The sequence below is a fragment of the Musca domestica genome, unplaced genomic scaffold (genome assembly GCF_030504385.1).
Source record: "Musca domestica strain aabys unplaced genomic scaffold, Musca_domestica.polishedcontigs.V.1.1 29, whole genome shotgun sequence".
NCBI lineage: Eukaryota > Metazoa > Arthropoda > Insecta > Diptera > Muscidae > Musca > Musca domestica.
This window is the reverse complement of record NW_026712296.1, coordinates 9,123,507-9,195,595: the sequence shown is the minus strand read 5'-3', so window position 1 is coordinate 9,195,595 and position 72,089 is coordinate 9,123,507. Positions and strand designations below refer to the sequence as shown.

General features: G+C 33.7%; 1 protein-coding gene across 1 annotated transcript; it reads left to right on the top strand.

Annotated features, from left to right (window-relative positions):
- The first annotated feature begins 26,985 nt into the window (after nt 1–26,985).
- On the top strand, nt 26,986–53,293 carry LOC101889754 (homeobox protein araucan). The gene is made up of 5 exons (XM_005183638.4): nt 26,986–28,154; nt 41,705–42,301; nt 49,522–49,646; nt 50,407–50,771; nt 51,925–53,293. Exons 1-5 carry the CDS (start codon nt 28,104–28,106, stop codon nt 52,872–52,874), a joined length of 2,088 nt encoding a protein of 695 aa, XP_005183695.1. The 5' UTR covers nt 26,986–28,103; the 3' UTR covers nt 52,875–53,293.
- The last annotated feature ends 18,796 nt before the right edge of the window (nt 53,294–72,089 follow it).

Genomic DNA, 72,089 nt, shown 5'->3' with positions numbered 1-72,089 from the left:
ATGTAATTATGTAGTATTTCTCCTTACAAACATTTTCCGATATATATGTTTTTCTGCTTATCTAAAATTTTCGACACAGCTATATGGTATAGCTCACATATAAGTGTACCTCATTATTTTCGTATTTTGAAAGCTTTTGTCTCTCCAGACTCTAGATTTTCACATGGGGAAGGTTATAGAAAATTCGGACCAAAATTACAAAGTAAATTAGTACATTATTCAAAAAACTGCCTAGTATTCAAGAACTCCTTCAACTTTGAGGCAAAGATTAAAAGGACTCAATCTTTTATACCCTCTTCTTAAATAAAAAGTATTCGACTGGAGGTGTGCAGCAACGATTAAAACAAGTGACATTTGGAAAGACCAAAGTCTATGTTAACAGGTAAATCAGTCAACATTTCCCATCTTATTTACAATATGAGGCCGAGAAGATTATGTTCTCATGTCGGGCCGAGTATTCTGGTTGATCTTTCTTGTCTGCTCTCTTCAAACGTATAAATTATGTTGAAAGTCACCTGTGATAATCAGATCTGACAAAATCATAATTCTTATAGAATGCAATATCAGCTAGGGAATTTCTCAAAATTCATTCATTCTAATATTTCCACCAAAATTTCAACGCTGTTGTCTTGGTACTATTTATCGAACTTGTGAAGAAATGACAAGACATTTTCATGCCCTACACCATACTACGGACTCCTCAAAGTACTCACGTTATTGACCACCGTATATCCACCTTCCGACATTCGGTGTTTTTAAGATGTTGCCGCATTTCAAACGAAATGGTTTGAAATTTGGTATTTTATGTTTTCAATAGAGACTAACCTCTAAAGGAAAAGGTCTGTATAAGTCTTGATTTTCTAATAGCACCTATAGATCGGTGTCATCCGATATTCGGTTTTCTGATGATATTAGCAGCATCTTTGGCCTAAATCTGTCTGGAAGGGAGTCAAAACTTGGAACATTAAACTTAGATCGAGTTTGGAGATGGGCAATATCGGTTCCCTCCCTCATAAAGGTAACAATTCTCACAGATACTAATTAGTTCATAGAAAGAGAAAGGATCTTCCGACTTTTTTTTTTTTCAAACTTTGTAAATCATAATAATTGCATCAGTGCCAGGTTTGGTGTGAAATCGAACAATTTCGGCCGATTTCCAGCACCAACCCCCAAAAAACGGTATAATTTTTTAATAGTATAAAATTTGAAATATGAACCCTATTTTCTTCAAATTTCGCACTTTAGTGTGGAGTTGGGGTACATCGGGTCAACATGCGAAACAAGTGAGCGATTTTCTTCAAACTTGGTAGCAGAAACCTGTCAATAAGGACTCACGTTTTGATATAGCCATTTTTTATAAAGGCTTTTTTCACTCAATTCGTAGTTTAACGATACTTGTATTTAGAAAGGTTTTGTTCATCTCTTGGTAAAGGTATTAAAAATAGATCCCCGTAGAACTGAAATTGATTCTTTGGAATTGACTTCTTTGGTATTAGTTAATAGCAGTACGTAATACGATTTTGGCATCCCAGCTATGACCTCTTTGTTCACATTTATTTATAACATATTGATTTATGTTCAAAATCTTGAACCCTTGATGGCTCGAACCTTCTCTGATATAGCCAAATATTTGAATAAGTACGTACAATTGGGCTTGCTTCAATTTAAATGTTTTTTTTTTTTGTAATAAAGATCATACTCAGTCCTTACTTAGTAAGTGGACAACTTTGTTACACCCATCCCAACACTATGTTGTGTGAAGTAGTTTGTGCACATAATTGCCGATTTTGCTCGTATTTTAGCACATTAATGATCACTGCATATTTTCTCTATTTTAAGAGTAACAAACACGATGCAGTGTAAAAACTTCAACTCACAATGGATATGTGATGGCGCGAGACCATAACAAACCCGCAGCATCATTTCTACTTAACAAAAGAAAATCACGCTTCCTGTCACACGCACATACATACACACGCATACTTACAAACAACATTCGGAAGACTTAATTACCAGGACACTTTAATTTTATGGCAAATAAACCACCCTTGTTAAGAGTGCAACGCCACAATCCAATATAATTTATTACCTTTTAATTAGATAATATTCGCTTATTTAGAGAGCAATTTAGGGGGTAACCCTCTTCGTTAAATGTTACTGTGTATATGTGTTTTTAGAATTAGTGTAACGAAAGAATCGAAGAAGGGAGATCAATAGAATTTTTCTGGCAAATGACTTTCGGTCTAATAGAGTGGTCAATGGTGGCAATCGTGACTTATCAAAGATCTGTGTTAAGTAGGTAAATCAGGGCAAATATTTTTAGAAAATGACATTTGCGAAATCATGGAACAATATATCGGTATACGGTATATGGTATGGGAAATATTATTATGATACATATAATAAGATTTAAATAAAAACAAGTGGAAAAAGGCTATATTCGGGCGGGCCCGACTTTGGAACTTTAAACCCTTTTGCCTAGAATAAAGATTCCCTTAATTAAAACAACTATTGATACTAATCGCCTCTCTTTTAAATAATCACCATAGATCTGGAACCAATATTTTCCAATAAAATACATTTTTATTTCATTCCTGAAAAAATTTTAAACATTCCTGCAAAAGTTTTATCTTGGTTTTTGAAACCACGAAGTCATGCAAATCTTCGTAACACTAGCTCTAGCTCTATGTCGGGTATTCAAAACAATATTTGAAAATTTAGATTATTTTATATAATTTCTTGTATCTCCGATATTTAGATATATTTGTTAACGAAATCAGTTTCATGTCAGAAGTCCGTCTTCCATGTATTTGTGATTCCGTCTTTTTTTGCATTTTCCCACAAAATTGTGTCAATTTCACAAGCTAAATATATTCCGATGATCATCCAAAATGTTAGGCTTCAGCACTGTTCAAAACTCTACCCTCATAAAAAATGTAGGTCCTTACTTCAGGGCGACAGCAAAATGTAGACCATTTTTAGGTTTTTAGTCTATTTTAAACCTATATATTTTGCGAAGATCTTCTAAAACAATAGGCTTATGTTCTAATCCAAATCCTACCCCCTTGCAAAATTTTGTGTGCATTCCACAAAAAAGATATTTTGTACCAGATATTAAATATAGCTCAAAAATACCGCCGATTTCAGTTTTATTCTGCACCAAATTGTTAATATCAATTCAAACTGCATGGATTTTATAACTGTTCTAGCCGATATTCGGTATTTTAATAATTTTAGAGACATCTTTTAACACCAAATCGGATGGGTGTAATAGCCATTTCTGGCCCGATTTTTATCAAATTTAAAGTACTTGCTTCTAGGCCGAATTTGTTTGGATGTGTCGAAATTCACTCAATTTTGGCTGATATTAATCATTTGGTGCACAGTAAATCTGAAATCGGATAAAAAGAGTATATGAGAGGTATATTCAGTTCCTAACCTATTACGAGGAATTTGTGAGCTACATCTGATATCTTATACCAAATATTATTGTGATTAAGTGAATATTATGATTATGGGGGATTTTAATGTCAAAACGGATGGATTTTTCAAATCGGATCGATTTTTCAAAAAGTTTTACATACTTCCTTCTAGGCTAAATTCGTTGGCATGTACCAAAGTGCATGCTATTGGGGCTAATATAACATATTTGGTTCACAATACAATTAAAATCGGACGATGACATACATGGAAGCTAAATACAAATCAAAAAGGTTGTTGCTAGACTGTATCTGATAGGGGTATCAAATATCATTTTTATGGAGTGGATGAAGCATGCATCTGCATAAATCGACTCAGAATGTGATTCTATGATGATCATCAAACGGAACTCTGGATCTATCTCGTTTACTTTTGCTTTCTACAAACAAATGCAGAAACACATAATACCCTGTACCGCAGTGCATAGTGGTCCCAAGCATTGAGAAAAATCAATAACCTGAGCACAATAAATTTTAATGTTCACACTTTTTGGCACACCAATTCGTTATCCTATCCCAAACAAGAAAGTTAAATTTCAACAAAATAGGTTGAAAACACACGTTAAAAACTCTTCAAAGAAGTAAATTCGGGGGTAGGGTTCTACGGAAGCTATTTCAAATTGTGAACACACATTAACATTAATCTGAAAGGGCATCAGGTATCCATAAGGGACACCAGATGTCAAATTTCAGTTCATTTAAATTAAAATGTATACAAAATCTACGAAGAAACCCCAAACTGACATATATAATCCGTATAAGCACGTTTAGTGTCAATACTTACTTCTGGTTTTTTACCACCTTAATTGATAAACAAAATGCGTTTCATGGCATGTGACCATTTCGATTCGGCTTCTGTGTAATGGGAGTTCTTAGTCGCGTTTGCCTTTCACGAAAAACGGTGTTATCATGTATTGAAAAATTAATGAGTTTAAAATTAAATTTACTTTGTTGCCGACCACGATGGAATAACCGAAACAACAAATTAATTGCCTCGGCCCCTCCACAAAAGCAACAGCTGAGGCACGAACTAAAAAAACGCACTGCACAAAAAAAAGCTCTAATCACTAGTTTAAGTGAAAAATCAAACTTCTCAATTAAAGCAAAGCATACACTCCGATACTTCGATACACATACATCAGAGCGCCAAGCGTTTACGCTACACCCAAGCAAAACCAACTAAAATATACAATTATTTCAATTTGAACAAATGCATACGTTGTAAGTATTGAAACAATTAATTTTCAATACACAATCACTCGCTGTGCCGACCCACCAAACATTAGAGGCAACAAGCGAATGAAATAGATATCGGGCATGGATTCTTTCGTTGAACAAAAAGCACACACACGCCAAAGAGGTGGCCGTAAAACGTGCCACACGCACTGGAGTGGCATGTATCTGGGTATTCAGCCAAGCAGTTAGTTGTTAGGACTGTGGTTAAAGCAACCTTTCCTAGCTATAAGATATAGAGTTAGGTAATGTCTGTCTGATGTCTCTTCATAAAAATTGTTTATATTTTGGATAGGAAAAAAGTTAAAATTCAAGAGTTGTATAAAAAACGTACAAATATTTTATTTTCCGCATTACCAAGTAATTTGTAATTGTGAGTTCAAGCCGCAACGATGACAACCGAAAAAAATATTAAAAAATTAGGTTCGGCCGGGTCGAACTTTTAATATCCTCTTGGAAGAAAGACGATTTTTATACCCTCCACCATACTATGGAGGGTATATTAACATTGTCATTCCGTTTGTATATCCTCGGAATACTCATATCAGACCCAACAAAGTATATATATCCTTGATCAGCGTAAAATTCTAAGTCGATTTAGCGATGTCCGTCTGTCCGTCTGTCTGTCTGTCCGTCTGTCTGTCTGTTGTAATCACGCTATCTTTCGAATGAATTGAGATGTTTATTTTTCCAGTAGGCAGTTCGTAAATGGGCCATGTAGGTCCACGTTTTCATATAGCCCCCATATAACGGTACCTCCCTATATTCGGTATTTTGATGATTTTAGCGACATTATTCACGGGAATGGTTTCAAATTTGGTATTTGAAGTTCAAAATGGATACTACACTCTAAGACAGAAAATTGTCTGTGCGGGTCCAGGTCTTCGTATAGGCCCCATATATCAGTACCTCCCTATATTCGGTATTTTGACGATTTTTGGTACAATACCCACCGAAATTGTTGAGATGTGGTATTTGAAGTTCGTAATAGATGCTACAGCCTGTGACAGAAAATTGTCTATGCTGGTCCAGGTCTTCGCACAGCTCCAATTTAACGGCACCTCCTTATATACGATATTTTGATGATTTTAGCTACATTATTCACCGTTTATTTCAAGTTTCGAATTTGAATATGGTAATGGCTCATGACAAATAGTGCCTATGTATGTCCACGTCGTATAGACTCCAATATAACGGCTATATTCGGTATTTTTAAAATTTTAACAGAATTTTTTAAGGATTTTATTTTTTAAAAATTTCCAAATTCGTTGCAAATGGTGGAGGGTATTAAAAGTTCGGCCCGGCCGAACTTACTGCTTTTTAACTTGTTTAAAATATATTTTGACTTGTTGACCTTTTATGGAGTAGGTTCCGAAGTAGTGGCCCACGCATGAAGCTCATTGAGACGATCTCCACTTTCTGATTTCTTCTTGAAATTGTGATTTCTTAAAATCGAGGCCTTCTGCGAAATAATACAAACCACAACAAGATGGATATATTTTATCACCGATGCATTTCAAACCACTGTGCAGCACATTAAATTAGCCACAATCAATACCAAGCCGACAAAGTGAGCCGATTTGTTGATGGGGTCTCATTACCAATATTATTATTACCAACAATTGATTTTATTTATTGTTATTGTTGTTGTGTGTGTAAACGAACGCTACAATCGTAAACAAATAAAACTTTCCAGTTAAACAATGCTTATTCCGTCAATATTCTGGACTAGATGTTGTCATTCTCTTTGTTTGTTTTTCTTGGCCCAATAGAAGTATAGAGGAGAAATAGTAAAAGTCGTGCCATTGATTCTCGCCAAATATAGAATCAAAAGAAATGCAAACACAAAAAATCTCTTTAAACAATCTTTGATTCCAATCATATTTAGACGTTTCCGATAAGACCTTCATTTAGGTTGCAGCGGTTCTGTAACGAACATTTATTTGGGTCCATTTTTTCCCATTCCTCACATCATTCATCACACCGCTTATTTGTTTTGATGACAACCCACCTTGGAGGAAAAAAAATCATAATTTTCCAATCACCATGATTATTAATTATTGTCATAATATTGTTTCTTTTCTTTTATTTTTCTACCAATAATTATCACTTTTGATGTCGTTGTTGTTTTGTTTGTGTGTTTTTCTACATTCAATATTGATGTCGGCATTCTTAAAAGATCCTGTACGTGTCTTGTGGTATTCTTTGTTTGTTCTTCAATAATGAACGGAAATGGAATAGAATTTGTGACATTGTTTATATTTTTAAGATACACTTCAAAGAGAAGAACGTAAAGTGGATTGAGGCAATAATCGGATGCCGGGTTTTAAAAGCGCAATTTTTTTTATCAAACACTGTGCTCACAACATTATAACAAAATTTAAATGAATAACGTTTTAAGTTTAAATTTGTTGCAATTAAAATATCAGAAAACATTTAAGAGTCTTCAATCAAATACAAAATAAATTATTAATTGCAGTTCTGAAGGTTTTATGTCTTTGTGCATTTGTTTGTAACATGGAGAAGGAAACGAGATAGACCCACAGTTACTTTTGAATACCTTCATAGAACGACATTCTGAGTCGATTTATGCATGTCAGTCTGTCCGTCTGTCCATGTATTTTTGTGAACAAAATGAAGGTCGCATTTATTATCCAATTGATATGAAAGTATCCAAACAATATTTTTTGGATTGGTGAGAATCGGTTCTAATATAGATATAGCTCCCATATATACCTTTAAGCGATTTCGGGTTAATTGTGCACCAAATAGCCAATATCTGTCCAAATGACCTGAACCTGAACATCCAACCGAATACAGTCTAGAATAAAGAACATTAAATTTGGAGAAAACTGGTTCAGATATAGCTATAGCTCCCATATATATGTTTCATCCGATTTGGGGTTTTAAGTCCCTCAAATGCACTCCACAAGAATAAAACATGTTACCAAATAATTTATGTAGCTCAAAAATACCTCTGTAAAATTTTATCGAGATCGGATCAGATTAAGATATAGCTCTTATATATATGTTTATCCGATATCAGGTTTATTTGTCAAAATCGGATCAAATAGCATATAGCTCCCACTTATATGTTTATCCGACATCAGGTTCATTGTGCACCAAATGACACAAGTACTTCAAATCTGGTGAAAATCGGTTCAGATATAGCTATAGCTTCAATATATATGTTGTATCCAGTTTGGTGTTAAAGCCCCTCACATGCGTAATATGCACTCCCAAACAAAAATCCGTGGTATCACATCGCAAATACCGCTCAGAAATAAGTTTTTAAAATTTTGTCAAAATCTGATCAGATTGGGATATAGCTCTCATATATATGTTTATCCGACATCGGATTTATTGTACACCAAATGGACTGAATTTTGGCAATTCCGACTGAATTCATCCTAGAAACAAGTACTTCAAAGTGGTGAAAATCGGTTCAGATGTAGTGAATATATCTCCCATACATATGTTTCATACGATTTGGCGTTAAAGCCCCTCACACGTGTAATATGCACTCCACAACAATGATATTTTATACCGGGCATCAGATACCGCTCGATAATACCTCTGGCAAATTTTATCGAGAAAATCGGTTCAGATTTTTATATTGCTTCGATATACATCGTCATCCGGTTTATGGTTATTGCTCACCACATATGTAATATCAGTCCAATTCGAATAGACTTTTTCATATTCTGCGGAATTTTATCATTTGGTGAAATTCGGTCCGGTATATATATTGCTGTAATAAATATTTTTATACCCTCCTGTCTGTCCGTCTGTCTGTCTGTTGTAATCACGCTATCTTTCGAACGAATCGAGATAGAAGGCTAAAATTTGGCAGACATGTTTATTTTGCCAGTAGGCAGGTTAAGTTCGTAAATGGGTCATGTAGGTCCACGTTTTTTTGTAGCCCCCATACAACCATACCTCCCGATATTCGGTCTTTTGATGATTTTAGCGACAATATTCACCGGAATTGTTTCAAATTTGTTATTTAAAATTCGTTACGGATGCTACAGCCTATGAAAGAAAATTGTCTGTGCATGTACACGTCTTCGTATAGCCCCCATATAACGGTACCTCTCGATATTCGGTCCTTTCATGATTTTAGCGACATCATTCACCGGAATTGTTTCAAATTTGCTATTTAAAGTTCTTTTCGGATGCTACAGCCTATGACAGAAAATTGTCTGTGCAAGTGCACGTCTTCGTATAGGCCCCATATAACGGTACCTCCCGATATTCGGTATTTTGATGTTTTTAGCTACATTATTCACCGAAATTATTTCAAATTCAAGATTTTAACAGAATTTTTAACGAATTTAATTTTTTTTTTTTTGTTTTTGAAATTTGCAAAAAGATCGGCCCGACCGAACTTACTGCTTTTTACTTGTTTAATATAATTCTTATCGAAGCCATATTATTCACTGTACAGCAATATTATTTGGTACATAGTTGGTATGATCTACTAATATATATTCCCAATATAAACTTTATATTTATAAAGCTCTGCTAAACGCGTTTAGTGTTGTGGAGTATCATATAGTGAGCTCGCCCGACTTTTGATCTTTCCTTACTGGTTACAGCCATTGCGATGGCCAAAAACTCAAATTAGCACAATGCTAATAAGGGATAAAATATTTTATTAACATCATTGATAGTGCTGAAAGCTGTAGCAGTTAGTTAACTTTTATTGAATAATTTTTCGTAGAAGGTTTTTGGACCATTGAACCATATAACTTCGGTTGAAAATAAATAAAATTGATCTATAAAACTTCTACGAAGCCTTATAGATTTTTAGTGAAGATATCAAGATGTCATTTAGACTCCAAGACGTGAAAGTTCAGCCACTATGAATTAAAAAACTGATAATTAAATTTTGTCGAAATTTGAAAAGTTAGCTTAACCAAGACTTATTTTGACATATAACTGATAAGAACTATTCAGCTCATTGGGAACCTTAATTACTACATAAGAGTTTATTCGGTTAGGAAAACGAAAAAATAACAATATTGATATTTTTATACCCTTCACCATAATATGGAGGATATATTTGAAACTCATCGAAGTGAACGGAAGTTGGTCGAACCTCTCATAATATCACAAAAAAAAATTATAAAACGTGTTACAGCTCAACCCTATTTCTCTCTCTCGCTCTTTCTCACAAACATGATTAAAAAATCTCCAATCTAGCATCACTACAATTAAGTACCTTTCATTATTCTTTTATTAAATTCTCAAAAAAAAAAAAAAACAATATATATAAAATAGAAAAGACTCTTAATTTCCTTTAAAATTTTCCAAAATATTTATTCAACGAAAAAACAAATTCAGCAATTTTAAATAACACTCAACATAAAAGATATAACAAGTAAGCAAATGCAATGTCAAGCTAACTTTTTAGTCTCACTCCGCCACTAGCATAAGATATTCCCAAAACAACAATACACTTTTAACAAGAACTAATTTTCTTTAGAAAATAATTTGCATTAAATCCTTTTACGAGTTACGACAATGGCTGTGTGTGTTATAGTTATTGTTATAGTTTTCTAAGTACAATTACAAAAATAGTTTTATTAAAATTGCAAAGACGGTGGCAGGAAAATGTATGCAAACATACATATGTATTAGGGTGTGCAGGTTTTGGTCATGTTTGAAGGTAAAAAATATTCTATTAAAAAATTGAGGAATTGTATAGTAATTCATGTACATATATCTGCAGACAGAAACTGTCAAAAATTATATATATATATAAAAGAGTAGTGAAATAACTGACTGACTGATCTAGAATCAACGCTCAGACGAAACGGCTACAGCTAGAACCTTAAAATTTTTCACGAGAGTCTGTCTTGGTGCCTAGGCGTGTAAAAGGCCTACAACACTATGTGTTGGGGGTATTATAAGTTTGATTGGGCAAAAAAAATTGAAATATTTATTCCCACATAGGAAAGTATATATGGGTCTTCCTATCTCGCCGAACTGAGTCGATCTAGCTTTTTTCCGTCAATGCTCTATGACATAAGTTTAAAAGCGAAATCTTCCAAAAGGGATTTGGACTACAACACATATTGTAGTGTTGTAGGGTATCACATGGTCGGCCCCATATAACTATAGTCTTTGTTTACTTGTTATATATGAAGGCTGTTTTGGAAATGTCTACTAGATGTACGAAATGTACTAATTGGCACTATATTTGTTTTAGGATGAAGCTGGAATTTTGATAGTTTGTATTCGGGTAGGTAAGTATTTTTGGAAATCTGTCTTATATTTGTACTAAATGGTATAATTGTACTAAATTTGGCAATGGAGGGAATTATCGGTCTGAAATCCCGAAATTTGATATTAAGGTTGGTATCTGATGTTGAGGTATGGAGATAGTTTTTGAAATGCGTACTCGAACTGTACGAAAAGAACTAGATGCTACTAAATTTGATATTGGTTGAAGTCAAAGAGCAAAAATCCTGAAATTTGATATGGATGTCGCTGTTGGTGTCTGTAGTTGAGAGAAAGAGGTGGTTTTGGAAATTCGTACTATTAAAGTACCAAAGGTGTAAAATGCCATAAAATTTGCCGTTGGGTGTTGGAATAGAGACGTAATACTGCAATTTGACATCGAGGTCAATGTTGGTGTCTTGGGTGGAGAGAAAAAAATGGTTTTCAACATGCGTAAACTAAATGTAAGAAAGGCACTAAATGCTACTATAAATGGTATTGGGTGAAGCGATAGAGTTAAAAATCCCAAAATTACATTTGGATCCCACTGTGGGTATCTGTAGTTAATAGTAGGAGGTGGTTTTGGAAATGCGTAATGACACGAAATGTGGCGTTGGGTTTTGGGATAGAGGTGAATTTGTGAACTTTGGTATGGAGACCACTAAAGTGAAGAGAAGGAGGGAGTTTTGGACTTGAGTAGTATACATCTGAGATTGGGTATTCGGATAGAGCTGAAATGCTGAACTTTTATATGGTGGTCAGTGTTGGTATATAGTTTTGACAGAATAAGGCGGATTTGGGAATGCGTAAAGTACAAAATAGTACTAAATTTGTCGCTCAGTGAATGAATAGGGATTGAATCATGAAATTTGATATTGAGGCCTCTGTTGGTTTCTATGATCTTGATATGGTGCTGTCCAATTTCTATTATGAAAATATGTTGAAATAAGTTTGGCCAGAACAATTGGATGTGGAACCATTGTGTTAGTGTTTAACTAATATGCTCATCGTAAACTTCAAAAGGAACAGTTTAGAGTAGGTTGTGGTGCAAGGGTTATAATTTTTTGATTATCCTATTCAATAAGGGAAAAACTTGAATATGAATAAAGTGTTATCGAACTGGTGTAGCTGAAAATTAGTACGTTGTATAAAGTTATGATTGAAAATTTTTAAAAATTTTGCATTTTACTAGGGAAGCGCTGGAATAATTCAATACAATTTCTGGTGTCCCCTTCTTAAGTGAAGTGCAATGCACTGGGCACATTTCATTAACTAGACAATTTGCCATTTCCACATCAAAAGCTTCGATTTGTGAGGATGGAACAGTATTCAGAAATGACAAAACGCTTAGATTAAACAAAAAGTACCGATTTTTAAAATAAGTGTAGCTTAGTTCCTTATTACCTTACTAAGATCAGAAATTATGCCCTGAATAATATTTGACTTCTCAAAGAGGACGTAAAAAATCAACGAAATAGTGAAACCTTTTTTTAATGATATAATTTCTTATGAACTCAAATTAGGTATTTTTCGTCAATTAAACATTTTTAATGCAATAAACCAATGTTATTCAAATACCTCCCAATTTAGAAAATGGAGGCCACCATAAAAGTGCGTAAATACATTGCCTACCTTTCCATGGTTTCAATTACGCACTTAATTCTAACACAGCGTCTGGGGTATTAGAAACATGTCTAGTCGTACGATATACTGAACCTATGAGAATGAAAAGTCTCATTAGAATGTCATTTCTTCTTTCATTTTAGCTTGAAGCTTAAAGCAGTCATTTCAAAAATAGGCATTTCCTTTAAAATTATGTCTTTCACAAGTTACCTCTCGCCTCTATGGTACGGTTTCAGTAGTTTTCAATTAATGTCGTCGTCGCATTTGAATATTATACGCAGGCAGTCAGGCAGACGGACAGACAGTCAAACAGATAGATAATAGCAAATAGCATTTGTGATATAAACACACGACAAACGTGCGCATTTTATAGAACAGAGCAGACACACGAATTGCAATGCGCTACTGATATTTGTTACGTTACGGGACTTTTACTTACGGGATGTTGAACGTACACATGCATGTACATACATGTGAGTAGCTTAAGTGTTGTTTCATGTCACCTGGATATCATTTTGGGCATATCTATCTATATACATACACAATTTACGCACACCATAGGTGTTGTGTGAAAATGTTGTACAGTGTACCAAATAAGAAAAGTTAAATTCATGTTTATAATTTGAGTCTTAAACGGGAAAAGTGTTAGTTTTATTTATATTTTTTCCAGCAAATACTTATATTATGAATATGGAGACTATTATCATAATAAGTGGAACATATATGTTCCATGCGATTTGATATTAAAACCTTCACAAAACCGTAATGCAAAAATATACAGCAATGATATTTGGTATGAGAGATTTCATCTATCATAAAAACAACTTTGTCAAATTTTGTGGAAATCGATACAGATAGAGACATCGTTGCAATATATTAGTTCCATCCGATCATAACTTTATGATCTTTTCTAGATACGCATTTCAATAACGAACGTACATTTACACAAATTCCCCTTATAAGCGTTCAACGTCTGCTATCATATAGTCGGCAGCACCCGACTATTTAATTAAAATTAAATTTCGCCATAACCCAATCAAGTTTATAGTGCAGACTATTTGATAACCTACAATTTGCGGCAAAGTTTCTGCAGACCTGAAACACTCTTGACTACGATGAATGCAAGAATTCCCCCATATCTACTACATAATAAAGGGTGTTAAAAAAAATTGTAATTGTAAAAAATAACACAAAAAATTATATTTTAATCAACATTTTTATACCCTACAACACTTTGTGTTGGGGGTATTATAAGTTTGATTGGGCCAGAATTTATGTAACACCTCGAAATATTGGTTTCCCATATAGGAAAGTATATATGGATCTTCCTAGCTCGCCGAGCTGAGTCGGTCTAGCTATGTATGTCCGTCCGTCCGTCTGTCCGTCTGTCCGTCTGTCCGTCTGTCCATGTTAATTTGTAATCACTCTACAGGTCGCAATTATGGCCCGATCTTCACGAAATTTAAAATGTAGGTGGGGTTAATGTCAGAATAGAACCCTATTTCTTTTGGAGATGATCGCCAAATGTTTAGGTGTTGAAATGGACCAAATACTGAAAAAATGTCGGATTTTGCAGTAGCTATACAGGTCGCAATTATAGACCAATCGACGCGGAATTTCGCATGTAGCTAGAGTTTAGGGCGGGGAAGAAGCCTACCAATTTGGGTGGTCATCGGATAATATTTAGCGGCTAAAATAGACCATATCTTTTTTGTTGAAAAAAATTGAAAATTTTTCATTAAACCGCGAATATTTTAAATTCCGGCGAAATCACAAAGCCATAACAAGGTTACTTCTGATCTTTACATTGATGTTAAGATCCAACAAATCGAATATATAGCAAAATATGTACGATATATATGTATATCAAAGAAGATATGCTTGAAAGATCTATTTTATGTCGAGAACGGCTGAACTGATTTCGACAGTTCTCATTAATTCAGAATGGCCTCTTGGCAGGAAACATAAAACGTCAAAAAAAATCGCATAAAAATACCTCTCTAAAGATGAAAATATTGATTTTGTAAAATTTTATCATATTTTTTCAATTTTGTCATATTTTTGGCATATTTTCATTTTGAATTAAACATTTGGTAATATTTCTACAGCTAACAAAACTAAGTAGTTAGGATATCAGGATATCATATACAGATCGCATTTATGGCCCGATCCTTACGAAATTTTGCATGAGGATAGGATGAGGGTCAGAATAGAAGCCTACTCTTTTTGGAGATGATCGCCGTATATTTAGGGGTTGAAATGGACCAAAAACTGCAAAATTGTCAGCAGGTCGTAATTATCGCCCGTTCCTCACGCACATTTGAGTGGGGGTTACCGGACATTGCAAAAGCCAAGCAGTTTTGGATGGCCATCCAAAAATATTCAATGTTTGAAGGAGTTTGCCAACTTTTATAGACAAAATACGAAAATGTCCATTCCAGTGACTTTTTGGAGAATTCACAAATACAGGAAAGACGCACTTCTGACAATTTCGTTAACGCTGATTTCGTTGAAGAATATAGTCAAATGGCTGTATCTCATATAGATGTGTTTCAGTCAAAAACCAATAATAAATGTTAATCTTTTGCCACTTCTGAGAGATTATGGGTCTTTGGGAAATATTGGTTCCAGATCTAGGAAGACCATTTACGTGCAACATCTACCAATAAATTGGAAATGAGCAAATTAGTTTAAGTTGCTATTATTCGAAAATTAGAGAACGAAACCTGATGGTTTTCTTTTATTATTTGTCACAATATCTTGTGGAATTCTTTCGAGTATCTCGCCTATATAAACTGTATCGTTTATTGTAGTGTTGTAGGGTATTCAACGGTCGGCCCCGCTCGACTGTAGCCTTTGCTTACTTGTTTTTTATTCGAAAGATGAATACGTGACATTAATATTTGAAAATGATTTCGGGCATATGGGCACCGCGGCTGTTCTTGACGAAGTGCATTCTGGACGTCCAATTTTTGACCAATTTTTCGAGCACTGCTGGCCCTATGTCACGAATAAAACGAACAATGCTGGCCTCCAAGGCGTCAATTGCTGCTGGTTTATCAGCATAAACCAGTGACTTCACGTAGCCCCACAGGGAATAACCGAGGTTGTCAAATCGCACGACGTAGGAGGTGAATTGACAGGTCCACTTCTCGAAATCAACTTATCGCCAAATTTTTATTTCAATAAGTCGATGGTTGCGTTCGCCGTATGGCACGTAGCGCCATCCTGTTGAAACCACATCTCCTCCGGATCAATGTCATCCATATTTGTAGACAAAAAATCATTGATCATGGTGCGGTAACGATCTCCATTGACAGTAACGCGAGCTCAGGCCTCATTTTTGAAGAAATAAGGTCCGATGATGCCACCAGCGTGAAAACCGCACCATATGGTGTATTTTCCTGGATGTAATGGAGTCTGTAGGGTCTCTTGTGGATTGGTCTCACTCCATATGAGGCAATTTTGCTTATTAACAAACCCGTTAAGCCAAAAATGCGCCTCATCGCTGAACATAATTTTGCGATAAAACAACGGGCAACTGCCAACTGCTCTAGAGGCTGATTTTCAAAGTAAATTTGGATAATTTCGAAGCGTTGTTCAAGCGTGAGTCTATTCATGATGATTTGTCAGAGTATACTGAAACAAATAAAAAAAGTTTCATCAAAATGTATTTTTTTGTGTTTTTTTTTTTTTTCTTACAATTTAAAGTTCTATCTAGCTCAAAAAACCACATTTAAAAGCAAATGATGAACATAATTTCTTTTCTTTTCGGATAATCATCATAGATCTAGGAGCAATTTTTATGCCCTACACAACAAGCTGGTGTGGGTATAGAATCGCATTCTGAGTCGATTTCTGCATGTCCGTTCGTCTGTCCATGTATTTTTGTAAACAAAGTACAGGTCGCATTTCTTGCCTGATCCAGATGAAATTTCGCACAAATCATTTCTTGGTCCCATTTGCCTTTTATTGTGCACCAAACGTGTAATATCAGCCCAAATGGTATAAAATTTTGCACATACGACCAAGCCGTAATATGAACTCTACAATAATGATATTTGGGGACATATATCAAATACAGCTCAGAAATACCTATGCCAAATTTTATCGAGATCGGTTCATATTTGGATATGGCTCCCATATATATCTTTATTCGATTTCAAGTTAATTGTGCAGGCACAAATGTCTCGGCAAATTTAGTTGAAATTGATTCAGAGGAGGATACTTATCTCACTGTAATCATAGTTGGTATGATTTAATTCTCACAAATTCTCAATAAAAAGTTTTATTTGTTATATGAAGCTCTACTAAATATGTCAAGTGGTGTAGGATATCATAAAGTCGGCCCGAATTAAAGATTTTCTTTACGAAGCAGATGTTCCTACTTTGTGAAATACCTAATACGCTTTTTCGTAAAGAACATAAATTCTACATTAATTTTTTTTTCATGCATATTAAACATTTTATTTTCATTTCATTTTTGAAATAATGTCACATAGTCCTGCAAAAATGTTATCTTGGATTTTGACCGAAGAGGAGCGATTTCAATGAATTTGTGATTTCGTTCATTTTGGTATTTTTCACACCAAATTGTGGTCCATTTAAATAGCTAAATAGTAGCTGATGACGATCAAAAATACTAGACTTCGGCGCTGTCCTAAACTCTTACTCAAAAAAAAAAAATTCAATTTCTACAAAATTTAGACAATTTTTAAGTTTATGATCCATTTTAAAACGTAAATATTTTTCGAACATCTTCCAAAACAAGATGCTTTTATTCTAACCCAATGCAAAATTTCGTAAAAATTTGACAATTTTTGCCACCTGGATATAACATATAGTATGGTGAAAAAATATTAGGACATTTTCCACTAAACAATTTAATATAATACAATTTAATATTGAAAGCCAAATTGAGAAATCTCATACCAAAAAAAAAAAAAAAAAAAAAATAACAGAAAATAACAAAAAAATATTACAGAAAAATATTCACATTTTTAGCATTATTTTATGCGATTTTTCTAGAATGTTTTCTGCCAAGAGAGAGAGAGAGAGAGAGAGAGAGAGAGAATTGTCAAAATCCAAAGTTATGGTTTATTTTATCCGCTAAATATTATTCTATGATTATCCAAATTGGCTTCTGCCCAGTCCTAAACGTAAGCACTATGCAAAATTCCGAGTCGATTGGTTTATATATATGTTCTGTTTTTGGTTCATTTCAACACCAAAATATTTTGCGGTCATCTCAAAAAAAAATAGGCTTCTATACTGAACTTAGCCGCATGTTAATTGCAATCACGCTACGGATCGATCGTCCATGCAATATTTTATGAAGGTTGACTTGTAGCGTGATTACAATTAACATGGACAGACGGACGGGCGGTCACACGTAGCTAGATCGACTATGCTCGCCGAGATATGAAGATCAATATATAATATGCTACGTCTTGGACCAATAATTCGGGGTATTACAAATTATTTGGCCTATTCAAACATATAATAAACCCAACACATACAGGGGGAGATGAAAAACTGCAACCAACTTCAGACTGCTATCATTTCTAAACCACTCGTCCGGCAGCTGTTTAAATTATTCCAGTGACAGCTCATTATATTGTTTACAAGCGTACAAAAGCATTTAGGTGATAATTTTCCAGAAAAAAAGTTATGGAATTCAAGCGTGATATGTGATTTCTTTATATTTGGCTGCAAAAACCACAAGTGGCTATCGTTAGAGCACTCCAGCATTCAAATGTGAATAAATCTTTTGTGTCTCGTACAATCGCTCGCTACCGTGATACTGGTAGCGTAGCCCGACGTCAAGGAAGTGGACGGAAGAATGCAGCAACATGAGCAGAAATGGTTCGAAAAGTAAAGAAGCGATCGAAACCCTCATCGCAGTGGCCGAAAAATAGCTCGTGAGCTGAACATATCGGCTTCGCTTGGCCGAAAGTGGTGAATTGCCGAATTTGGTTTTCTCCGATGAGAAAACGAATGTTCAGAATGATCGAGTTTACTTGCCAAAGAGGTCAGCTGAAAATGGCTTCGGTTGGCCACCAGAACTCAAGCGCCGGCCATGGTGATGGTAGTGGCGCCATAACAGCCGATGGTCGGTCTCCGCTCGTATTAATCCACCGTGGCATCAGAATAGGTGGCGAATATTATCGACAAAATATTCTGAAGACCTTGGACATCAGCACCATCGCATTTAGCACGCGCCACCCAAGAATGGTTACAAAATGAGGTTCCTTGCTTCATTTCCAGCGCACAATGGCCACCAAAATCTCCGGATACCAATCCGCTAGACTATTGTGACTGGAGTATTTTGGAAAGCAAGGTTAGCACTAAAAAATGCCAAGTGTCTGTCGATCAGAGCAACATTCGGGCAGCGCGTGACGGTTTCATTGGCCGTTTGAAAGCCACAATTCGTCCCAAAATCTAAATTTATTCTAAGATTTGAAGCTATTTCCAACATTTTCTGCTTTTATTCTATACAATAAAAAAAAATATGGCGTTTGACTTTGTTGCAGTTTTTTTTATCGCACCCTGTAGTGTTGTAGGGTAATATTGGAACCCCAATTAATATTTTCTTTTACATCGTAGATTTTAGATTGACAGAGTTGTTGTTCAAAGTAAGATTTTGGAAAAATTAAGCAAATGTAATTCAAATTCTTTCTTGGTTGTTTCTAATGTTTGATGGGTCAGAAACTTTGTAACACCTCGAAATACTGGTCCAAGGCATGAGATGTTACATATTTATTTTCCTATCCCGCCGAGCTGAGTCGATCCGTCTGGATTGGCCCATTTATTTGTTTTTTTTATATTATTGATTTACTATTTTAATAATTGAATTATTTATTAATTAATTTTTTTGTTTATTTATTTACTCGAATAATTAAATAAATGTATTTATTTTTATTTATAGATACATATTGTTTATTTATTTATTACATTCTTGTTTTTATACCCTACAACACTTTGTGTTGGGGGTATTATAAGTTTGATTGGGCCAGAATTTATGTAACACCTCGAAATATTGGTTTCCCATATAGGAAAGTATATATGGATCTTCCTAGCTCGCCGAGCTGAGTCGGTCTAGCTATGTATGTCCGTCCGTCCGTCTGTCCGTCTGTCCATGTTAATTTGTAATCACTCTACAGGTCGCAATTATGGCCCGATCTTCACGAAATTTAAAATGTAGGTGGGGTTAATGTCAGAATAGAACCCTATTTCTTTTGGAGATGATCGCCAAATGTTTAGGTGTTGAAATGGACCAAATACTGAAAAAATGTCGGATTTTGCAGTAGCTATACAGGTCGCAATTATAGACCAATCGACGCGGAATTTCGCATGTAGCTAGAGTTTAGGGCGGGTGGTCATCGGATAATATTTAGCGGCTAAAATAGACCATATCTTTTTTGTTGAAAAAAATTGAAAATTTTTCATTAAACCGCGAATATTTTAAATTCCGGCGAAATCACAAAGCCATAACAAGGTTACTTCTGATCTTTACATTGATGTTAAGATCCAACAAATCGAATATATAGCAAAATATGTACGATATATATGTATATCAAAGAAGATATGCTTGAAAGATCTATTTTATGTCGAGAACGGCTGAACTGATTTCGACAGTTCTCATTAATTCAGAATGGCCTCTTGGCAGGAAACATAAAACGTCAAAAAAAAATCGCATAAAAATACCTCTCTAAAGATGAAAATATTGATTTTGTAAAATTTTATCATATTTTTTCAATTTTGTCATATTTTTGGCATATTTTCATTTTGAATTAAACATTTGGTAATATTTCTACAGCTAACAAAACTAAGTAGTTAGGATATCAGGATATCATATACAGATCGCATTTATGGCCCGATCCTTACGAAATTTTGCATGAGGATAGGATGAGGGTCAGAATAGAAGCCTACTCTTTTTGGAGATGATCGCCGTATATTTAGGGGTTGAAATGGACCAAAAACTGCAAAATTGTCAGCAGGTCGTAATTATCGCCCGTTCCTCACGCACATTTGAATGGGGGTTACCGGACATTGCAAAAGCCAAGCAGTTTTGGATGGCCATCCAAAAATATTCAATGTTTGAAGGAGTTTGCCAACTTTTATAGACAAAATACGAAAATGTCCATTCCAGTGACTTTTTGGAGAATTCACAAATACAGGAAAGACGCACTTCTGACAATTTCGTTAACGCTGATTTCGTTGAAGAATATAGTCAAATGGCTGTATCTCATATAGATGTGTTTCAGTCAAAAACCAATAATAAATGTTAATCTTTTGCCACTTCTGAGAGATTATGGGTCTTTGGGAAATATTGGTTCCAGATCTAGGAAGACCATTTACGTGCAACATCTACCAATAAATTGGAAATGAGCAAATTAGTTTAAGTTGCTATTATTCGAAAATTAGAGAACGAAACCTGATGGTTTTCTTTTATTATTTGTCACAATATCTTGTGGAATTCTTTCGAGTATCTCGCCTATATAAACTGTATCGTTTATTGTAGTGTTGTAGGGTATTCAACGGTCGGCCCCGCTCGACTGTAGCCTTTGCTTACTTGTTTATATATTTTTTTATTTATATTTTAAATTATTATTTTATTTATTTTTACCACAAGAAAAAAAATAATAATTTTTGACCATTTCGCTGAATATGCTATCTGTCGTTTTAAAAAATAGCTAAAAATACTAAAAACATATGTAAACATGTATTTCTACGTATTGTGGTTTAGAGCTAATTTTCGAAACAAACAAATACCGCCGCAATATTCTATCGCGGCAAGTGACACACATGTTGCTCTTGGGCACTCAATGACGATTTCCACAGTAAGCATTTTATTCATTGAGATCTAGAGTGCTAATTGTCATGATGAGCATATCGTTGAAAGTGTGCTCATATCTAGATCATATTACCCTCTTCAAGAATGTATCCTCTCGATGAAGATATAAATATCCTTAGATGTTATGCCTGCTTGAAGAGATGATTTATGGTAACTCGAGTCGGTTTGTATCCTCGTTGAGAAGGAGAAAAGGCCACGGAATTCTTGAGAATTTAGGAAAAGTGAGATTTTTGTAAATAAATTTCATACATTTTCAATATTTGTAAGTGGGTGTTAACCTGAATACATTTCTCATTTATTTAGTTTTGAGTCGATGGGGGGAACTGACTGGACTGCATCTAGTCGATGGACGAGAGAAGGATTAATCGAGAGAGACACTTGTTGGCGCCAAATACAATTTGAATATTTCTAGGGACAATTTTGGCCACAAACTGGAACTCTAGCCTTCAAAGAAAATCTTAGGGGAGGGATGAAGACAGAAAACTAACTTTGACAAAGTGTTTTTTTTTTAAAGGGAAAGTGTACTTTAACACTGAACGCTTATCCTAGCAACAAATAACATCTATTTTATTACGTTTTTCATAAAACACGAAATGTTGGAAATTATTTTAGAGGATGAATCCCTTTTTACTAGATTTTCTATACAGCATCATTTTCAGCTCACAAAAAAATAAGTGTTGGGAATTGCTACATATGTTGTTAAGTGCGAGCAGCAGTGTGGAGCATTGTACAAATATCTTTCTTCTGTTTGGTTTCAAGTACATTTAATGTTGTTTGTTTTGTTTGTGCTCCTTAAATGCATTAAATATATTTACTTTTAACATTAGTACGAGTTGAGCTCTTTATCGATATTTATTTAAAGGATACCATTAAAATAAAACAAAAATAAAATAATGAAAACATTGTAAAGAAAGTCTAAAATTCGGCGGATACTACAACACTTTGTCTAAGCATGAGTCTACAACGTACAATGAAATTGTGTTTTCCTGTAAAAAATCTGCTTCTCTTGAACAGGTAGAGTTATTTTCATAACAGACAGCCAAATCTAATCTAAGGCAAAAATTTAATAATTGTTATAACTAGTTTTGAAATTATTTAAAAATTAATAAAAACAAGTAAGCAAAGGCTACAGTCGAGCGGGGCCGACCGTTGAATACCCTACAACACTACAATAAACGATACAGTTTATATAGGCGAGATACTCGAAAGAATTCCACAAGATATTGTGACAAATAATAAAAGAAAACCATCAGGTTTCGTTCTCTAATTTTCGAATAATAGCAACTTAAACTAATTTGCTCATTTCCAATTTATTGGTAGATGTTGCACGTAAATGGTCTTCCTAGATCTGGAACCAATATTTCCCAAAGACCCATAATCTCTCAGAAGTGGCAAAAGATTAACATTTATTATTGGTTTTTGACTGAAACACATCTATATGAGATACAGCCATTTGACTATATTCTTCAACGAAATCAGCGTTAACGAAATTGTCAGAAGTGCGTCTTTCCTGTATTTGTGAATTCTCCAAAAAGTCACTGGAATGGACATTTTCGTATTTTGTCTATAAAAGTTGGCAAACTCCTTCAAACATTGAATATTTTTGGATGGCCATCCAAAACTGCTTGGCTTTTGCAATGTCCGGTAACCCCCACTCAAATGTGCGTGAGGAACGGGCGATAATTACGACCTGCTGACAATTTTGCAGTTTTTGGTCCATTTCAACCCCTAAATATACGGCGATCATCTCCAAAAAGAGTAGGCTTCTATTCTGACCCTCATCCTATCCTCATGCAAAATTTCGTAAGGATCGGGCCATAAATGCGATCTGTATATGATATCCTGATATCCTAACTACTTAGTTTTGTTAGCTGTAGAAATATTACCAAATGTTTAATTCAAAATGAAAATATGCCAAAAATATGACAAAATTGAAAAAATATGATAAAATTTTACAAAATCAATATTTTCATCTTTAGAGAGGTATTTTTATGCGATTTTTTTGACGTTTTATGTTTCCTGCCAAGAGGCCATTCTGAATTAATGAGAACTGTCGAAATCAGTTCAGCCGTTCTCGACATAAAATAGATCTTTCAAGCATATCTTCTTTGATATACATATATATCGTACATATTTTGCTATATATTCGATTTGTTGGATCTTAACATCAATGTAAAGATCAGAAGTAACCTTGTTATGGCTTTGTGATTTCGCCGGAATTTAAAATATTCGCGGTTTAATGAAAAATTTTCAATTTTTTTCAACAAAAAAGATATGGTCTATTTTAGCCGCTAAATATTATCCGATGACCACCCAAATTGGTAGGCTTCTTCCCCGCCCTAAACTCTAGCTACATGCGAAATTCCGCGTCGATTGGTCTATAATTGCGACCTGTATAGCTACTGCAAAATCCGACATTTTTTCAGTATTTGGTCCATTTCAACACCTAAACATTTGGCGATCATCTCCAAAAGAAATAGGGTTCTATTCTGACATTAACCCCACCTACATTTTAAATTTCGTGAAGATCGGGCCATAATTGCGACCTGTAGAGTGATTACAAATTAACATGGACAGACGGACAGACGGACAGACGGACAGACGGACGGACGGACATACATAGCTAGACCGACTCAGCTCGGCGAGCTAGGAAGATCCATATATACTTTCCTATATGGGAAACCAATATTTCGAGGTGTTACATAAATTCTGGCCCAATCAAACTTATAATACCCCCAACACAAAGTGTTGTAGGGTATAAAAACTCTGATTTCCTACCAATTTGGCGGCAATTTTTTTTATGCCCTCCACCATAGTATGGAGGGTATATTAAGTTTGTCATTTCGTTTGTAACACCTCGAAATATATATATATATATATAGCGATGTCCGTCTGTCTGTCTGTGTGTGGAAGTCACTCTAGCTTCCGATCGAATTGGAGGACATTATTCACCGGAACTCTTAAAATTTGGTATTTGAAGTTTGAAATGAATGCTACAGCCTAAGACAGAAAATTGTCTGTGCAGGTCCACGTCTTCGTATAGACCCCATATAACGGTACTTCCCGATATTCGGTACCTTGATGATTTTAGCTACCATATTCACCGGAATTGTTTCAAATTTCGTATTGAAATTCAGATAAAAAACTGCAACAAAATCAAACGCCATAATTTTTATATTCTTTTTTTTAATTGTATCGAATGAAAGCAAAAAATGTCGGAAATAGCATCAAATTTTAGAATAAGTTTAGACTTGTTCGAATAGGATAGACCTCTTTGGTAAGTATACACGATCATTTTGTTTGTTTACTAACTGCTGGACAATGAATGTTTTCACAAAGCTACACATCGTACTAAATTCAAGTTTTTATATATTATGTTAGATTATCCTTTTTAGTACAAGTACAATAGAAAAATTTGTACCAAAATATTAAAATTACTAACGACTCTAAATTACTCCATATCTTTCATTATATAAAAATTTCAATAGTTAAAATCGAGGATATTTATAAAGAAAAAATATGAATTTTTAATATATTAAAAACATGTCTTTTACGATAAATAAAAAAATAGAAATTATTTCTAATTCAGTTGTGACAAAATTTAATATTTTAGTGATAACAATTTTCGGTGTTGGTGTTTATGTTGACATTATTATATATTTTGTTTTTAAGTTTTGGTTAGTTAAAATGTCCAAAAAGCATTTTTCGTCAACATAACGACTTTAGGAACCTTATCTTATTTTGTTTTATTTATTTATTTTTCCAAAAGACAATATTATCTTGTCTAAAATTTTCTTTGATAATTTTAAAGTCCTGGATAAAATTTGTTGATACTACCTATGTTACGAGTCCTTTAATTTTGACGCCCACACTAATATTTTATTAGAAATATGTAAAAAGTAAATTTCAATAGAATAAAACTCTTTTTTTTAAGCGAATTTTTACAAAAAGTTAGCTGACAAAATCTTCGAAGTCATAAAAATTCAAATTATATTGATTTGAAACATTAACAAGTAAACAAAATATAATGTCGGAATGGGCGCCTATGACATACAATACAACAGTATGTATAAAAATCCTTCGAAAAACATTTCAATCAATCAATAATGTGCTCATTTTTATTTTAAAGACAGATAATCCTCATGGACCTGGAACGAAAATTTTCAAAAACCTATCTAGAATTCCGAAAAGAATTTTAAAAAATTGCTGGATGCAACAATTTTTTATTAACACGGGCTTTCATAGTAATAATTTCAATTAATATTTAACCTTAGCTGCTGTATTTGAAAAGTGTTCACAATGATGAGTAACAACATATTTAAAGATATGTCCATGTAGGTACCTATATTCATATTTATGTTTTAAAGATACTCTTTTATTATTTATGTATTTCTCAGCACAATAAAAAAAATATATTTTTTAAATATTTTCTTTGAAGTTCCATTTGCAAAGCAAATAACATAGGTATATTTCTTATTTTTTCTTCTTCATCTTGTTTCGCATTTTATAACATAACATTTTTGTTATATAGATATTTATTTATACTTAAGTAGGTATTTTGTATGTAAGAATTTCATATACATGCTTATTTTTTAACCGACTTCGTTTTACACATCTAATTTTCTAAAACTTAATATTAATTGCTAGTAAGTTTTGATTTGTTCTTCATAACTACTTTAATGGGAATCGAGAAAAATTATATTCTTGATAAAATGCCCAACTAGGTAAATAGCACTGATAAAAGGGCGTGTTCAACACCAAAAAAAAAAAAAAAAAAACAATCTTATCAAATGAAACCCCACCTAAAAAAATAAAACAATCTAAAAAGAAACAACATTTAAGGAGAACTATCCAATACAAAATTATTATTCTTCCTACACACCTTTGTAATGTTACAAAAATAACGCACAAGGTAGAGTAGGAGGGTGGCATTTAACAACACCACCATCTTCAATTAGTGGCTTAGGAAGCCAAAGAAATACAAATAAAAAGCCATAATGATATTTCCAATGGAAGTCTAGCAAAGTGCATTAAATTGAGGGGAAATGTGGAATATTCGTTGGCTCTTTACAAATTCAACGAGAAAACCAGTCAGTTAGTTCTCTCCTAAGCTCTACTCGTTGAAATGGAATATAATGAATTTTGTGTGGAGAAATGAGAAAGCGATTACAACTAGTGAAACAAACGAGTAATCGTTTATGGACGGACATATTGTCTTAACATACTAACGATAAGTCGTCGGCTCCTCCTCCTCCTTTTGATGGGTGAAAGATAACCAAAATTCTTTATTTTGTTGTTTTTTTCTGCTAGTTGTCTCTTTCGCTCTGAGTTATTGTGTGCCGACACATCGTTGTTTAAGTGGTTTGTTTGTGTTTCTAGTGGTTGTTTCTCTTGTGTGTATTTGAGTCGTTGTCTAACTGCAACAACAACAACAGCACTAGCATACCACTGCGGCAAAGTGATCAAAACACACAAAGCCACATACACACTCATACAACCATCCACCTCTGTTGGATATTCAAACAAATTTTTTGTTCAAAATACTCGGCATACAACCAGTTTACGTTCGAACGTGAATAAGTACGCATCGGTCCGATACACGAGACAGAACGGAATTTTTATTTCTCACTGAGTTTTAGGACAACAACAAAACAAAATATTCTCGTGATCGGATACATTTGGAATAAGAAAACAAAAAGTGTGATGTAAATTAAAAAAAGAAAACTTATGAAAAGACATCGTTGATAAAATTAAATACGGAAACATACAATTCAATTTAAACATAAGTGGACAACAAAAAATAAATAATAATACTTAAAAAATTGTTTATTTTTTGACAAAACTGTAAACAAGTAATCTTAATTAAAACAAAAATAAACAAACCATTACAACTATTTGTACCAAGAAGAACCTTACAAAACAAAATAAACTGTGACGCTATTTTTGTGAACTTTACCAAACCCCCATTAAGTGTTTGAATCACTCAAATCCACACATTGAAGTCAAAGGTTCGAAGTACTCTTAACGGTTGTGACAAAATTGTTTTTTTTTTTTGTTTTCCTTTGGCTTGTGGCCGTAGCTGTTGACTGTGCATAAACCCCACAATCCCCCCATTCCAGTATTAACTTTGTGCCATTTCACATTTTTCCTCGGTTCGGTTGCTCTGCCAGCCAGACATTTTATTGTCAACAAAAAGCTTGAGGGGTTAAATGTTACGGATCCCTTAATGCTGTTAAAACAAAAAATGCTATAAAGACACTTAACAATTGTTTTTGTAACGGATTCTTGTTAGTGTCTCTTATATTTTGTTGTTGGATATGTTGCCGGTTGTTTGAAATTTCCGTTAACAGTGAAACGCAAACAAAAAAGAATACCAATATAGAAAGCTCGCAGCATCATTTACAAAAAGGACAATAACAACTCGTTTGTCGAAGGTACAATACAAAAAAAAAAAAAAACTGAAATCACTGAAATCCAGAGTAAAGGATTCAAAACAAAAAACTCTTTTTGTTTAACTCCGTAACATTTGCGAGATCTGTTTTGTGCAAAAAAGTAATCACAAAAGAATTTTATTTGTAATAATTACGTGTATATGTTCTAAAGGAAGATCTGCCTTATAAAAAAGAGCTATCAGAAGTGTTTAATAAAAAACAACAGCAACAACAATTATACATCAAACAACGACCATGGCTGCATATACACAATTTGGATATGGCTCTTATCCGACGGTTAATCAGGTATGTGAAAAATTCTATCTTCAAAAAAAAAAAAAGTAAAAGTATTTAATTTTAACAGTAACTAATTAACAAACAGTGGAGCTCGGTTAAAAAGACTCATAACAGTTTCGTCTTTGTAATTACGATTTTCATTGTAAAATGTTTTGAGATTTCATATGTATGTGATTAATTTGTACATATCGGAAGAGGGCTTTCACCTTGATTTTTGGGTTCAATGTGATCCAGCAAACTGATTTACAATCTATTTTTATATACATAAAGCAAGTCTTAATTTTTTCTCCATTTTAAGATGGAAAAATAAAAGGTTTTCCTAGCCACATTATTATTTTGATTTTTCACGTGTCACACCTAGTTCATACACCTATTTCAATAGAAGAGCAATTTCTTTGATACTTTCAAAAAATTAACTTTTCAGTACAAAATCTTAAACTGGAACGGATATACCGAAACAATTGCATAAAAAAGAGGTCACTGTTTTTCTTAACTTAAAATCAACGTAAAGATTGTTCATCTTTCGAGCTGAGCCTTTAAAGGCCGATGGAGATGTCTTTGAAAATTGGCCATATTCTATGCCGTGGGTTTTAATTTTTAATTAAATCTGATCTCTTAAAGTTCGGATCTTAAAAAGTATTCGTTTTGCAAATGCCAATATAAAATTATGTTCCGAATTCACGAGAATAATTCCACTGAGCCCGCTCTTCTTAAATTCTATCAGTAAAACTTAAAAAGGAAACTCAGGGATTTCAAAAGCAGTGTCAACCATTGACCTGTAATAAAACAAAAGTGATATCCATATTTAGCTCCTAATGAAATGAACATTGAATTAATTTAAAAAAATAAGTTAAATATTTTTTACCAACACTTCAGTTATGATCAAATCTGCTGTCATCAACACCTCTAAAATGTAATGGATCCTTTATTAGGGGTCAATGCCTATATTGAATATTTGTTGAGAGAAGTAACCACTATGAAACCGAAAGGTTATATTATAGCTTAACATTATTTGGAGGCTTTAACATAAAGTGGACACAAAAGCAATATTTATTTCAAGGATTTAAGCTACCCACTAAGAAACCGAAATGTGAAATGACATCTACCCATTGAGAACCCGAATTATAAAATTATGGATGGAAATATTGGGCCGAAACATTCAAAGTAGTAGGCCATACCTAAATGTTGACTGATTTAGTCCGTTTTCAATCACAAATACCAATATCAAATTCCATTCATTTATCCTGAAAATTATAACTATCTCTTACAGAGGTATAGGCATCATTAAAAGGACTTAGAATTTTATGCTGATCACGAATATATGTAGTTTATATAATATCTGACGTTTGAGGGAGACCTGTAAATACCAAAAAAATTATAAATACAAATTTGCAACGCATCCAAGTCGAGTAGAAATTTATGTCAAATCCGGAAAAATGCAATATTGAAAACGGTATAAAGCATGTACCTAAGTATCATAATTTGGACAGCATAATTCATGTCAAATGTTCGGCAACACTCTTAATTACCGTCATTAATTGTAAATTACTTATCTTTGCAAATAACTCTACACATTTTTTTTTGTATATCTAAATATTTTAAATATTCATAACACTTCCTTAAATTTCAACACTTTCTGTTAGAAAATGTACATGTTTGTATTTAAAAAAAAAAATATTCCATTTACTTTTAAATTTATTTTATATACAGAATATTAAAATATCATGTACAACTACACATACATACGTGTGCCTATGTCTCCTACCTTCCCCTAAAGGCATTTGCTTTGATGTATACATTTTGTGAAATTATATTTCCTATGCTATGAATACATTTTTCCAACATAGATGAACACATATTGCCGGTCGCAAGTGCAGCAAGAAGCTACTACATACGGGACGGACGTTAATATAATTGTAAAGTGTTGGAAGTATGTAGTATCAACACACGCACACACATACATACATACATACACACATTTCCCTATATGAATGCAAGACAATAGAACATTATAATTTCACAAAAAGGATACTTACAAGAATTTTGATGAATGCCTTTAAATATGTATTAAAGTGCACATAATATGCCAGATATGTGTGTGTGCGTTACATGCTCATGTCTTGAGAGGGCAACTAGATAATTAAAGGGAATAGAGAATCAAACATTAAATTAAATTTCAAAGATCTACTAAAATGTGAAGTTAAATAATTCTTTCAAATCGTATTCTATTTACATTGTAAGACACATACGATAACCCAATAAAACGCTTAGATTCCATAATATATTTGATATAAAACTTATGATGCAATATCATGAGAAAGATTTTTACTTAAATATAGTAAAGTATAAATATACACTCCAAAAGGAGTAAAAAGAAATCGCATTATATTATTTTAAAATTTCAAACAATTCGCTCGTAAACGATTTCATACGTTTGCTTTACTACATACTAAGAACTTTTCACTGTGCAGAACATACACTCTCCGTTAGTCACATACCTCGACATTAACGTTTACAATCACTTGCCGTGCAACACACACACACACACAAATTTAAATTTATTCTCAACGTCTTTTGTTGTCCGTTATATGGACATGGCTCCTTTAACATATACTAAATTAAGGAATCAGTGTTCTCAACTAACCACCACAGTGCCAAGAAGTGTCTGAGACGGTTGGAGGGGGGTAGGAAAATGTAATTATAAATAAAATCAGTTTAAAACACAGACAGTTTTACATAAGGATAGCCAGACATAACAAATGTTAAGTGGTCATAGAAATTGTGGGGATAGCAGAGTGCTAGAGCTTTGTAGCCACATAGAAGAAGAAGAAGATGAACACACACACTCATACACACACAAGTCAACAGTACAATAACTAGCCACAGTAGTTGTTATATGTTAATATATGTTATAATGCTCCATTATCGATGGAAGGCATTAAAGGCGTTTTGTATTGTTCATTGCTCTCGACAATATAATGGCCCAAATTAAGCAACATTTCCTTTATGCATAAATAATTCATAGATTATGTAAAGGTGGAGTGGAAGTTTAGTAAATGTTATGAAAAATTTAAGTCCGTTTGGTTTTCAGTAAAATGCTACTTTAAAATAATTTAAAAAATAATATTTTTAAAATAATTTATAAAAGAAAATCGTAAATCCAAAAATTGATTTTACAGAAGATATTTACAGATATTTGGCCATAAAATTTGAAGCATTGATAAATTTAAAAAAAATTGTTTTTTGACACATATTTTCAATATAGTTCATGTTGTTTAATATTAGTGCTTGCATATAGACACACACACACACTCATACATTTTTGAGGGCATTTGTTGAATACATTCTTAGAATTTTTTTTATTTGTTTTTCAATATTCAGCGGTTTCAGATCAAAAAACATTTATCAAGAAACTCATCATAAAATTTGCCGTGGAAGCAACAAAGAGAAAATATTTTTGCAGAAGAAAAATGTTTAGCAAAAAAAAAAAACCGAAAAAATTGGAGTGAGCACTTGCCTAACTCTTGTCAAATATTTATGGAGCATAACGCGTGAAATGTTCTATAACACAGCAATGCCTATAGCTCGAAAGTTAGATACGTTTTTATGAATGAAAACCTTAGGGAATGCAACAAGAGAGGTGAAATCTCGTGACTTTGCCTTCCTCTCATTCCAAAATTAAGGTATAAATTTGAAATAACTTTGAAATGGAGGAGCTAAACTCTTTGGTCGGGGAACATTTATTGAAATGATAAAGCTGCAGAATAGCCTTCCAAAATATAATTTTACTGGAAATGTAATTTAAAATGTGGCTCAAATCTAAAAATATCTCATTATGGGTTTTTGCAAAAATATACTTATTTATACGAAGTGTATTTATGTATAATTTTGGAGCAGGAGAATTCAGATGAACTATAAAATTTAATACAGATACATCTTCAGCATCTCAGAAGGGGAGAATTAAATAATTTTTAAAATATAAATTGTTTAAAAATAATTTTTTAAAAGGGAAATTTCTGGACATGGTAGTATATATTTATAACCCTCTTCACAAAAAAAAAGTTTTTCTTTTTTTGTTTTCAATTTTGGTATTAACCAATATGCAATTTGGAATATCGCAATCTTTTTGAAGATTTGAAATTATTTATTTACATTTTGCGACTCAAAAATCTTATTTTCCTAAACAGTGAATGAAGAAGAGGGGCAAAACTCAATAAAAACAAGTAAACAAAGGCTATAGCCGTGCAGGGCAGTCCATGTGATACCCTACAACACTACTATATGTTGGAAGCCTCCTTGTGTTCAAATCAATTTTTGAAGATTTCGTTTTTGAAAAAAAATGCCATAGAGCACTGCCCAGATGTTACCTTGGCTTTTTGACAAGGGGCTTTTACTCAATATTTACGCACTCCGTCCTGTTGTAAGGTATTCAAAACACAAAAGTTGTGGTCCATTTTACAGTGCAATATAATCTAATGGTCATCTAAAATGTTAGACTTCTTCCTTGTCCTTAACTCTTTTCTCAAGGAGAATAACTAAGATCTACTTCTTTTATATATGTACCTATTTCGCTATATATGTGAAGTATTGACCATCACTATCACTGTAACAGTCAGAGGCGACCTTTTAAAGTATTTGTGAATTCGGGATTAAAAATATTCGCGGTTTAGATGTAATTTTCGTATTTTTGGACACTTGACACTTGGACCAAGAACACTTCACCTTTCAGCGGTATAGCTATTTATACCGACGGCTCTAATAAGGAAAGTGAAATATCCGGCATTCATTCAAACTCAATAAAGATTGTAGCATATTCCGGGCAGAAATCTTTCTGTCAGGAAAGCCGTAGAAATGCCGATAAATCGTACAATTGAACTGGATGGACCTGTGTCCATATATGTCGATAGTTTAGCGGCCCTGAAAGCGCTAAATTTACTGAGCCGTCAATTAAATTTTATAAAAGAAATTTGTTCGATATCGTTTGAAGGAAATTGTCCCCTGCTATAGTATACATTTAAGTCGAAGGATTACTCTCCTCGAAGATTTTATTTATATCGCATTTATTCAAACTATTTTATATTACAAAGAATTTTTATGTTTTCCAAAATTGTAAACTTTTTACCCTGCCCAAAACTAAAACGCTATCACTTTCTCAAACCATTAAATCGAGCTATCGTTCAATATTTCTCCCCATATTAAAAAAAAATTACTTGTAACATTGTTTTGAGATCTAGCAGCCATTTATTGTTTAACAATTCTTAAGATATTTATCAAGGTATTATAAACTCATCTAAACCGACAAGAAAGTCATCATCAACATCAGCATTAGCATTTTGATGATAATACAAGTCAGAAATAGGTTCCAACATAATTATGAAAATTTAAAGAAGCAAAGTAGAAGAAGAACAGATACCTTATATTGTGTAAATTGTAATGAACAAACAACAATGCACTTACAATAATAATTGTTAAGTCAAACACATGAGTTCAGTCATCCGTCTAACACCGAAAGCCCGCTAGTTTTAAAATAGTTTTTTTTTTTTACTACTACCAACAACACTGTCTGCTGGTCCAATAGCAATATCATAACATCTCTTCAATGCTGCTTCTAGGTAACCATCTAAGCAAGCTAGATATGAACGAGAAAAAAAAAACACTCTCCGAAGCTGTCACTTTACGGTTATTAATTTTATGATTTATGTTTGTGAGCACGAAAATGTTCGCACAACAACAAAACCAACATCATTTTCTGAAAGTACATAATATTGTGGTTTATTCGCTGGCGGGCTGGCTGCCTAACTGACTGACTGACTTATTGGGTGTTTGGGCAATAATAACAAAGGCCACAATAAATAGGGTGACCAGTGTTGTTGATAAAAATCAACACCGAGTTTTACGAAAGTGAAATTGACGGACCTTCAAAGAAAAACACTTGGCTTTGATGCAAATAATGATGACATTTTGTGATGAAATTTAAGATTATTTCAACTGGTTGATCTATATGTTGACATTTTCAAGAGTTATAGACCCCTCTGTCATGGCTTTAATTATTAAAATGTATTAACATAATAAGGTAGTTTAGAGCAAAATTTATAACACCATCAAACAGGGTATAATTGGTTGGGAATTCATGCCAGAGCCTTTACATGTTGTTTTATGAATTCAATTTTAATTAGAATTTTACAAATAATTCATGATGAAATATCTATTAAAAGCTAAAATTATGGTTTGAATAAGAATTTTGAACAAAGCTTGCCAAAATAAAAAACTGAATGTCTTGGAAACAAATATTAAGACGTCTCATAGAAATAAAAGGGTTTACAAGATTTTAACCACCGGCAATTTTAATTTTTCTTTAAAAACAAATTGATAATAATAATTGACGTCCGATTTTATTCAATTTTCTGATTTTAATTGCTGGGCCTCATTTCTTGTTCTACAAAAAGTGAAATGAAAACATTTATAAAGAAAAGAAATGACAAAGGAAAAATTTTATAAAGGAAATATTTTGCATTTCATATTTTCATAGAACAAGAATCCAGCCCCTGGTCACCCTTAAGCGGCCCAAATTAAATTCACTTCCCACAAAAACAATAAACTCAATGTAAGCTTCATTCTTCGGAGCAGTTTTAATTGTGTAGGCCTACCTGCATATTTTCTGTTCTTCTCTTTGCTGTTCTTTTGCATTTTTTTTTTTGTAATTTTTATGAATCAAAATATGGAATTTAATGACACAAATATTAAATGACTTTAAGGGGAGTCTTTCAAAATTCACCAAAAACAAAAAGCCCTGCTCAACAAGGTCTCCTACACACGTTGCGAAAAATCATTAAAAGAAAATACAAAAATAAACCACAACCGCTTTATTGATGAGAAGCAGGGAGGTCAATGCGTTGCAAAAACCAAAACCACAGCCGCAAAAAAAAAAATAAAAAATAAAGAAAACCTAAAGCCCAGTAAAAGTAAGGTAAACCATATGATGATAACACACTTAAAAATGTTAAAATAAAACGACAAAAAAAAAAACACTCCACAATCGCACAGAAGTAGTACTGAAGTGGCAGTATTATTATGAATAACACACATATTCTCACATTGCCTTTGTTGCTGCGTCCGATAACAGTCAACTGAACTTCCAGACAAAATATTTTCCACACACAGTCACAGGAAGCGGCCCAGTCCAAATGGTTAGAAGCTGTGGCCGCTACTCCTGCCAATGCTGTTGCAAGGCACCAACAATAATGCTCATTTGAGCCCACATTGCTTTTGGTTGGTGGTGGCAGTCTAGAGAGACAATCACATTATTCACTAACAACATCAGCAGCAGCAGCAACAAGAACACCGGTTGCAAGTAGTTCCTTTCATTGATGCTTTTGTTGTTATTATTATCATGCCATACATGTCATTGTTTATAATTGTTGTATGGGGCATTGTTTTTGCGATGCGTTAAAGTCATTCCTTTGGTTGCGTTTTGTATACCCTGCTCCACACTTTTTGCTCGGCAATATGCATGATTCCCCATTCAGGACCAGCCCCGGCAGCCGTAGTAGTAGCAAAAACGTTTTTGCATTAAAAATTCATAAATCAATTATGGAATGTGTGCATGAAAATATTATTAGTTTTGTTTGGAACGTTTCTTGGTTTTTTTTTTTTCTGGCTATGGAAGAAGTTTTTTTTTTTCTGGCGGTCTTCAAGTCATGTGTAGGTTTTTCATTTTTGCTCAGGTTGTAAGAGGGAAAGTTGATAATTTTAGTTGCGGTACATTGTAGTATTTGCTATAATCGATTGATATAGCCACTACCCACTGAAGTGGTTACCTTTCACATTGAGAAATTTTGATAGTTGACGCACCTTCCCCCATCTACGGAAAATTCGAGTTAAGAGTGAAACTAGCTTGAAGTTGAGCAGGAACATTCCAGGGAGGAAAAAAAAAACAAGTAGAAAAGCGAACTTTTAATACCCTCCACCATTTGGAACGAATTTAGCAATTTTCAAAAAAAAAAAAAAAAAAAAACCTTTAAAAATTCTGTTAAAATCTTAAAAATACCGAATGTTGCCATTATATTAGGATCTATACAACGACGTGGACCTGCATAGGCAACTTCTGTCAAAAGCCATTACAAAATTTTGTAATGCGAAAATCGGTTAATAATGTAGCTAAAATCATCAAAATACCGAATATAGGGAGTCACTATTATATGGGGGCTATAACAAAACGTGGACCTGCACAGAAAATTCTCTGTCATAGGCTGTAGTATCCGTTGTGAACTTCAAATACCAAATTTGAAACAAAAAATCTTCAAAATACTGAATGTCGGGAGGTACCGTTATATAGGGGCTATACGAAGACATGGACCTGCACAGACAATTTTTTGTCTTTGGTTGTGGCCGGTGTCACTTAAATAACCAAAATACCGAAAATAGAGAGGTCCATTTTCAATACCAAAAGTATGTACATTTGAGTAAAATTATACGAACCTACTTCATTTCGTTCGGAAGCTAGAGTGATTTCCACAGACGACAGAGGGACGGACATACCTAAATCGACATAGAATCTTATGCTGATCCAGAATATATATATATACTTTGTGGAGGCTAAAATATATATCTCGAGGTGTTACAAACGGAATGACAAAGTTAATATACTCTCCATACTATGGCATTTGGCAGTTGGGGTGCTAAAATTTCAAAGCGCTATATAAAATAATGTGAACTCTATATTGATGTCAACATGCAAACGGACATTATTAAAATTATTTAGAATTTTATGGCGATATTTATGATCACTATATGTGAACGGTTTAGAATTTTATGGTGATCGAAAAAATGTTGTCTTCGGGGTCTTCAATTTTCTGGCGTTGTTAATAAAAATTATAAAATTAATATAACCTGCATTTAATGTTTGGGGTTTATAATGTGGTATATATATTTTACAACATTTTTTCACAAAAAATAGATAAATACTTTTCGATTAGTCGGAAAGGGTAGTTCTTCAGTTCATGTTTTTAGATGTTATCAAAAAAATATATACTCCTCCTTGGAAGCAAATATCACACTTTAAAAGAAACTAACTAACTCCAATTTACAGACCACCCTCGTTCTTTTTTGATTTTTTTCTTCATATTCTTCTTTTTATTAACCTACTTAAGGTGCTTAATAAAGCCAATGGAAGAGAAGACCCGAAATGCTGTTTTTTTTCTACATCGCTATATTTGGACAAAGTTAGCGGCGTTTATGTTTTTGCTGTACCTTAAGGCTGGTTAAGGACTTTTGATAGGGCTGCAAAAAACAACAATAATAAAAGAATAAACTTTTATTGGTGGCACTGGCGTCTGGTCTTATTAAGAAAGAAATATACGACACACACACTCACAAAAAATGCCCACGAAACAAAAGTATTGTGGACTTTGCGTAGAATGCCTGAAGACGCTTTATAATGCGTATAAATTGGCAGTACTTATAGAATATGGCTATGACAGTATTATGATTGTTTAAAAAAAAAAATGACAATAAAAGCACGTTGTTTTTGTCTCGGAAGTTTTGCCTGAGAATGCAAGCAATTTAATATCGCTATGTAATGCGTGAAATATACGCTTGGGAGGTTAAAATATTTCATGTTTTGCTACGTCAGGAGTTTGGTTTTCTCATTGATTTCTTGGTGTTGTCTTTAATTTGGATGGGTGGTCGGTTTGTATACATCTTTTTACCAAAAAGCCAGAGAAAGAAGGTTTTTAAAGTTCTGTGTTATGGAATTAAATACAAATTAATGTGAAATATTACGCTAAATAGGTTTTCAATGCTTATATGTTGTTTATAATGAAATTAAGCAAAGTTTTGCAGTAAAAATTAAAAAATCTAAAAAAATAGAAGCATCTTGTTTATAGCTCGTCACCAATAACCAATTATAAATGGTATCAATATAAAATTCTGAAATTATACTTGATAAAAGAAGAAGTAAATATATCATAAGTTTAACCCTCAAAATCAGTTACAAATTCCTAATTAAGCAATAAATTTGTTCCAAATCATGTAACGCGCAAATTCGTATGGGTTTCCATGAGATAAACAATAAATCCTTATTTTCTAATGTTTCACTAAAATGTGTGTGTCAAAATTACCAAAAATGGCAACTGGTGATTTAATTTATTTTTGGCGAATTTGACGAAAAATATGAGTTAAGTAATATTTTTTTTAATTCTAAAATAAGACGTATTTCGCTTTAAACACAGAAGTTTCCTTTCTTTATATGCTCTATAATTTGTGCAATAATTTCGGTTGGCTATCACACATTTCAATCCCCTCCGCCTCTACTGACCCATAACTAAACAGTAGTGATCAATGCAAATCGTTTATCAAGTCATAACCACCAGATTAGAGCAGAATTTATTTATGCACACACACATATTGAATAATGATTATTCAATTGAGTTATAATAACGTGGAGCTTCCCTTCCGCCGCCCCAAATTATTGGTATAACCAAAATTATACGGCACAGATTATTATGGTGAAACCACATGCAATCAATTGTCAGGCAACTCAAAATCACACAACCATTATAATAAATGTATATTATTTCAGAAAAAACACACCAACAAAAATCTGTGCCCGTTGGCAATACAGGGAGTGGTCTCAATATCGACACCTTTTGTCTTTTGTTGTAGGCAACAATAACAGGAATTATTGTTTAATCAGAAAAAAGGGTAAATGTGTCTTTATCGCAAGGCTGAAATTAATCTGATCGAATTGTTTGTTTTATTCATTCGCTACCAAATATTTTACCAAAACACAAACGCGCGCACACACAGACATACATAGTTGGTAGGAAACAGAACAAATAACGTTCCCTTTTTGGAAATGAACAATCAACAAGTGTTATTATAAATATTTTATTTGGATTGAAACAACGCCGAACAAGAGCAATTTAGATAGCATTGAGTGTTAACTCCCCTCGCTCCGTTATTGAATGAACAAAGTGGAGTGGCTGCCGTTTTTTTTCAATAATCAAATAAAAACCTCATAACTTTTTTTAACAACTTTTAAGATACATAAGTGCTCTATGCGGTAGGTTGAAGTTGTTTGTAGCTTTGTTCTTTATTTTTTAAGGATGGAATTAAACCAGTTGGATCAGACAGAACTCACTTTTTACTCATAATTTGTATGATAGCCAAGTTAAATTATAATGTAATACGTTCGCGCGATCTCTGAGAGCGAAATGCTCTCCAGACACATAGTTATAAGCATTGATAAACAATGTAATCAGAGGGCAAAAACATAAGGAGAACATAAAAGTTTGAATCTCTGCCTACCTATAGTATTGATACAGCACAGTACAGGCGAAACTGGGGCCACAAAAATAAGATACCATTAGTATGCAGGGCATACTCAAGGACTAATATTACTTTTATTGATTAAGGATTAGATGAAAATAAATGAAATATGAAATGCAGGGTCGTTTGAAAGTTCACCAACATGACGAAGTTTTTTTTGGCACAAATGAACACGAAAATCATAAAACAAGTAAAAAAGATGTATGTTCCGTCGGGGCGAACCTTCAATATCTTCCACCATTTGGAACGAATTTGGAAATTTTCAAAAATATAAAATCCGTTAAAAATTCTATAAGCCATAACATCGTTGAATAATGTAGCTAAAATCATCATAAGCTATAATATCCATTCAGATACCAAATTTGAAACAATTCCGTTGAAAAATGTCGCTAAAATCATCCACAATACCGAAAAATTGGCCTACATGGCCCATTTTCAATACCAAAATTTCTGCAGACATGATATACATTTGAGTACAATTTTATCAACCTACTTCATTTCGTTCGGAAGCTACAGTTGTTGATATAAGTTGGCCAAAAAGATCATTGTGGTCTGGTTTAAACTTTGCTCTAGATTTTTTGTAGATTATTTGTAGATATGTCAGCAACTGACTTAATTAAGGCTCTATGAAGAATATCAATTGGATGTGCTACTCAAAAATGTGAGCCTCTCGATAGTTTGTATTTCCCATGCGATCAGATCTGGTACATTTTTTCCAAAATTTGGCACCTGATAATTGAAACAATCAAAAAAAAAAAAAAAATATTATCTTCTGTCCTTCTATGGAAATTCAAGATTTTTTCCTTATCCGATTCGCACACTCGTTTTTGTCCTTTATACACATTCTTTTTAGGGGCTTAGAGCTTTTTGTCGTCTTCAGATTTATATTTACAACCAAGATTTATATTTTTATAGATTTAAATTTTGATATTTTGGCGCGGTCTATTTTCAAACGGTTTTAAGTCATATAACCCCTCATTTGAGTAGGAGGCTGAATCATACACGCCCCCCATCATTTTTAATGAATTTAGTATGGAATGTTAATAAATCATATTCCCCCAGTTTATCTGATTTCCTAATGGTCAGTTTCACCTTCGAACATCGATTTGATGATAGTTTCGGTGCAGACGTCATTGACAGAACCTTCAAATTTAATTTATACTGCCAGTGTGTATATTTTACTTTTGAAGATTTCCTCAAAGTGGTGTACTATAGTGGACGGTGGAAAGCAGTGATTTTTGCATTTCCTATAGCAATTGGTATTGCCATACAAATAGTGTCTATTTATAAAAGTTCCGACCTTATTTACTTACATATTTATTTATTTTGTTCTTCATATTGCCACAATTAGATTTGTAACAAAGAATGTTCCTAAATTAGTCATTCTGAAAAGAGTTTTTCGCTAAGTTATCTCAGCTCAAGGCTATCAAATGTGGATTTTAGTCCACTCCAAAAAAAGTTCCTAAAAGCATAAACCCCTTTTCCAAGTAAAACTATCAGATTTTGAAATAAAAGAATCGATGGCGGCAAGGAAGGGACACAAAAAAAAAGAACCCAGCCACCAAACCAACGATTGTTTGTCTTATAAGTAAATATACGGAATATACCAAACGTATCAGAAATCTGAGCGAGTGATAAATTGAAAATTAATGAAGTGAAAATAGATGGAACGGATCGCAAATTGCGCCAAAGCCAATAAAATATTTTGACATTTGGAGTTATCGTCTTAATCTGCTTCAATGACTTTTAAAAGAAGAGGAGGTAAATGGACAGACAACGAAAAAAAAAAGAAAACAATAACAACAACAATACAAGCAAAACAGATGGAACAGAAATAAAGGACGGACAGACAGACCGCCAAGAGCAGCACACACAAGGAACCTTTTTTCTCTGTTTAGGGTTCCACAAAGAGGGTTGTTTACTTTAGGTAAACAGAATGGAAAATATATAGGCCCATTTCATATTGAGTTTGATTGTAGGTGTGCTAGTCAAGTATACGCTTGAATATACTTGACCAAGTTAACTTGAGCGTAGGACTAAAGATACCTGTTTGAAAAATTCCGCCCTGGGTCTTGTCTTTCAACCATCAGTGTACATATTTTTGGCGGTTTGCTAAAGAGTTTTAGTTTCCTTTTTTTATTCTGTTGTTTTTTTTTCTTCTTCTTCTTCTTCAGTGATCCACATGCATACATAATTTTTAGTGAATGTGTGTTTGTTTGTTTTCATTGCAGTTACTTGGCAGCGGCAATGTTGGCCAAACATCATCATCATCAATTATGTCACACAATGCGCCTTCACCGCTGTCGGGAGGATCACATGAAAACTCATTAAGTCCCTCGGGAGGTTCATCCTCGTCTTCGGCATCATCGCCTGGCAATGGCCCTTTAAGTCCCGGTGCCATGTCACAAACGTCCACAAACAATGCGGGAAGTGTGCCGCCGCCACCACCACCACCAGCCACACAATCTGGCTCAGCTGCAGCGCTTGTGGGCAATAGCGGCATCGGCAGCAATAGCAGCACAGTTAGCCTTGCAGATGCATTCCAGACAGCCGGTAATCTTTCGATCACAACAGGCTCAGCAATGGGGGGAGGCAGCAGCAGTAGTGTTGGTGGGGGTTGTTGTGAAAATGGACGACCAATTATGACAGATCCCGTATCGGGACAAACTGTATGCTCATGTCAGTACGATTCAGCACGTTTAGCATTGTCCAGTTACTCGCGAATGCCCACAGCTGGAGTTGGTGTTTATGGCACAGCATATCCATCAACGGATCAAAATCCATATCCCAGCATTGGTGTGGACAGTTCGGCTTTTTATACGCCATTGGTAAGTGGGAATTCGTTGATATGTTATTACATTTTAAATATCAAATTGAAATTTAAGTAATACAGTTTCGCCAACAATCATAAAATTATAAATTATAAAAAATAAATTATAAAAAAATATATAAAATTATTATAATTCAATTTGACAATGATATGTATGTAATCGATCCCATAACTTTGTTTCTCAATGAACACTGGTGAGAGTTGGGATTACATCTGCCCTGTTTATAATCATTTCGAAAAAAGAGATAAGAAAAATTATTTTTTTATACATTTTAATATTCTGTTCTAACCATGAATGTTGTGCAAAATAGTTAATAAAACACTTATTAAAACAAGTAAGCAAAGGCTACAGACGAGCGGGGCCGACCGTTGAATACCCTACAACACTATAATAAATGATACAGTTTATATAGGCCATATACTCGAAAGAATTCCACAAGATATTGTGACAAATAATAAAAGAAAACCATCAGGTTTCGTTCTCTAATTTTCGAATAATAGCAACTTAAACGAATTTGCTCATTTCCAATTTATTGGTAGATGTTGCACGTAAATGGTCTTCCTAGATCTGGAACCAATATTTCCCAAAGACCTATAATCTCTCAGAAGTGGCAAAAGATTAACATTTATTATTGGTTTTTGACTTAAACGCATCTATGTGAGATACAGACATTTGACTATATTCTTCAACGAAATCAGCCTTAACGAAATAGTCAGAAGTGCGTCTTTTCTGTATTTGTGAATTCTCCAAAAAGACACTGGAATGGATATTTTCGTATTTTGTCTACAAAAGTTGGCAAACTATTTCACACATTGAATATTTTTGGATGGCCATCCAAAACTATTTGGCTTTTGCAATGTCCGGTAACCTCCATTCAAATGCGATCGGGCGATAATTAAGACTTGCTGAAAATTTTGCAGTTTTTTTGTCCATTTCAACCCCTAAATATATGGCGATTATCTCCAAAAAGAGTAGGCTTCTATTCTGACCCTCATCTGATCCCCATGCAAAATTTCATAAGGATCGGGCCATAAATGCGATCTGTATATGATATCCTGATATCCTAACTACTTAGTTTTGTTAGCTGTAGAAATATTACCAAATGTTTAATTCAAAATGAAAATATGCCAAAAATATGACAAAATTGAAAAAATATGAGAAAATATTACAAAACCAATATTTTCATCTTTACAGAGATATTTTTATGCAATTTTTTTTTACACGTCTTTTCTTTCCTGCCAAGAGGCCATTCTGAATTAATGAGAACTGTCGAAATCAGTTCAGCCGTTCTCGACATATAGGAGATCTTTCAAGCATATCTTCTTTGATAGACATATATATCGCACATATTTACGTAAAGATCATTCAATGTAAAGATCAGAGGTAACCTTGTCATGGCTTTTGATTTCGCCGGGATTTAAAATATTCGCGGTTTAATGAAAAATTTTGATTTTTTTCAACACAAAAGATATGGCCCTAAACTCTAGCTACATGCGCAATTCCGCGTCGATTGGTCTATAATTGCGACCTGTAGAGCAACTGCAAAATCAGGAATTTTTCTAGTTTTTGGTCCATTTCAACCCCTAAATATTATGCGATCATCTCCAAAAGAAATAGGGTTCTATTCTGACCTTAACCCCACCTACATTCTAAAGATCGGGCCATAATTGCGACCTGTAGAGTGATTACAAATTAACATGGACAGACGGACAGACGGACAGGCGGACATACATAGCTAGATCGACTCAGCTCGGCGAGCTAGGAAGATCCATATATACTTTCCTATATGGGAAACCAATATTTCGAGGTGTTACATAAATTCTGGCCCAATCAAACTTATAATACCCCCAACACATAGTGTTGTAGGGTATAATAAATATACATAAATATGTAAGAGCTTTCTCTCTAATCCAATTTCTCTTAACTTTTTTGAATCATCAAAAAATCGGTGTTTAGAACTTATTTATGTATTTATTTAAAAAATTTGCTTTATTTATAATTTGCGCAATTCCATAATTGAATGGAACAGTTGAAATGTAAAACAATGCAATTGTAAAATATTTTATCTTTTATTGTCCCTTTTCCCGACAAATGCGCTATCACATTTTGTTGAGCAGAGCTGTTTCAAATTAACATCTATAACACAAATTATCTTCCAAATTTTTTTCATTGTCCGGTAGTTCGACTTTATTCTATATTTTTTTGCTAAAAATCCTTCTTTTCTTTAATACCAGTTATCTCACTCCCTCTCTCTCTCTCTTAATTTAGCTTTATTATTTCGGCTACTATTTTCAACATGATTTTCGAATCTAAAAAACACTGTCAATTCGCATTTGGCCGAAAAGGATATTTGTTGTATGGCCATGACATGACCATGCACAACAATAATAATAACAACAACAACGACCACGGACAACCGCAATCTTTTGCCCGGCTATCTTAATGAGTAGACACTAATAATGATAACCACAGTGACATGGCCAAAAACAGGCTTTAGACCTTTATCATTTTGTTTTACTTCCATTGGATGGCCGGTATTTTGCGTATGCAAATAATAATGTGTAGTATATGGGCCTGCATGTATGTGTGTGTGTGTAATAAGGTATGTGCGTGTGTGTGAAGATACACTAGTCCAATTAACAATTCGACAGTTACAATGTAATTCAATCGAAAATGTCTAGCTGTTGAAATGATGATCAATGCGTATTAGCAAAATGAGCAATTCCAGTATTTTCAAGAGGATAAGATTTTGTGGAATAACACTTCTTCTGGAAGAAAAACAAGTATTAAATTTTACGAAATTTCGACAACCGCTTTCGGCGTCGATCGATTTTTCATGCGGAATCGATCGAATATTGACTATACTGCACCCTGCGCATTGTTAAAAACTTCAACAGATTCGACTGCGAATACGATTTTAGTACCCTCAGCCATACGGCTACATCATCACCCTAGGTCTCTTTGGACCAAATCCGTTTCAGGACATTTGGAGTCGATCTAGCAATGTCTATCTGCTGGCTGGTGCGCACGATAACTCTCGAAGGGAGTATCCGATTTGGTCCAAACTTGGTACAGTGTAATATTATTATCAAACTTAGGTCGAGTTCTGAGATAGCTAATATCGGGCTCCTTTTGGTACCTCCCCCAACAAAAGGTCACAATTTTCCGAAAAATGTTTTACTGCACTGAAAGCGAAAGGATAATCCGATTTTGCTCCAACTTTGCAAATCCTAATATTTGTATCAGTGTTAGGTCAGGTGAGAAAATGGACTATATATGTCCAGTCACTTTTTTCAAGAGAATTGTTTCAAGTTTGATGTTTTGATTTCGATGACAAAAAAATCATTCAGGTCCTCGTATAAACCCCATATGAAGATACCTGCCTTTATTCGGTATTTGGATGATTTTGTTGATATTTGGTTTTGACAATGGATACAAACTCTCCAAATGACTCCAAATGGTGGAGGGTTTTTACTTGATTCACATAAGCTTTGTGTATTCCGTTGGAACTTCAGATAAAATGATTCGATTAAAAATGGAAAAGATTCGAATTCGAAGGAAATGCTACGAAGTACAATTACAGTGTTTCATTATACCAGTAAATTTCGTAAACCTTACCATAAATGGATGGTATTTATTTTATCGTGTTTTCTTAAATGATCCGATTTTGTAAATCGGATGATTAGATTAATAGTTTAAATAATTCGAAATGAAAATTGAATTCTCAAATTCAAAAATATTTCGAAACATTATATCGAAATTTTCACATTTTCGGCATTGGGCTCTCTATGTTTTTGTACATTGTATTCACATATTCCACAGTGGAATCAGACGTCAGTCTGTTGTCTTTTTTCTGAAAATATGTTGTCCAACCAACATGTGAATACGTATCCCTCTACACACCCCCAATATGAGGCCGGGTTGAAATTACTGCACTGGTGGTAATTTTATTTGTCAAATAAATCTTTGTTTTTGTTTCCTGTCTGGTTTTACGTAATATTTTACTATTTGTGTGGTGCAATCTACCAATATTTTTGTCAAGCTTCGCTGAAATTTTTAATGAAATATTCAACAGAGGTCTTTTAACTTCGTTAATTGCAAAACAAGCATTTGTGATAATGGAAAAAAGTTTTTTGGCAAAAATATAACAAAAATAATAACAAATGAATGTAGCAAAAAAAAAATATAACAAAATTCATAAAATATTTTATTATAAATCAATGTATATACGTTTTATATCGAGAGAAAAAAGCAAAACTTTAAAAATCTATCAAAAACTGCATCAGGGTGCATATTTTAGTTCATTTCAATGACAAGTAACTCAAAACCAAGTTTTGAAGGCGATTGGAGAAAGGGGAGGCAAATGGAGGCATCATCGGCTCACTACACCCTCGTGCCATAAAAGTGTTGTTTGTTATTTGTATACACTTGAGTGTTGATGTGACAATACACACTTCCAGAATATTTTTTTGGGGAGAGAGAGAAGGAGGACATTTATTGTCTCGTCGATGACGTTATTGCAATTCACTAAAATGGGATGCCATGGGAATCGTCCAAAGACTACGCGAACAATGGTTGAATATTTTTAAATAAATTCTAAATAAAAACACATTCTATGCCATAATGGCTGGTTGGCGGTTTTGTTGTCACTGTTTGGTGTTTGCTGTCAATACCATTACAGAGGCAAAGAAAACAACAACAACGACAAAACCAAGGAGAAGGAGGTGTTATGGTATTGTTCGTTTTGCAAGTACTTACCATTTGCTAGCATCGCAAGCACGGCCGGAAATATACCAGGAGGGGTTATGGCGCTGTGATTCTTTTTTCTCTTTTTATTTTCTTGTCGTACTTTTTTGCTCTTTTTGACTTTGTCAATCGTCGTCAATGACTAACTATAGTTAACTTGTTGGTATTGCTGATGTTGTTATTGGTTATTGTTATACGGGGCGCTATTGAAGTATAAAACAACAACAACAACGACAAAAAAACAACATTTATTGAGATGTTCGTACATGTGTTAAACATGGCCAATAGTAATAAAATTAAAAGGTTCTTATGTAAAACAACAAATAGTATTTGAAATTGGAGATAGAGAACGTACCAATATTTATAGAAAGAGAGAGAGAGAGAGAAACGAAAAAAATAAAAACAAATGAAAATGCTTGTTGGCAATAGTGCATTTGTCAATTAAATGATCGATTTAATAATTTATAAACAAAGGGTCCTCAGATGTTTAGTGCTTTATTTTTGTTTCGATTTTTAATAACTTTCCTTGGAAATCATACGTCACAATTTCGATGCTCCTGAATATCTATACATAAAATTCCGACAAGGGTTTGCGTTTAAAATTTTGAATATTGTTTGAAAGATGCGAAAATTCTAAGTACAGTCACAGGCTTAAACTATGTAATGATGTTAAAACCAATGACTAGCGCTGTACAAGCTTGTCCCCAGCGAAAATTTGTTAGTCATTTGTGCCACTTTCAGGTTTACTAGTAATGGCAACTAAATACCCTCCGCAGTACTAATAGGTCAGCAATAATGATCATTATATAAACTCTGCATTACCAGACCTGAAAAGTAATGAGTTATTTTCAAAAGAGATAATAGGCAAAATAGTTTGCTAAATAGTTTCGAGTGCTTTTTTAACTCATTGATTGGTAATAACATTTTTGCCGGGTATGCAAGACTTTGCTCAATTTTTTTTATTGCCATAGGGACCACCTCGTATTAACTTTGTCACTATAGTTGAAATATTTCGAAATATTTGTCTGTGACCCATGTGAAATAAAGTCAATTTCTGATGTTGTGGAGTTCCGACATTTGTCTCGAATTATTTGTTATACCCTCCACCAAAGTATGGAGGGTATATTACATTTTTCTTTCACCTCGACATGAACATTTTAGACCTCACAAAGTATATATATATTCTTAATCAACGTTAAATGGTATGTCGCTTTAGAGATTCCAGTCCGTCTGTGGAAATCACTCTAGCTTCCGAATGAAATAATGTAGGTTGATAAAATTTTACCCAGATATGTTTTAAGTCTGCATGACTTTTTAGTATTGAAAATGGGCTATATAAGTCCACGTTTTGGTATTGACCTCATAAAACTGTACCGCCAGATTTATGGTCTTTTGGTTGTTTAAGTCACAATTTTACCCGGAATATGATGTAAGTTAAAAGTTTGTATTACCAGTGTGTAGGAAACATTCTTGCAGAGAACTGTCTATATGGATCCAAGTTTTGGTATAGTCCCTATATTACTGTACCTACGGATATTGGGTATTTTGATAATTTGTGTCACATATTTTTACCGGGAATGTTTCAAGTTTTGAATTGTAAGTTCGTAATGGGTGCTACAGCTTGTAAACGAAAATTGAAATCCATGCGGGTTCACGTCTTCGTATAGGCCCCATAGAACGATATTTCACTATATTCGGTATTTCGATGATTTTAGCTATATTATTCACGGAAAATTTTTAAAAGTTCGTATTTGAAGTTCCTAATGGGTACTACCGTCTGTGACAACAATCCGCATATGCTGGTCCAGGTCTTTGTATAGCCCCCATAACGATACCTCCCTATATTCGATTGTTTTATGATTTTAGCAGAATTTTCAACCGATTTTTTTTTTAAATTCCTTCCAAATGGGGGAGGATATTCAGAGTTGGGCCCGGTCGAACTTGAGGTGCAAGTGCACAAAAGGCTTTTTTTATTGGCTGGCTTCTTCGTAAAAGATCAAAAGAGCTGTATGTTGACATGATTCTATTGTTGACATGATTCAATAATTTATACTCGCTCACCCTATGCTCCTTTGTGTTCTACGAAGAAGCCAGCCGATGACTTAAGCCACTAAAACTTGTTGTATGTGTCCTCACTTTTACTGTTTGTTTACTTGTTTTTGTTTCATTTATATTTTCATATTTTGAAATAGCTTTATCTTAAATAATCTAAGACCTCTCGACACAGTTGTTTGTCCACAATAAATCCCAATAACTTTGCAACACCCTTGCATTTCTCCGTTTATTTGGCATTTCACCTTTCGGTTTTTGTAGATTAATTTAATTTGGCTAAATTCCTTACAAATTATACTACTATGCGATACCTCTAAAACATAGTATGTAGACTTTTAATAAAATTTAAAATTTTATGAGTTATTGTTATTGCTTTTTCATTATTTTATTAATTTTCTTCCATTATTTTTCCATTACAGGGCAATCCCTACAGTCTCAAGGAAACAACAACGGGCACCGAAATGACAGCAGCAGCCGCTTGGTCTACAGCTGGTTTACAACCAACAACCGGTTATTATTCATATGATCCAACATTTGCATATGGGTAAGTACGATGTCAAGTTTTATTATAAACGAACGATGTAAATTAAAAAGATTTATTAAAGGGAATTATATTTATTAAAAATACATAAAAACAAATCTTATCAATTTCGAGCATTAAAACTTCTACAAATCTTTTAACAGCTCATAAAAAATAATTGGGAGGGGCTTTGTTGGACAATGTCAAATGATTTATTTCAAAGATAATTTTGAGCGTCTGCTACACTCACAATACGAGGAGGTGTTTTTTTTCTTCAAAAAAAAAAAAAAAAGAAAAGAAAAAAAGCTTCTCTAAAGAGAAAAACTTTTACGACATCATACAAAAAAAAATATTTTTTTTGTCCAACCAATCCTTACTAACAATTCTCAGATATAAAATATTATTGAATAAAATTGCTCCCCTTGGGCTATTATGGTTTTCACAACACTCTCACACACACGCCAAGAAAGCAGACAAGCATCTCTATTGACTACCACCACAGCAACTGCTATTTAGCCTTTCTTCCTTTATTCAGCATAAGAAAGCTATAAACCACTTTATTTCTTTGGGGGGTTTTTCACACTTTTCGTCCTCTTACTTTGTGATAAAAGAAAATCAACAAGTGCTTGTTGGTAAGTGAGAAGTTCTTTACACTGAACACTTTTGTAGATAAATTGTTAAGAGAAGTAAAAAAGGAAAAGAAAAGCAAATATTTTCTAACTGGAACGCTTACTTAAATCTTTGAGATTATTAATTATTTTTTGTTACGTTTTCTTAATTTCAGATATGGTGCCTCTTATGACTTGGCTTCCCGCCGCAAAAACGCCACCCGCGAATCTACTGCCACTTTGAAGGCCTGGTTAAACGAACACAAAAAGAACCCCTATCCCACTAAAGGTGAAAAAATCATGTTGGCCATCATCACTAAAATGACACTTACACAGGTCTCTACTTGGTTCGCCAATGCCCGTCGTCGCTTGAAGAAGGAAAACAAAATGACTTGGGAACCAAAGAATCGCACCGAAGATGATGATGACGATGCCATGTTGTCCGACGATGAAAAAGAAGTGGACAAGGAAGTTGATTTAAATAAAATGGGGAGTGGAAATTCCGGTACTGCGTCTTTGTATAGCCAACAAATGCATAAAGGTAGGTTGAGCAAAATTTTCATGGTTAAATAAGTAAAAAATACAAAAATAAGTAAAACACGGTGTGGAGGGATCAAAGCCGGATATATCTAAATCACGGTAGTATACACCAGATCTCTAATATTTAAAAGTTATGATTAAAAAACTAATATTTTACTTGGTGAGGCGAAAGAGGAATTTTAAAATTGGACCCTCTTCTAAATGGCTTCGCGTATACCACATAACTCTTACAAAAATTCTTAAGAAGAACCAATAAATATAATCAAATTTAGGGATTTCTCATCGTTAGGTTAGGTAAAATGGACGCACAGTAGTTTTAGGGCGATTGCTTCACTCGGAGACTTCTTGTTCGTTGTCAGAGCGCTTATTCTCTTCCCGAAGATTGTAGGCTAATTTTTTTGGGACATTACAACCCCTTAGATCTAGCCAATTTTGTTGATGAATAATGCTCATGTTTCGCTCAGAAGAAGTTTCACAAAAGTGGTCTAACCGAGTTGTCGACCCCGATGTCATTGACTCGGATCCATGTCTTATCAATTCATGTGTTGCTTAATCACCAAAAATTTTGCGAGGGGCTGGAACCCAACAGAGCTTAACTTATGTGTGTACCAGCAAAATCCTAATTTTAATTTCGAGTGAAAAAGTCACAATTTTTAAGAACGATGGCTAGGACACGTCTTTTTTTTTGCCCCTGTCTATTCCTGACTGCTTCGAAAAAAAAACGGGATAAAGTACTGATTTATTCTGTACTAATTCAATTTAATTTCGCTGGGTCCATGACTTTTGTGTAAAATCAAAAATATAATTAAAATTAAAATGTCCACCCAACACTTGGGTTTGCGAGGAGCACCTAAGCATTTTCTCTCTAGGATTACTCCAAAGCCACCAAAGCCAAAAACCTTCATATAACAAATTAAATAAGTGGCATAAACGCCTTTCTCTCAAATGAAAACATAAAACATTCTTTGAACGGAAGTTGGCTGGGCTTAACATGGATCATAGGAAAAAAGAAAGCATAAAAGATTCTGAGGGTGGGCTTAGTCTTAAAGGATAAAAAGAAAAACATTGGAAGATTTTTCAATTTTTTATTCTCTGTGTTTTTACATAATTTGTAATTTCCGTTTTTGTGTGCTTTTTATTAATTTCATTTCCAGACCATGACCAGCTTAAGAGCAACGACCACAGTAGCAACAATGGTAAGCATAACGATTTAAAGCATGACGATGAAGATGATAGAAAACCAGAAAATTTAACTGCCTCAAGACAAATGGAAAATTATAACACAGCATCGTTGTACGGCAGTGGTCAGAGTACAGCGGTTTCTGGTGGGCATCATCCCAATGCCTATCATCCCTACCAAAGTCACCATAATCCTCATAGCCAAAGCCTTTATTATCAACAACACCAGCAGCAGCAACAACAACAGCTTTTACAACAACAAGGTTACGCTAGTCGAGATGAATGTGGTATACCAATACCAGCCACAAAACCAAAAATATGGAGCGTAGCTGATACAGTAGCCAATAAAACACCACCGCCCACATCTGGCTATCACCTCGGCAGTGGGCAATCACCTCAGCATCACATACAGCAACAACAACAATCTCAAGCTTCTGCCTACTATTCAAATAACTTGAATATAAATAATCAATTATCAAATAATTCGCCACTTTCTATGATGAGTAATTATGTCAATGCTTCGCCCTATGGACGACTGCCTCCCGCAGCTGGTTATGGTGGAGCCTCTGGTGTTAATTATCCACAAATGAATACATCAGTCTCACCTGCCTCCAATATGATGCATATGTCAGCGGCGACGTCTGTGCAGCAACAGCAACAACACTACAATTCCTCAGGCAGTCAGAATCTTCACCAGCAGCATCAGCAGCAACAACAACAGCGCTTGGGGTTTCCTGAAATTCAACCAGATACCCCACCCCAAACACCGCCCAATATGAAACACACAAACGGCATGAACGCTAATGCAATGGGCAATACACCACCCAGTTCTTTGGCCTACGTAGTGGCGGCCAACAACAGCTTGAATACCTCATACGGCAGTGATATTTCAACATCATCCCGTACCGGTTTGGAAATGCAATAATTGTTGCATTTACAACAACAGACAGGTATTGGAAACATCTCAAGAATCTCGTTACGTCAAGTGTCGGGAGAATATAACCATGTATTCCTAAAGGGTTAAGTGCAAAAATACTTTAGCAAAAGTAAAGATTCCTTTTAGGATTTATTATTGAATAGCTTTCCTAGAATAATACTACGACGAAGAAGAATTCGGAATTTCTTCAAAATTCTCTTTTGTAAAATGTAAAAAAGAAATGTAAATGTATTTCCCTGTTCCAGAATTGCAAGAATGTAAAAGTTTTTTCTAAGATAACCGATTTTTCTTTTATGATATCGATAACAAATTGCAAAACTGGTAGGTTTTTGCAGGTTCTGGAACAGAGCAAATATTGCAACAAAACAAATTCGGAAACAAAATATATATGTGAAATGTTCTCTGTATTAGTTGTCTATTATAAACCAATAATTGTTAATACTTTTTGTTTGATAGCCCAAAAATAGTAAACGAAGAAAACATTTTTGATAGTTGAGTTACTGAGAGTTTGGCAATCTTACTGAAAAAGTAATCTTAAATACTTAAGCATACTCAGCAAAAATTTGGGAGCTATTTGAGACGACTTACTTATCACAAGGTAATGTAGATACCCTACTTCTGCATTACTAGGGGTTTGAAAATAATGGGTGATTCATGAAAAGTATTCACTTTGTCACTTTGTCAAACAATTTGCAACGTCGGCACAGAATATGATCGTCAGACCACAAAACCTACATTTTAAGGTTCAAGACTCGGCCTAGGCAAACGAGAAAAAATAGAACATTGGTGAGAGGAATTACTCGAAGAGTGGGAGTTTTATACGCATTTAACTCTACACTCATTTGTTTTGTGTGGGAGAGCTTCCGAGTCACTCTTCTTTGAAAAGTGATGGTGGAAGCAAAATCGCTCAAAATAGAGTGAGAGTTTGCTCTAAAAGTGAAATTGAGTGGATAATTGTTTTCTTTACTGATTTGTGCATTTAAGTGTGTGTAACAGCAAACAGGTTTTGATGTAGCTGTGAACTGGGGGAGAGAGGGGTGATCTTGTACAATATCGAAGAAAAGATCAACAGTAGAAGCCATGGACCGGTAGATTTTTCGAGCAAACGCAACCGCCCAATCATAGTTTTGTTGGCCCAGATAAGCGACAATGCTTTTTAAAGTTTTTAGATTTTTTTCGTTTTTCTGCTGTTGTTTGAAGAAATAAGTGCACATAAAAATACAACAACAATATGACAAAAACCAAAAAATAAGTGCTCGGCAAGAGTGAATCTGCTCGTTTTCAAACTAATTTTCCTCCTACTCTAAAACGAGCTAGACATGATCGTCTTTATTCTAGTGAAACCGAAAATAGAGTTTGCTGGTTTTGTTTTTTTTACTCCCAGAAGAGCTCTGCTCGACTTAGAACTAGTTTTACTCATTACTCGAAATCGAGCAAGTTATTTGCAGGTCTGATTTTAACTCCAAATATCGGGTAAATGTTTTTCCTACTTATTTCGAGCGACATTTGTTAGTAGTTACTATTATCAACAATTGATTAGAAAAACCATTATTTGGTAATTGGTAATGGAAGGTTTTTGCTGCTCCACCAAAAAAAAAAAAAACACTGTTCTAAAAATAGACGAGGCACCGTCGACGAAGTGTTTTTGCCGTAACAAACAAATTTCGATCGAACATCTACCAAGTGGAAAGAGATGAAAATGGTTATAAGTGCGATTGTAAGAATTAAAAAAAAAGTGTCAAAATAATTCTACTTCAATTCAACGTTTTTGGTTACTCTTCTGTTAAGCTGACGTCACTTGGGTAAAAAAATGTTTGTCATTGGAGTTTTCAACAAATATCTCCTAGGGAGTATATCCCCACACAAAAACCAAGGGATCTGATAAGGATTGGTGCCACTTTCCCTGCCGTACCCCAGGGCAAAAATTACCATCGTTATCCACTAATAAATGACCAATATTTACACAAAAACAACAATTGTGGGATTAAGCCTATCTATTTGCAACAACAAAATGGTCATGTCATAGTTAGTAAGTACTTACCAAACTTCCACTAATACCCAATAGAAAAGTTCAAAAAAGTAATCGTTCTATTCTGAAAGGCTAGAGTTTATTTTTTTTTTAATTTCACCACACTTAATTGTTTGTTTGTTTACCTGATGGAGTTTTGAACTGGCGATCTTCTGATTGGCAGTTAGGTATACTATGCAGCGATTAACCCAACAAAAAATCTCATTACCAAATAATGGGTTTGGAACAAGTAGCTACTTACAGCATCCTTACCTAAAATTCCTAAGTACAAAGAAGCAATCGTTCTCTTATGGAAGGTTAGAAGTGAATTTGTATTAAATTCCATTGCACTTAATTCTTTGTTTGGTTTCCTAATGGAGTGTCAGTAGGATACTCTATGAACCAAGCAAAAAATATTATTAACAAATAATAGGTTTGGCACAAGTAGCTACTTACAAAACAACATCCTAAGTCCTAACTTTTATATGGGTATGTCATTGCAAAGTATTTACCAAATTCCCATCAAGAAACAGTAGATAAATTTAAAAAAGCCATCGTCCTCATTCTATGTCGTCGGTAAATCATTACTTGGTTGTGATAAAAGTAAATTGTTTTGCCTTGGAGTTTTAGCTTACTTGTGGCCTGCTAGTAATGTGGATTGCATGTAATTGTCATTACTACTACTAAATTTTTGCTAGAAGATACGCGAGAAAAAGTATCAGGATATCTGGTCCTCAATGGTCTGTTTTATACTTTTTTACTTTTCAAGATTTCCCTTTCTTCAAAACAAATCCTTCACACCAACAATATGGTGGAACATTTCTTAACGTAAAGTGAAACATACTTAAATGAATGCAATAGCACTATCAAGTGCATCTTCAATAATAAATTATCAATACTTTATTAAAAATATCATGTAAATTATATAAACATAAATATCCATTGTATATAGTTATCATAAGTAGTCATAAAAATCAATGTTTGTTAAAATGTAGATATAAGAAAAAACATTAAAAACTTTACTAAAGAAATATATGTATTAAAAAAAAACAATTTATGACTTGTTCTTTACTCGTTTTTATTCATGCTTCCATTTATAAAAACACTTTAATCATACTTCAATAAAAAATAACAATGGGTCGAATGGGGTTTCTTTAGCAACTAGCCGAAATACCTTGTTTTTTATGTCCCTGCAAATTTGTAATTAAGTAATTGCATTATTTGTAGAAACCTACATAAATGCACCTAATGGGGTAGCCGATAATAAGGGAACCATAGAATGCGGCAACAGCAGGTGATAGTTTAACGCATAAAAAGACACAATAAAATTGAATGTCTGGGAAATTAGTTAACATTTGAGTAATGAGGCTGGCACACGGTTAAAATACCAGCCAAGATCAAACAACAACAAGAAGGGTATAATTGTGTAAAACCCGCTTAACAATTTAAGACGCGTTACGAGTTTTTAACGCTTAATCGGGGAATGTAATTTTTCCAAAAGCAAACCGTAAGAACAAGCTTTTTATGAATGAATGTACAGCTATGTGACTGCTTGTTTGAATATTTGCCCCGCCACACACACAAATAAACACATTGTTTGACTAATATATCTCTTCGTATAATTTATTATATCAACCATAAAAAATCTACTTAAAAAAGACACTTAATTTTTGTTGGTCATAAATAAAACAGTCACTCTTTCCAATTTTTCATTACAAACAGTTTAAGCTTGACTACAACTTAATAGCAGGCTATCAAAAGCAAATAAGCTGGCAAAATCGACAAAAAATACAAACACATATGTACGTATGATTGTTTATATTAATACATGGCAACGTCTTGACATTACAGCCGAACACAATCTTACCTACATACAGCAATGGCTTATTAATCATTTGACAAATAAAACCCAAAAGGCAGATATGGATCAGGCAAAGGTAAATACAAAAACAAAGAAAAATCGTACTTAATTAGCAACAAAACAAACACACTTAATATAATTATATTTAAACTTAATTAAACATTAAAACAATTATCATTTCTTCTTCCTTAACTTCCTACTTAAGATAATTATATATTTGATTTTGCTTAAATAATACAAATATAATTAAACACAATTAATATATAAATAACGATGTATACAAACCCCATATTAAAAACTGTGATAACAACATCTGTATATTATAGTAAATAATTTTTAAATTGTAAGAATATAAATTGTATGTAATTATATACATGTATGTCATTGTTAACGTAACAATTATTAATTGAAAGTCCTATCAAAAATATAACAAAAAAAAAAAAAAATAAATAAATAATAAAACAATAGTATAACATTTATTGACTTTTCTTCAAATATGTATATACATTAAACATTACTGTAAAATTATAAAAAGAAATGTGAAAAAATATATAAAATTTATAAATAAATTATGAATAACACATCAATATGAAAATATCTCTTTTTTTATTTGCTTAGGAATATACAGGGTGACATAAAAAACAGCACCAAAGTCAAACTTCATAAGTTTTACATTTTTTAATTTTATTGAATGAAAGCAAAAAATATCGGAAATATCATCAAATAGAAAGAAATAAGTTTCGATTTGTTCGAATTGATCACTTTTGGCACGAATTATGGCCAATGAAACCATTACACGCTGCCTGGATGATGGTCTGCGGTATTTCGGCCCATTCCCGGCGAAGCGCTTGCTTCAGGTGATCGACACGTCGTGCCAACCTTGCTTTCCAAAATTCACCAGACACAATAGTACAAAGGACTGGTATCAGGAGAACTTGGTGGTCATTGTGCGTTGGAAACGAAGCGAACAATCTCATTTTGTAACAATTATTGGGTGGCGCGTGCTGAGTGCGATGGTGCTGAGTCCTTTTGGAATGTCCGAGGTCTGCGGCCAAAATCTTTGCGTGCCCAAGGCTTTACTACACCCTCCAGAATATTTTCGCTATAATATTCGGCATTTATTCTGATGCCATGGTAGATTAATAAGAGCGGAGAGCGACCATCAGCTGTTATGGCTGCCCATACCATCACCATGCCCGTCGCTTGAGTTCTGGCAGCCAACCGAAGGTGCACATTTTCAGCTGACCTCTTTGGCAAGTAATACGATAATTTTGTTTGTTTACAAACTGCTGGATAACAAATGTTTCCTCTTCGGAGAAAACCAAATTCGGCAGTTCACCACTTTCGGCCAAGCTAAGCAACTCTTCAGCTCTTATGAGTCTATTTTCTTTCTGTTGCGGTGTAAGTTCTTGGAATTTCAATGGCTTTACCTCCAGTTCATTTTTAATTTTTTGCCGAATGGAAATGTTCAGCTCACGAGCCATTTTTCGGCCACTGCGACGCGGATTTCGATCGAGTCGCTTCTTTAATTTTGAACTATTTCTGCTGATGTTGCTGTTTTCTTCCTTCCACTTCCTTGACGGCGGGCTACGTTACCAGTATCACGGTAACAAACGATGGTACGAGACACAAAAGATTTATTCACATTTAGATGCTATAGTTCTCTAACGATAGCCACTTGTGGCTTTCCAGCCTAATATACAGAAATTACACTGTCACGCTTGATTTCCATCACGAATAACTTTTTTTCTGGAAAATTCTCACCAAAATGTTTTTGTACACTTGTAAACAATATAATGAGCTGTCACTGGAATAATTTTAACAGCTGTCGAAATTACAGCAGTCTGAAGTTGGTTGCAGTTTTTTAACTCTCCCTGTACACATATTGGCCGGATTGCCTGACGCAAAATCGAACTTGTATCCAGAATCAGTGAATCGATGAGCTTTAAATTAGAAAATTTCCACCTCTCTAATATTACACTGTGAGAAAAATTCCATTTTTTGCTATATTGCTGGAAAAATCTGATAGAATATTAAAGTGGAGCTGAAAGTAGAAAATACGTCTATCGGTGTTTTGAGAATTTTCATCGCAAAGTAATCGAAATACATTGAAAAATTCCCCTTGTTTTTGAATTTTCTTACATTTTTAGACTAAGTTTCCTTGGAATCCTTGCATTTTAGGTTCCTACTTTTACAGGTTTACAATATTACTGATTGCAATACGAGAATAATTTTATCTTTTATCTTTTTTATACCCTCAGCCATATGTCTAGAGAGGGTATATATCATTTGATACGGCCAAAACGTGCCTCATTGAAATAAACTTCCTTCTCCATGTTACACTGTGTGGTGTGGATTATAAAAGGGCCCGAAAAGACACATTCGTTGACTCGTTTGAGGGTTAAATTTTTTATTCGTATTCCCGAAGTCACTATATACCTAAAATCTACAGTTTACGAAGAAAAGTTATCTGTATTTTTTGAAAATTATGGAAGAGGATGGAACTTGTCGCCGGCATTTTGCTTACTTTTCGATGTAAACCTTTAATACGCCAATACACGTGTCTTCATTTTTAGCTCTACTTTCATAATCTGCTGGATTTTCCCCGTAATTAGTTTCAGTGTTACATAGTGTTACTAAACTTCAGGAACGATTGAATTGGTTCTTCTTCAACTTTTGGTGGAATAATTGTAACACAAAAATTAAAATATAACTAATATTACCTATATTTTTAAACCATTAATTATTTGAACTTTTTGGCCACGAACAAATTAATTTTAATATATACCATGACATAAATTCGCCAAGTTAATTTTTTTTCATGACTCCATATTTTTCTTCATGACTCCACGATTAAAAAACAATAATAAATCATTAATACCTCAGACATGTGCTTATCAGCAAATGATTTCTGATTTCTTATTATGAAAAAACCCCACATTCAATTTAATTGTTTCTAGGAATTCTATTTTTGGGCAATGAAACATTTTCCATTGACATCAATGAATCCTTTTCTTTGAAGCCTTGCCCTTTTATCAACAATGTCACAACACGAACATAGCCAGGTAGGTACTCATGAGAAATTGTTGACATTTTCAATGAATCATTGAGTATTTCAAACACCGAATTCTGTGACAGTTTTTCTCATATTGTTACTTTTCACTCTCCTTAAATTAATTGAAACCCATTAATATGTTCTGAAAGAAAATGTAGGAAAGGAAAAATGTATGGACATAAACACATACCTAAAATCAACATTACACAAAGGCAAAGGGTTTTATTTAACGCTAAGATTGAAAACCGCATGAACAGCATCAAAAAAAAAGTATTGTTGTTGTTCATACGTCTAGTGTGGAAGGGAAGGGTTTGGGTTATTAATGATGGTAATTTTTTCAGTGATCATCAGGTGGACTGAAGTAAATGCTAAGTATTTTTAAGATGTTGTGGAAAATTTAAGCTGTGTTGAAAGAGTATTTATGCCATAAGTAAAAACCCAACCTCTTGTACCTATTTGACAATTGTAAATATGGGGAAATAATTATGCTTCATATCTATAACGGATGTATAGAAGAAAGATATGAAAATCACTATCCTAAAAGATGGAAGGATGATTATCATATCTCATGATTTAGTTTAGAATTCCCACAAAAGTTTTTGATATATTCACTCAGTTTCACATCTTCGTATAGCTCTCATATAACGATATTTCATTTTTCTACGGAATTTGTTTGAAAATTTTCAAGTTCCTTCAAATTGGTGGAGAGTAGTAAAAATTTGGCCCGACCAAACTTAGCTGATTTTCTACTTGTTTTTGCATTGCCTCTTTTTCCTTCAGGGGCGAAAACAAAGAAATCGGTCGGGCTGACAACGCATGAACATGACAGGTTCAGCTGAGAATGAGAAAAACAGGACCGATTTCAATATAATTTGACAACATTTATTTTATGTCCAAATTCCGCCACACATTCCAAATTTATTTGAAATTGGAGCTTTATAGAATTTTTGGTTCATCAAATATACGAAATCGGGGAAGCTATATCAAACCTCAATCGATTTCCATATAATTTCGCAAATTAATTTTTTTTTATCAAATTCCGTCACTCATTGCAAAATTTATTGGAATCGGACAAACATACAGTGTTTGTTGCATCATATATGTACTTGGTGGTTTGCAGACAAAAGAGGAGTATTGGAAGGTCTATTTTCGAGAGGAAGAACTTCAATAGTCGTAAGTAGGTTTCGTGGCTGGTTCCATCCTAAACTGTTTTTTTTTAATTTTTTTTGTATATTTTCAGTGTAAGAAAGGCCTACGTTTTGTCCAGTCAAAATTGGAATTTGGAATGGCAAACATTTCACGCAGCCGAATTCTGGTAGAAAACTAGAGTTTTCCCTTACTTTTCAAATATCCATGTATGCAAAAAAGATATTGAGGTCAAAGGACAACATCCAAAACGTTAGGTTGTATAAAAAAAGCTACTCCAAAAAGTTTGTAGGTCTTAAAATGTGCCTTGTTGATTTTCTTCCTAACAGTTACTATTCAAAAGAAATCGCGATTCTAAGAGACATGCTATATACAATATGCACACATTTCTACGTCGCTGTGAGGTGGTATATTTAGCAATTTTTTTTTTATGTGGTCCTCCCTCCAACATATGCTTTCACTATTTTAAGATAACTTTAATTATTTTAGAGGCTTGAGAATATATTTTATTCCGATTCTTAATAGTGAAAGTCGATTTAAAAAGTCGGATTCTTTTCTCTTTTTTATACCCTCCACCATAGTACTGGGGTATATTAAGTTTGTCATTCCGTTTATGACACCTCGAAATATACATTTAGACCCCACAAAGTATATATATTCTTGATCAGCATAAAATTCTAAGTCGATCTAGCTACCCGTTTGTGGAAAGGTTGATATAATTTTCATATGTATATTAGTCTGCAGGACTTTTGGTATTGAAAATGGGCCATGTAAGTCGTTTTGGTATAGGCCCCATATAATTGTACCTCCCGATATTGGGTATTTTGATGATTTTAATGACATTATTCACCGGAATTGCTTCAAATTTGGTATCTGAAGTTCGTAATGGATACTACAGATTATGACAGAAAATTGTCTGTGCAGGTCCACGTCTTCGTATAGCCCCAAATATCACGGTCCCTCCCGATATTCCCTATTTTTATGAATTTAGCTATATTATTCACCGATTTTTTTTTTCAAGTTTGGCATTTGAATACTCTAATAGCTTATGACATATGTTGCCTATGCAGGTCCACGTCGTCGTATAGACCCTAATATAACGGCTACAATCGATATTTTTAAGATTTAAACAGATTTTTAACGTTTTTTTTTGCCAAATTCGTTCCAAATAGTGGAGGGTATTAAAGGTTCGGCCCGGCCGAACTTTCAGCTTTTTTACTTGTTGAACCTCGAACTCTTCATTAAAATCACACGAATCTTCGTCTATGGGGTCTGTACCACAATTTGGATGTATGTGGACAATTATTTGCCGGCATGTTTTATGTCCGCCTTGAACACACACTGCCGATTTATAAAAAATTATTTTGTCATTCAGTTTCAATTTGGAGTAAAATTCGATGTCAATTTAACTATGTCCGCGTGCCTCTTGAAGTCGCCATATGTAAAATTTGCGTTTGAAATTATCCACAGACTTTTATGTTATTCCTCGGATGTTTGACTTTAATAATGGTATATATTTGTCCTCGTCAGTGTATAGTTCTCAAATTTTGATATCTCTTAACGTCCTTCGACTAAATGATGCCTAATTTGATATTTAAGGTATTCAGTATAGTACACATTTTTCGAAAATAGTCGTTTCTACTGGTTCTTTTGACCATAAAATCTGATCTGATACTGAAATGTTGGATCCAAAACACAATTAATCTGAATCAAAATTACAATATTGGAACGGGGACCATTTCGGATTGGCACTTATCTTCATATTGTGCTCTTATTTAATATTCAATTCAATCAATTTAATTGCATTTTATAGGTAAGATTTTGTCATTATTACATTTCTTCTTTTAGAAAATCCCTTTAGGACCAAACACATATTGCTCGGTTGCGCTAATTTGTTTTTTTTTCACACAAAACTTGCAGTTACTCCAAAAATATTATCTGATGGCCATTGCAAATGCTCGGCTACTGCCTTGTCCTCATTTAAAATTCCTTGTTCCTTGGTCTATAAAAATGACAGCAAATTCAGGAAAATTTCCAAAAAATAGTAAAATAAAAATGGTAAAAAATGGAATTTTCTGTATTCTGAAACATTGGGACCTAACTTAATATTAACTTTGTTTTGCTTGCTTATATATATAAAGGTATTATGCATCTACACAAATCCCCAATGTACACATTAATTTGTCACGAGATTCAAGTCTCCTAAACATACAGAATTATGTAGGTTGTTTCTAGTACCTTTTATTCGTACCATACATACCGAATTTTATTTTTATACATTACTATAGGTCGCTGAATTGATGAACGCTTTACTGTTGCCAAGACTTCTTTAAAGGCCACAAAATTATTAGTTGTCATTTTTTAACTGTCATATGTGTCGGCTACTGGTTTTTTGTTTAAACGAGAGCAAAAACAACACAAATAGCCGTCACATGCCCACCATTCAGCCAAGTTAAGAGAATTTTAAGTGTTTGGTTGTTGGGTTTCGAGTCATAGTGTGTTTTTGTTGTTCGGTAGGTTTCTTAGGAATTACAGACAATTTCCTATAATAACAAACACTCCTCCTTTTTTGTGTAAAGTCAAGAACAACCACTGTAGGCTATTGCTGCTGCCGTCGCCGCCTTTACTGATCTCGTTTATTTTATGAGTCTTTATCTACAGCAACCAAAAATATTAATTCTTGGTATTAATAACCACAAGAGCACAGGCGCAAAAGCCGACCCCGGTCAATATTCACAGCCATCTCACAAAAAAATGTTTGTATAATTTGTCAAATTCTTTCTCCTGCCCCTTTTGTGTGACAATGCGCTATTGTGGCAGAGGGTTAATCGTTATATTATCACGTATTTTTTCTCACTCATCCGTGGCTCACGCACTACCCAAAAGAGTAGTTTACAACAGACAGATATGCTCACACACTCACACAATAAAGCCAATCGCAGTTTGTGATATCTATTAACTGGTCCTAATAATGTTATGATTTCTATGGAATTTCAAATTTGTTCCAGCTTCTGAAACTATGTTTTTCGAGCTACAGTTATTAGTCTTATTTCGAGGTTTTTGAACAGCCATTCAAAAAAAAGTCATTAGAAACACAATAGAGTGGTTTAGGCTTAACAGATGTAAGTTGAATAGATTTTGTCTCGCTTTGCTTTTCATAGGAAATCTATTTTTTTTCTTCATCTCGAAATGTAGTGTTTCATAATAATAAGTAAAATATGTCATGTTTTATTAATTACTTTATAATGGAGATCATTATGATGTCTGTGCTACTGCTGCGATCTGGGCGACGGAGATAAGGTCGATTCTGTGGAAAACAAAGGGAGTGTGTAAAAGTTTGTGGTTTTCTAATTCATGGCTCTAAACAATCCCTTTGACAATCATTAATTATATTTCAAATTAAATTAATTTGCTTTTTTTGAACGAACAGATTTAACATGGAGAGCACTCTTGGGTGGTCACTCTCAAGATAACACTATATACAATTTCAAAGTTCAAAAGGTAAGTTGACGTGAATAATTTATCAGAAATGCTTGGTATAGTCTAAGGTCAGTTTGTATCTCTCAAACACTAATAATAATAATAATGATAATAATAATAATTATAATAATAATAATAATAATAATAATAATAATAATAATAATAATAATAATAATAATAATAATAATAATAATAATAATAATAATAATAATAATAATAATAATAATAATAATAATAATAATAATAATATAATAATATAATAATAATAATAATATAATAATAATAATAATAATAATAATAATAATAATAATAATAATAATAATAATAATAATAATAATAATAATAATAATAATAATAATAATAATAATAATAATAATAATATAATAATAATAATAATAATAATAATAATAATAATAATAATAATAATAATAATAATAATAATAATAATAATAATAATAATAATAATAATAATAATAATAATAATAATATAATAATAATAATAATAATAATAATAATAACAATAACAATAATAATAACAATAATAATAATAATAATAATAATAATAATAATAATATTAATAATAATAATAATAATAATAATAATAATAATAATAATAATAATAATAATAATAATAATAATAATAATAATAATAATAATAATAATAATAACAATAACAATAACAATAATAATAACAATAATAATAATAATAATAATAATAATAATAATAATAATAATAATAATAATAATAATAATAATAATAATAATAATAATAATAATAATAATAAAAAAAATTAACCGTGATAAATTGAGAGAGAGAGAAAAAATAAAGCACATATTTTTCAATTTTGGTATATAAATTTCGAATGTAATTTTCTTCAAAACCATTAAGCCTACATGGAATTTTGTGCAAAATATTTCTTCTATTGATACTTTCTGCATACAACGAAATTGTATGTTACTTTCATGCATCCACTCGAAGAAATATTGAGGAAAAATTGATCACAAAAAAAAGAAAACATTAAACAATATCTTTGCGTTTTTTGCTAACATTGATGCAAGTATTTTCCTGATTTATAATGGATATAGAGATATACATATACATTTGGGTATGATTTACACTTTTGATGTCTTCTGGATTCTATAGTTGAGTTTTATGACATACTACGATCACTTTTAAAGGGAGTATTTAACCATATAGAAACAAAAAACTCCTTCGTTGAAATCGCTTGAGGGACAAAATTCTGACCCAAAACAATCCTCGTATTCCTATCTAAAATATTACCGTAGACACTAGATACCTTAAATTAACTGATTTAAACTAATGTTATTACGAAATGTTTACGTACAGATCTCATATAGTTATCTTCAGATTTGCGATATTTTTGAGGTTTCTGTAACAATTTGGGTGTAATCGGGTGTAATTTTACATCTCGACTTCTAACTAGGTAGTTTGTGTTAAGAAGTGGACCAGTCACACAGATAGACAAACTGGATCCAAAATTGACACAAATATACTAGATTCGTGAAAATTCGAAAATTGAGCCTGTGACACCAATCAATGTTGTAAATTTAAAACTGATTTTAAAGCTGGTATATATAATTTGATACGACCAAAACGTTCCTCTGCGAAATAACGGTTTTAGACCCATGAAATTTGGAGTCGATATAGAGGTGTCCGTCTGTCTGTCTGTCTGGCAAGATAATGTTTGTTAAACTCAAGTTCGGAGATAGAAAATATCAATTCATTGCTTCCGTACCTCTCCCACAAAGGGTCAACATTTTGAACGATCTGATTTCACACATCCCAATATTTTTATTAACACAAGATCTGATGTGGATCTGATATAGCATCAGAATCGTTGGTACCTCCAGAAGATTTAGTTTTTAAATGCACATATCTAGTGATCAGTTATGGATACAGTATACGGACATTGGGATCTCAATTGGAATCGGACATACGTATCGTGTTCATTGCATAAAATATGTGAAATTGGCCGAAAAATATGGGTGAGATAAAAAAACTGCAACAAAGTCAAACGCCATAATTTAATTTTTTTTTTTAGTTTTATTGAATTAAAGCAAAAATATTGGAAATAGCATCAAATTTTAGAATAAGTTTAGATTTGTCCGAATTGGTCACTTTTGGCACGAATTATGGCCTTCAAACGGCCAATGAAACCGTCACACACTGCCCGAATGTTGCTCTGCGGTATTTTGATCCATTACCAGCGATGCGCTTGCTTGAGGTGATCGACACCAAAATACCAAAATACTCCAGACTCCAATGGATTGGTATCCAGAGATTATGGTGGCCATTGTGCGCTGGAAACGAAGCGAATAACCTCATTTTGCAACCATTCTTGGGTGGCTCGTGCTGAGTGCGATGGTACTGAGTCCTGTTGGAATATCCAAGGTCTGCGGGCAAAATGTTTGCGTGCCCAAGGCTTTAATACACCCTCCTTAATATTCGGCATTTATTCTGATGCCACGGTTGATTAATACGAGCGGAGAGCGACCATTGCCGTCGCTTGAGTTCTGGTGGCCAACCGAAGGTGCACATTTTCAGCTGAACTCTTTGGCAAGCAAACACGATCATTTTAAAACTGCTGGACAACAAATGTTTTCTCATCAAAAAACCCCAAATTCGGCAGTTCACAACTTTCGGCCAAGGAAGCAACTCTTTAGCTCTTTTGAGTCTATTTTATTTCTGTTGCGGTCTAAGTTTTTGCATTTTTTGGAATTTCAATGGTTTTACCTCTAGCTCATTTTTCAATATTTGGCGAATGGAATATTGCGATATGTTCAGCTCACGAGCAATTTTTCGACCACTGCGATACGGGTTTCAATCAAGTCGCTTCTTTACTTTGTCTTGCCTTGTCGTCTGGCTACGCTACCAGTATCATGGTAACGAACGATGGTACGGGACACACAAGATTTATTCACATTTAAATGCTGGAGTGTTCTATACATAGCCACTTGTGGTTTTCCAGCCAAATATAAAGAAATCACACTACCACGCTTGAATTCCATCACGAATAACGTTTTTTCTGGAAAATTCTCACCAAAATTCCTTTGTACGCTTGTCAACAATATATGAGCTGTCACTGGAATAATTTTAATAGCTGTCGGACTAGTGGTTTAGAAATGACAGCAGTCTGAAGTTGGTCGCAGTTTTTTCATCTCACTCCGTATATGTCATGAGGGAATGACTGATTTTAACAATTCGCACCTGTTCGGAATGGTCTCTTGGTAGAAAAGAAAGAACCCTTAAAATATCCCCATAGAGATGTGGATAAAAATATTTTTTTTTTTTATAGTTTTTATGTTATTATTTTTTATATTTCATGATTTTGTTTTCTATTTGAATTACCGTATTGAAAAATAAAATTTATTTTTTTTCAGCAATTCTGGTTAATAAAGGTGGAAAACTGTGATCCTAAAACGAATTAAACAAATCTTTAGGATTAGCCCACTGAATTGTGTTTCTCTGTCATATGAACTTTAGTCATATTTTAAATAAACGGTTTTTTTTATTAACTTATATCTTCCATAGTTTCGTATTATTAATTCCAAAGAGTAGTTCGTACATACTTATTCACCTTTAGTCAATCATTATATTAAAAATTTAATTTGAGTTTTGACATACACTCCGATATAATACATACATACAAGGTAATAGATTTTTGTTGTTAATCTATGAGAATGCCAATTCAATTGAGTCATTTTGACGAATACTTGTTGGATATGAAATTGAAATGAAATTTTAATTTTCTAAATGGAATCCATTAGCAGTAATTTTAGCATTACATTATTCCCATTAAATATAAAGTTAATTATTTATGTGTCTCTATGGTCGGATGCCTGCCTATTCAGATGGTCTCAATTGAAGTGAACGGAATTGACCATGATGGCAAAATTTAAATAAATTATTGAAAAATAAATTAGAGATAATCTTTTGCAAGAGCGATGAACGAGTTAAACCGATTTAAACACATAAAGGGTGCTTTTTTAAGTTAGATAAAACTTCAAATTGTAAAAAGTAACACAAAAAATTAAATTTTGATGAAACTTTTTTTTATTTGTTTCTGTATACTCTGACAAATCATCATGAATAGACTCACGCTTGAACAAGGCTACGAAATTATCCAAATTTACTTTGAAAATCAGGCTCTACAGCAGTTGGCAAATTACCTGTTGTTTTATCGCAAAATTGTGTTCAGCGATGAGGCGCATTTTTGGTTTAACGGGTTTGTTAATAAGCATATGGAGTGAGACCAATCCACAAGAGACCCTACAGACTCCATTACATCCAGAAAAATGCACCGTATGGTGCGATTTTCACGCTGGTGGCATCATCGGACCTTTTTTATTCAAGAATGAGCTCGCGTTACTGTCAATGGAGATCGTTACCGCACCATGATCAATGATTTTTTGTTTAAAAATATGGATGACATTGATCCGGAAGGGTGTAGTTTCACCAGCATGGCGCTACGTGCCATACGGCGAACGCAACCATCGACTTATTGAAATCAAAATTTGGCGATAAGTTGATTTCGAGAAGTGGACCTGTCAATTGGCCTCCAAGGTCGTGCGATTTGACACCTCTCGATTATTTCCTGTGGGGCTACGTGAAGTCACTGGTTTATGCTGATAAACCAGTAACAATTGACGCCTTGGAGGCCAGCATTGTTCGTTTTATTCGTGACATACGGCCAGCAGTGCTCGAAAAAGTGACCAAAAAATGGACGTCCAGAATGCACTTCGTCAAGAACAGCCGCGGTGCCCGTATGCCCGAAATCATTTTCAAATGTTAATGTAACGTATTGATCTTTCGAATAAAAAAAAAATTATTAAAATTTAATTTTTTGTGTTATTTTTTACATTAAAAAAAAAAAACACCCTATACTTAGATAATGTAAACGTATATGTGTATGTACATAAATTTAAAACTATCTGTGGCAGTGCATTAAATTGTATGCATACATACACATAAGTTAGCAGGATTGTGGCACATACCTATAATTGTGTGTACTCGTGTGTGTGCTTGCATTTTACCACAAGTGTCGAAGTAATTTCACTACATGACGATACATGCAAATTTAATGACTTTTGCGAAAAGTGGCAACAACTTGACACATACGATTTGCAAAAACGACACAAAATTGCATAAATTTCACATGAAAAGCGGAAATGCGCCACTTATGAAAGTGAACATTAAAATTTTGGCAAAACTTTCCAAGAGCGGCGGTCTTAAAAACAAACAAAAAATGTGAGAAATGAATTTATGAAATATCATTATAATCATCCTATACACCCTTTTCGGATTTGAAAAATAAACCTTTTTGTTTAAATATTTGTCAGAACTACAGTTTTATGAATAACCAGTAAAGAAAGTCTTAAAGTGGGGTGGGGCCGACTTTATGATACCCCACACCACTTTGCTAATTTTGTAGAGCTGCGCATAACAGTTTTTATGGGAGAATTCAATCATACACGCTATGATTATAGTTATAATTTAAAGATCAAAGAACTAAATATGCCGAAGCATTTGTATCTTTTAAATTCGGACTTGCATTGCCCATTTGGTGCACAATTTATTTGAAATCGGATAAATAATAGATATGGGAGCTATATCCAAATCGGAACCGATCTCGATAAAATTTGGCAAAGATATTTCTGAGCTGTATTTGATATATTTCCCTGAATATCGTTGTTACGGAGTGCATATTGCGGATGTGGGTAACAAATATGACAAATCGGATGAACATTATATATGGGAGCTATAGCTATATCTGAACCGATCTTCACCAAATTTGACATACTAGCTTCTAGACTCAATTCGGTAGTAAGTGCCAAATTCCATCCCATTTGGACAAAAATTACACGTTTGGTGCCCAATAAAAGGTAAATCGGACGAAGTTATATATGGGAGCTATATCAAAATCTGAACCGATATCGATAAGATTTAGCAAATGTATTTCTGAGCTGTATCTGATAAATTTCCCCAAATGTTGTTGTTACAGAGTGCATACTACAGCTGCGGAGGACAAAAATAACAAATCGGATGAACAATATATATTTCGATTCAAATTTGGCATACTTATTTTGAGGTCCAATCTGATCGTACACTCAAAATTCCATACTATTCGGACTGATATTACACGTATGGTGCACAGTAAAAAGCAAATCGGACAAGGATATGTATGGGAGCTATATCTAAATTTTGACCGATTATCTCCAATTTCAATAGGGTTCGTCCTTGGGCCAAACAAATGATTTGTGCAAAATTTCATCTGAATAGGGCAATAAATGCGAACTGTACTTTGTTTACAAAAATACATGGACAGACGGACGGACGGACATGCATAAATCGACTCAGAATGTGATTCTATGCAGATCATCAAAAGGAACTATGGGTCTATCTCGTTTCCTTTTGTCTGTTACAAACAAATGCACAAAGACATAATACCCTGACCACCTTGTGGTGTAGGATATAAAAATGGGACATCAGCAACAATTTTCAAATCCTACAAATGTTGAGACTGATTTTTCTCATTGTTCTACTTTGTCTTTAGGAATGTTTTTCATTAACAACTATCATAATTAAGGTCGTAGGAGAGGGATCTTCGCCTCCTCGTGTAGATAGTCCGTGATGAGGCACCCTATTGCAGTTATCACGGCAGCATTCTGGCAGGTCTGGATGTTCTTCCACTGCGCAGACGACTTGAAAATGTTGTCGAATGTGGCCCCTAGGGCCTTGAGGTAGTTCGTGGTCGGAATTATATTCCCCTAGACCTGCACCCCTGTACTCGTCTCCTCAGACCATGTGATAAAGAGTGTGGTAGCTGATTTAGTGGCGGTTCTTACATTCCTCGCGTGGAAGTAGGTGGCAAGCTCCGTGAGATAGGTGCTCAGTTTTAAACATATGTCATCAACCACAGGGCCCGACGCCATGATCCATATCGTCTGCAGGGCGAGGAATTTCGGAAAGTAGAAGTTAAACAGTTTCGAAGACATCACCCTACCTACCTTCCCTGTTTGAATTTCTTGGTCCGAGGACGGGCATCACGAATATGGTTGATTAAAACCAGTAAGGAAAGGCCATACCCCACTAGGCATATTTAGTAGAGCTTCCGTAACAAAAAATGTTTATATTGGGAATTTATGCGAATTATATGACTTCCATACTTCCATTTAAAAAAAATTTTTATTGGAGCAAAAGTTATACCGGCCAAGTTTCGCAATATAGAAAAATTCGGTTTAATGTGAAAAAATCTATTCAAATTAGGCTTATATTACATATATGGGCGACAAAAATCGTAAAATTAGATAAAGATGTCAATCGAAGTTATATAAAAATCTGAACCGAACTCGATAAAATTTCTGTGGAGTGCATATTACGCATGTGATAGACACCAAATCGGAAGGAACATATATATGAGTGCTATAACTAAATCTGAAACGGTTTGAAATTTGATGTACTTGCTTCTAGACTGAATTCCGTCGGAAGTGCCAAAATTCAGTCCTTTTGGGCTGAAATTAGCCGTTTGGTGCACAATAAACCTGAAATCGTATAAAGATATGTATGGGAGCTACATCCAAATCTGAACCTTTTTTTGATATCTGAGTTGTATCTGGAATCTGGTACTTAAG

Coding starts and splice junctions, on each gene's coding strand:
- LOC101889754 (XM_005183638.4), top strand. CDS start 28,104: ATGGCTGCATATACACAATTTGGATATGGCTCTTATCCGACGGTTAAT. Junction 42,302..49,521: donor CGGCTTTTTATACGCCATTG/GTAAGTGGGAAT, acceptor TTTCCATTACAG/GGCAATCCCTACAGTCTCAA. Junction 50,772..51,924: donor TAGCCAACAAATGCATAAAG/GTAGGTTGAGCA, acceptor TTTCATTTCCAG/ACCATGACCAGCTTAAGAGC.